General features: G+C 40.3%; 1 protein-coding gene across 2 annotated transcripts; it reads left to right on the forward strand.

Moving 5' to 3' along the window:
- Window positions 1-15,093: 15,093 nt before the first annotated feature.
- ZBTB10 (zinc finger and BTB domain containing 10) lies at window positions 15,094-45,868 on the forward strand. 2 transcript variants are annotated; one of them, XM_074883507.1, is made up of 5 exons: window positions 15,094-16,065; window positions 23,199-24,096; window positions 37,959-38,132; window positions 40,224-40,399; window positions 43,151-45,868. In XM_074883507.1, exons 1-5 carry the CDS (start codon window positions 15,109-15,111, stop codon window positions 43,454-43,456), a joined length of 2,511 nt encoding a protein of 836 aa, XP_074739608.1. In that variant the 5' UTR covers window positions 15,094-15,108; the 3' UTR covers window positions 43,457-45,868. The 2 variants fall into 2 exon arrangements, with proteins under 2 accessions (XP_074739608.1, XP_074739617.1); XM_074883516.1 differs by having other exon boundaries at window positions 40,326-40,399.
- The last annotated feature ends 26,221 nt before the right edge of the window (window positions 45,869-72,089 follow it).

Genomic DNA, 72,089 nt, shown 5'->3' on the forward strand with positions numbered 1-72,089 from the left:
TGTGGTATCACCTAAAAGGAGCTGAACCGAGCATGATCTGATTCAATGGCCAAAACTTCCTGAAGAGATGTGGCATTTTGTTTGTGACCCTGCAGGCCACATATCCCCAGTGCAGACCAGAAGCTGAATGCCATAGATAAAAGTATAATTTGGCAACTTTGCTGAAGACATTTTGCAAGAGCCCACAGTGAAAAAAAGAAAGGGATGGGGAAGAGATTTTCTTTCCAGCTGAGCTCTTGACTCCTTTCTATGCAAAATTATTCCTTTCCATACTTCTCTGAAGAAGGTGTGACTGAAGGAATCTCTTCTTTGCAGAGTTTACCAGGACAGGCTGACAAGAATCTACCCTAACTGAACTGCTCAGCAGCTAGCATCTGCCATAGTCACAGTATTGACTGGGACTTCTAGAGAAAGCATCCATGCTCACTAGCACTAAGCTAGTGTGTATTAGGTGTTGTGAGAGAGCTTGTCTACCCTTGCTGATCCCAGGGCAGAAGGCTCCTAGTCCACCAGTGTTTGCTAACACGCTCTGCAGGCTCATCACACCTCTCTCTTCTCCCTGTTGACCCACATGGATTCAGTATAGGACGTTAATCTGCTCCTGCATTTCGCTACCCTGATGACTCACAAGGATTTAAATCAGACATACAGGACATGAAGAGGATATGTCAGGAATGATACATGATCTCTGAAGGCAAATTTTGATGATGCAGTCACATGGGTTTGCTGGTGATGTGACAGACTGAAGGCATCTGATGCAAGTTGTGATATTTTGTGTATAGTAATTCCCAACTTCGGTGCAGCTCCACTGTCCTGAAACTTTGAAAGAGTTAACAGCATCTCCAGAATTTACAGGGAACATATAACCCAACCATCCAACATTGAAGGAGACTATGAGGGACACTCTCCTAACTCAGAAGCAGGTTGCTGCTGCTGCCTGGAAGCTTACTAACCTAAACGGCCACAGCTTGGTGGCTAACCAGCCCAGTGTTGGCAAGTCAGCTGTGGGTACTTCGTGGAACATCATGGTCACTTTTTAAAGACACAGACCTGAAAACTTGATGTAACTATGTAACCAGCAGCATGCGTGCTTTATCTTATGATACAGACTGGGACATTCAGTAAGAACATCAGAGTAACTTTGTGAGTCCACACGCTAAGTGATGAAGGTACTTCACATTCTCTGCAGAGTACAAACACCCACATGGGGATAAAAGTGCAGCTGAGGCATTGCCTCTTTATATCTTAGCTTGTTTGCAGTAACGTGAACATCTGTCTATGCTTCATGCCATTGAATGTATAATTGAAACAGGACACTCAAATTTGCAGTTTTATCTTTCCTGAACATGATGGTAGGTCCATAATAATAACATTATTTATTATCATCATCATCAACAACAACGTCCAGGGATGTGGAGGGGAAGGGAAGCAGGGGGTAACTAAAGGGTCTGTAGTCCTCCCCATTAGCACTACCTGGTTTAACATGCACTCCAGGCCATGTAATTCTAGAACATTCCTGTGCCTGTGCTTCCAGCTCCAACAGCAGCTGCATTCAGTTCAAAGGACTGAATCTGCATCTGTATTTATTGGGTTGCACACATTGGCCAAAAGCCTTCTGGTAATAAGTGTGAAACCACCTTTGCTGGTAGGTGAGGGAGAGAGAGCAGGAAACTGTATGTTTTTAATTTCCTATATAACTTGACAATATTATTTTTTTTTTAAGATGAGGGTAAAACCAAAATTATACTAGATTTGCAGGAACATTCAGCAATGATTCTTTTCCAGAAGTCTGAAGCAAAAATTGCGCTGTGAAAAATCCTACTATTGAGTGTCATTTACAGATTAGTTATGCCATATATTTGGATTAGATTTTCAGGAGCAGTCATGAGTTACCATAGTTCACAGTAGGTAGTTCTGTCTTGAAAACATTGCACAAGCATGAATTAATTAATTCACTCAAAAGAGTAGAAAAATTCATCAAGTGCATTTGTTAATTGAGAAATATAACCAAAGAAGGCTAGTGGTGATGTTTTGGCCAAGAATTTCAAAAAAAAGACATGGTTCTGTAACAGCCATTTTGAGCAATATGATAACTCTCAATAATATTCACTAATTTCTTCAGACATACTTCTAGAAATACTAGAAAGCCATACTTCTAGTTACAAATCTGTCTACTTGCCATCCCACCATAGCTTACTTTTTACTTTAACCATTTATTTTCAAAGTTAATAGTTGTTCAGATAGAAGGTTTAATATATTCAAGATTCAAATAGTTCATACTAACAGAATTAATCCTGCATTTTTGTTTTCCCACATGAACATTTGTTCGTGACTTCTATGTCTGCTGTAGATTTAAAATATTGGCTTCGATACAAAACATGCATTATTTATGAAGGACTGGACAAGAGGCAAGTTGCTAGTATACTTACTGAGCTATTACACAAAATGTTATGGAAATGTTACTAAAATGCCCTACTTCACACTCAGATCAGCTTCCGGAGAAGCATTTAATGAGAAAAGTTAAGTGATAGGTTTATGCAAAACTTGTCAAGGAAGATCTTGTTTTACATCAAGATAAATTCAGAATCCCCTTCCCTCTGAAAATTAAGAAGTGTCAGTATCCATTTACATCCTGTTTTATGATCCCAAAGAAAGCTGACATTTCAACATTTCCTGCATGAAACTGGCACTTAGTCATCACCAAGAATCAGACTTCAGCAACAGGCAAGACGTGAACTTGTTAAAGCTGGTCAAGAGGATGGCCATGAAAACGATCAGAGGGCCGGAACACCTCTCCTATGAAGAAAGGCTGAGAGACTTGAGGTTGTTCAGTCTGGAGAAGAGAGGGCTCTGAGGAGACCTTATTGCGGCCTTTCAATACTTAAAAGGGGCTTATAAAAAAGGTAGCGAGAAACTTTTTACCAGGGCCTGTAAGTGACAGGACAAGGGGCAATATTTTTAAACTGGGGTTTAAGAGGGTAGGTTTAGACTGGATATAAGGAAGCAATTTTTTATGATGAGGGGTGGTGAGACACTGGAATAGGTTGCCCAGAGAAGCTGTAGATGCCCCATCTTTGGAAGTGTCCAAGGCCAGGTTGGATGGGGTGTTGAGCAACCTGATCTAGTAGATGTCCCTGCCCATGGCAGGGGGGTTGGAACTAGGTGATCTTTGAAGGTCCCTTCCAACCCAAACTGTTCTGTGATTCTCTGGATCTATTAATAGACACAAATTCTGCTGCAGTTTTATTTATTGTTATACTAGTCAACCAAGCTGTTCGTGTTTTTCACCAATGGTTACTCTCCCACACTCAAAGATATCAATAGATGCATTTGACTGTTTAAAGATACTATTTCAAGGTACATCCTGGAGAAGCACAGAACACAAATTCCAAAGCTTTTGATTAGGAAACATCATGGTAGAGAATCATGTTGAAACAAGGCTAAAAATCTTTGCTTCCATTCATCTCAATATTAAACTTTCATTCCCCATTGTGGTGCAGCTCCATAGCTTCAAAGATCTTGTTGTTTTAAGAAAAGATGCCCCGTTCTTTCCTGCAGGCACATCAAGCTGGTCAAACTACATCTTCCATAACATACCAGCCAGAGTGGTCAGAGGGAAAGCACTGTGCTACAGTGATAGATGTCATTTCCCAGGAACATCAGCCAAACAGAAATATCATAACAAAATACAAAATTACCTGTAAAAAATCCAACTTTTTTTGAGAAAGTACATTTTCCAATGTAAAACACAAGTTTCTAGCCAGCCCTGATCATTACTAAAACCTAGACTGCTTTCTTGTCATAATCAGAAAAGCAGTGAATGAAGTATGAAGTCAGATTCTTCCCATTCCTACATGCATCTGGAAACCAGATCCTGGGTGAATGACTTGCTATAAACAAGGTAGGAGCATGCAGCCTGTCTTTTCTAGTACTTTCCCTTGTGCGTAAGACACAGGGGCGGAAAAAGTCTTGACTCCAGCTTCGTCCCAATTCATGCAATGACTGGGAGAGATAGCAAGGCACCAAGGATGAAATAAACTTCACCCCACAGGTAAAACAGTAGTGTACCTCCAGGAAGGCTTGGATTCACTGTCCTGTGTATTAACTATTTGGACTCAGAACACTTCTTTGAACCAATTTTGGAAGCAAGTAATTTAAAGGTTGATCTATATTTCGAGTTGTGCCAACAAAGCAATCCAGCTTTATGATCCAGCTTTAAATATGATCCAAGAAAGCCTCTTGAAGTGATCTCAAGAAATTAGCTTATTTTACAGCCAGACACAGCTAGAGTCAATGATTTATAGTAATTTACTCATGGTTCCACAGTCAGAATGCCACTGTGGAAGCAAGAAAACAATAGAAGAATCATAAACAAGTAGTATTCAATTACAAAATGAATATATAATGCCTGTTGACCTGAAATGAAGATTTAATTCACACTGGTGTAGCTTTTTAATTGAGTAGAAACAGTAACAAATACAGTTTTCTATCACACGCTAGTCTGTTCACGTTCTCATCCCATTGCAGCAATACCCAATTGCTTTCCAGTAGTGCATTAAGCAACACTTTGTTTGTTCTCCCTTCCTCTGCCCCAGGGGATAGGTTTGTAGAATGATTTGCTTTGATAATTTGGGTGCTTTTCTTTAATGTATATGTTGCAATGTATTTATGTCATAAAGGCAGGTTAAAGAAATCTTGTTTACATTTGGATGATGATGTTTGTGATAGTCTTAGTTCCTGAGGGAATTAATTCCATAGTCTTGGACCAGACTTTGAAAGTCCTTAACCTCCTGCACGAAGTATATTAAGGTCAAAGAGTAAATAATTTTTCTTTATTTTTGTCTTGGTTTTTTGCCTTGAGCTTTAGCCCATCTTCTAGATCACTGGTTTTGAAAGTGAAGTGTGCACACCCAAGGGATGTGCAAGACAATCCATTGGGGTGCAATAAGAAAATACATTTTGTACCATTAATAAATAAATAAAATTTAAAAGGTGTTTATTTTATCTTTAGCTTACCCTTTTAAATCTCTTTTTTAATTTTTGTGTATGTTTTATAATGTACATAATATATTAGGAGAGTAGTACATGTATATAATTTACAAATAAAAAAATATATGTATATTAGGGGTGCATGCTCAAAAGTTTTTTAGTGATAGAGGTACACTATCAGAAAAGTTTTGGAGACCACTGTTCTAGATAGCAATTCCCTGATGATAGTGCACCCTAACAACAGACTGATATTCTGAGTTTCGATCTGTATTCATAAATCAGTGCAAAAAAACCTGAAAATATGTGTCAAGCATACTTAAAAGAACCGCTGCTGTTGTGGAGAGTTGCTACAACCTTCCCATACTGCATGGATTTCCCTGGTGCCAAGAATTTCCTGCAGAAATAGTGTATGGCTACTTTCTAACCAAGGGGTGGAAGGAGTATGAGAATAGGGCACAAGAGATCTGCTGATACAGGAGTCTCCCAGATGAACAGAAATGTTTCAACAGTGCCGGCTTCATGAACTGCTATTTGGGTATCAAGCAAGAAACCCAGAATTGCCCCCAAACTGTTGACTGAATGGACTGTGGGTTTGTGCATTCACACAAAGGAAACTATGGTGGACATGTAAATTCTTCAAAAAAATTTCTGTGAGCACCTCTTCTACCTTGCTGAGATTTCTGATCCAAGAGCCGATACCTCGAAAACTCAAACTGCTGAAATGAGTGTGTTGATGTAGCTGGGTGACCAGCATTAAGTGCTTTAGCATTAGCACCTGGTTTTGAAAATGTAGCCTCCCTAGACTAAACCAAAATATTACAAAGGTGCCAACTGTAATTTTTAAAATCCATGTGCATAGATGTGTCTGCAGGGCTTTTTTTGTTTACTCTACTTAAACATAATTAACTCAATTATGATATATGCCTAATTTCTAGGAACGCTTACAGAATACACTGACTAAAAGTCAAGTAACCACTTTGATTTAATGCTGATACCTTCACCCATTCTCTCACACACAAAAACAATTAAATGTTTTCCAGTTTACTAACAAGTTCCAGAAAAGCCTGAGTAGTTACACTGAGGTAAGCTTGAAATGTTCCTGACTAAACCACGATTTTACAAAGCATCAGAATTCACATTTTAGCAATATTATAAAAATGTGGGGTTTTTTTCCTAGTGAAAATAGACATGCCTTTCTGAAACACCCATTTGGCAACAACAACGATGTTCCCTACAGCAACATAAGGCTGTTAAGATTCAGTAGATTAGAACAACAGCCTGTCCATACCACAAAGAGGAGGAAGAGGAGGAAAATAAAAGATATTGAGCAAGAATACTTCAGACAGGCACCAGAGGTGCTGATGCTTCTCAGACACACTCTAGGTCCATGTCATAGTGAAGGGAACAGCCACCAATGTTTAGGCAACATTTTCCCAGACCCTAAACAGGGTATCCAAGATGGCCATGGGTATGACTACTATTATAATTTGGATAGGGGAATGCAGTAGGCATAAGGTCATCGACACTGGATGTGGGAACCCATGCAGCACTCTGTGTAGAGAGGAGCATGCTGGCACGGCTGCGGGCTTTGATGGTTTGGGGAAATGTACGTTAGGGAGAAGAATGGCACGGAGGCAGTGTGCAAAGGCAGTCAGCATTGCTGTGGACTCTTTCCCTTGCTTGCACTAGTCTGTTTTGGGAAAAGAAAAAAGAAAAGGAAGCATTAGGTCAGGGAATGGCTGGTGAAGTGGGCAGGGGACTTCAGTAAGGACAAAAGGGAGTGTCAGGGCCCTGAGCCCAGTCCCATCCTCCCAGGGGTTTGGCTGCCTGGGCCCAGAGCCAGCTCAGAGATAGTGCAGCTGGTGACCTTGGGGAAAGCTCTTCCCAAAAGCAATGCAGGAAGGCTTCAGCCAGGGCTGCCCCTTCTTTCCCGAGGGACCTGCTTTGAAGTTGAATTTCTTCCCCTTGGTCCCTGCCTGAGTTACGCTGCAGCTGCACTGAGCCATGCCTGTGCATTGCCTGACAAAGACTGACAGAAGAAAAGATTTGCATGACCATGTCTGGCATTGGCAACAGCATAAACCACAACATCCTACGACGAGTACATCAGTAATAACATTTGAGAGCACTAACCCTGTTCCTTACTGATCTGGTATTAGCATCTTTGCTGACAGATTTCACTCAATTTAACGAATTTTGTTTTAAATTTGTTTTTCTGAGTGGTTAAAGATATCCTGTAAAAATATTTTTAGGAATCACGTCAATTCCCTCCAGCAAATATAGTTGTAATTATGACTGCTGTATAGAACTGCAGGATTAGCAAAGTGTGCCACAATAAATCAGTTTGCTTTGTTTCCTTATCTCCTCCCAAGGCAGAAATTCACAAACATTGTCTTAGAAGGACATTTTAATAAGCAAAATTTTCAAGTTTCACTCCTGTTCACCACTGCATGGACTAACTCTGCTCAGCTGAGATTCTGCAGCCCATGATAACTGTAATAACTGCTTGTTAATTAATATGAGGAAGGTTTAATGGAGATAGATGCTTTCTATGAACTTTGGTAACTTAAAACAAAGAGTACCATTGGCCCATTGGCAGACTTAGAAATAATATAAGATCATCTAGAAAAACAAGAGATGGAAAGTAGGCTAAAAAGAGAGGGCTAAATTGGATTACCTGAAGTCAGCAGTCAGATCATTTGGAGAAGGCTGTAACTTAACTGAACGGGCACTGATCAAAGTCACAGAGAAAGTGCAGTTGTTTAAATACCCAGAAGGGAAGCTTCATTCCCTTCCTGATTAGGGCATACCTTTCACAGCTCGTTCACTCCCTGATAAAGCACATCTGTCCTAGCTGCAGACTAAAAAAAACAGGACTACTATGGAGGACCATCAAAGAAACAAAAGACATGAAATACCAAGAATGTACTATTTTTTTCAGTCAGGTAAAGGTTGAAATCCAGCGACTTTCAGAGCTGACCTCCATTCAGAGTAGACGCCTAGCCCAAAGACAGACAAAAGGATCAGAAAGATCAGAAATACGTGAATAAGACTAACAAATCTTAGGTAGAAACAGGCTATGCTACTTTAAAAGAGGGCTGGAACTAAGAGGAAATGCCTTGCATTTGCTAAGGCTAAACTGGCCATAACTGTAGCCATAGGAATACAGAAAAAAATCCCTCCATTGCCTGAGCACTTGGCCCCAAGGAGTGAGCAGGTTTCTACCTCCTGCAGCACTCTTCAGATCAGCTCTTCCAGTCCTACTTCAGAAAAAAAAAATCTCTTTAGCAAAACTCCATGTCCTTTCTTCATGGAGGCGCATGAAAACGTACTTATCTAGAGGTAAACACATGCTCCAGTGCTTTGATGGAAAAAAAAAAGTATTTTTCATTTACGCTGCAGGTGACTGACTAAAACAAATAGCAGTGCTGTCCATGTGTAGAATAAGAAAAAAGTGGAAAAAAAAAAAAAAAGAAACAACAAAAAACAACTGTGCAAAGCTACAACATTAAGAAGATCAGACTAAGCAGAATTTTCCAAAAGAAGCAATATAGTTAGTAGTGATAACATCAACAACAGCAGTGGATAAAACATAATCTCTTGGTAAAGATGTCTAGAAGCCCCAACCTGAAAATACAAGAAAATACAAGCTAAAGAGATTAGGAAAATACTGAAAAGGAGAAGAAAACAGAAAGCAGAAGATAGACTCTGCAATGAATCTGACACATGGCAACAGTTCCCCAAAGACAGCAGGGGGATCCATGAAAAGAGGGAAGCCACTACACATCCCGTGGGCCTTTCAGGCAAAGTGATGGTGCAGCCAGAGAAGAAGGCTCTACAACAGGAAGGACACACCTGGAAAGAGGGTGACAAGGATATCTGTTCACAGCCAGGCAGATAAAACTCTTCTGAGGCCTGTGTGCAATTGGACCCCTCTACGTTTAAGAGTAACAGGAGTCACACACACAGTGACCATGAGAAAATGTGCAAACTGGGAATGAGGGCTGGACCCTGCACCAGGAAGTGAACTTCCCTCAGTAGTGTAAAATCAGTGTGACATAACACCAAGGACTGTCCCTCGGCTGAGAGGCAGCAGTGCCACCCTGCACCCAGGGATTCCTGTGCATCTGGTACCCTTTAGAGGAATAGCTCCAGTTCTGGATAAGAAAATTATGGATTTAATTCTGCAAGACTAGCCACTGATACTCACCTGCTTGAGCTTTTCACATCGTTTTGCCAAATAAGAAGGCTTTAACACCTCTGGATGCTTTCAAATTGGTTTGTATCGCCAGAGCAATATAAAAGTACTTAGTATAAAAGAGAATTAAGGCAGGAATGCGAAAAGGCACGGACATGTTTGGAAGAGCTGTAATACCCACAGCACATGCAGGACTAAGTCATGCGCTGGCACTCAGCTCGCAGACAGGTGTGCCAGTCGGTGACATTATCATTCTTTCAGTTGTTTCTTACCACTCCTCTTCTGAGAGCTTCCACCCCTGCAGCTCTGTTGGCAGAAGGAATTAAGCGAGCGCTCCCTCGTGTGCTTCCAACCAGTCAGATGGATTAGTCAACGAAGAGGGTTTAAACCAACCTGCTCCCTTTGCCTGAAGCAAATGAAAGCGCTCTTAAACAAACCATTTTACCAGCAGAGCTATGGCAGTAGTAACTTCAGCATCAAAGGGGTTATGTGTAGGTGCAAACTGGCAAAATCTTCAAATGGCACAGTGAGATCTGGAACAGAGTGTCTGTCCATAGCTTTACAGGTACGCACAAGCTATAGCATCTGACATGCACAACACCTGCCCACGTGCATATTTTGTTCTGCAGCAAATACAAAGTTAACGCAATTACGCTGAAAATTCTTCCATCATGAGCTAAGTTAAGACACATTATCTCATACTCATGTGCTAACAGCATGCAAGGGAGCCATTATCAGACGATGGATGGTAAGTTTTAGTTCATGATACCTTCTTAACCTCTCTAAGGTCACAAGGTGTGATTGTGCAAAATTAAGTAATTAACCTGAAAAACATTGTGATTTACCTTTCCAAATACCATTTACAAGGTATTCCAAGAAAAATAACTGCACAAACTCAAAACTCAATCTGAATTCAGTTTACTACAGAAACAGCTACTGATTGCAGTCCAAACATTCTGCTGACACTTTACAAATGTGTGATTCCCAATTTCTATTATTGGGAATTACACTTTCAAAAGCCTTCCCTAATTGTTATCTGGAAGCAAGGATTGTGACATGAACAGATGTGCTTGTGCCAAGTTGGACAGCAATGAAATCTCAGCACACAAGCCTTCCCAAGTTGCTCAGTGCTCCCTAGGCAGCTAAACCCCTGCCACCAAAGTCTAGTTTGGTGTGTCTGCCTCAGCAGCACCTGAGCGTGCAGCGCAAGCATAACCTCAGACTAGGGATGGCGTCGAGATTTCCGAGTCCTTCCTCATGAGCTTCGATCATTGTATTCTCTTCCTGGTACTTGTTCTGTGGAGCAGCACGGTTCGTACTACAAAGTGACAGCTTATACTATTTATTTTCTGCTATGATCTATTTTTCCACTTTTGGCTTATCAGGACAAATGGATGCTTGTTCCTGCCCCAGTAATAAGGCTCTCATTCCGACAAACTCACTTTGCTGTGAGATCCCCACAATAGATCAGTGTATTCTGCAGAGAAAAGCTTTTGCTTGAGAGGCAAAAGAGGCTCCTCTCCTACCAGCGAACTTCTGGCTTCCAAAATCCCCAGTATGCAGGAGTATTTGAACTGAAACTTTACTATGCCCAAGAATATAGATTTCCAGTAACCAAAAACCATGTTAGTGAAACTTGAACTCTCTTTGAAAAAATTCTTGAATCTTCCTCACTGTATGAACATCCATTGCAGAGAAGTGCTCTAGGGATAGGACAATCCATTGGTTTCAGAAGCTATCTTGGAAGAGTCAGCCTCATCATGAAAGTGTTTCTTAGGTCACAGCAGGAATTTCAGGACACAAACCTTTCCAGATGTAACATGCTGTTAGTATCAGTAGTATTTTGTTGAAAATGCTATGATTGGTATACACTGGAATTGCACGATGTCTCTCACGGCATAATCTATTTCTCGCTCATTTTTGCAAGAGTTAGATCAGACTTTAAATACTCTCCTCAGCTGCAACAAAAGGAGACACTGTGTGTGTGTAAGAAGCTTGCTACCCCTATGGATAACACACTGTCCCTAATCAACAGGGTACTCTACATCAGGCATCATACAAGTATGATAATATAATCCTCAGGGTCTTGCACAAGGGGTTTTATCATCTAAAAGCAAAAGATTCTATTCTCTGTGTAGGAGCTTGCAATTTGTTCATTGAAACCCTAATTCAGCAGAATATACAAACACACATTTAAATGTTTTGGCAGAATGGGCTTTTAGTAGTATTAAATATGGAATTGATCAGTGATGATATTCACCCACAAAGGAGTTTTATAGACTATTCTCCCCAGATATATATCTACAGCTGGAGTGGATTTTATGCAATGTTCACTCCCTTTCAGAGCATTATGCCTATTCAATTATTTTTAAATATTGGATTTTTACACCCTGCAAAACAAAAATAACTGACAAGTGATGCCTTCCTAGGGTGTGGCCCCTGCACAAAGTACTACCAGAGACTGGCAACCACATCGTTTAGATTTGGGTTATTCTACATTTGGAGCAAAATGCCACACTACAGCAGTGTATATATCATGATGTATCGATTATTAATTCTGCTCTCTCGTGAGGCACTAGCTTTTCATTTGCAGGAAGCCAAATCAGTTTATGATTCCTTCCCAATGAACAGTGGGAGATTTTTATGTCTTTCTGCCACACAGGAGAAAGAAGCAGAAGGAACCGAAGGACTATCAGAGAAATGAAGCTGTATGTTGTACCTGGAGAATTAGACTTCAGATGGAACAAAACAGCGTTTACCATCTACAGGACTAGGACGGTTAACCACTAAGGATTTCTTTCCTATGCTGTCCCATCAAAGAATGGAAAAGGAAAGAGATTCTAGCTGTTGTCCAAATGTATGAATGTTAGCTGTAAATACTCTCAAGAGACTATGGGTGAAAAAGGTATGTTAAAAAATTACCATGAGGTGTACATCAATGATTATTTTTAATTATGAAACTTAGTAGCATGTGGGTTTGACAGGGAAACTGAAAACCAGTTGATGAAGAAACAGCAAATTAATGTTTCTACAAAATAAATGCATTTTTGCTACAGCATCTCAGGATGCTTTTTGAAATATTTAGTCCCATCATGAATATAATAAAAAATCTCACTTGCAACAAAGCAGTCTGAAAACAAGAATTTCTGCAGTGGTTTGTAAATTTTTGCAGATTACTCAGTACCAAAAAGGTGTTATGCAAAAGTTCAGACTACCTGGGGAGACCTGTGCCCACGAAGACACTCAGTGAAATGGAATTATCATATAGACCAACACAACCTCAATTCTGGTGTGACAGAGCCATTACAGACCAATTAAATTAGCCACAATGATTCGGTTAAGTTCCCTTTTTTGAGTACACTGCACAGCGGTGGAATCCCTTGTAGCAAGCTGGCAAAGCAAAAGTGTGATGAGACAATTTGGGAGGAGCTTTACCAAAGGTCTTGTCATCACACAGTCCAGGGGAGTCTGAGACATTGCCCCTGAGCAACCTACTGTAACTTTGAGGTTGGCCCTGCTTTGAACTGAGTGAACTCCAGAGGCTTCCTCCAATCTAAATTATTTTATGATTCTGTATCGATTTGTTAGCACTCTAGATTACCTGCTGCAATCAAATAACACTTCTTTGCACTCCAGAACAGGGACCCTATAGCCCATTATCCTACTGTTCCTCCTACGTATCTTATCCCAGCTCATTCCTGGATGTCCACAGGGTAGGATTTAAACATACCAGCCCTGGGGGCAGGTTATGTTCCCCGAGATCACAAGTAGTCTGCTCCGTAAATGTGAATCCCGGCAGGGATTCTTCATGTAAACTTCCTGTATACAGTCACTGTAATCACGTATAGTGAGAAATAATCTACACCACCAAACATTTCTTTAAAAACAATATAAAACAGCTAAGAAATTCTAATGTAGTTAAGTGCTGAGGTGCTAGTCAGCTGACAACAGCGACAGGCAAGGATCAAGTGCGACAGGAATGCAAAAGCACTGATACATCACAAAGCCTAAAATGTTACGAGATACGGGTCTGGTTTGTATTTTACGGAGGCTGTATCATGGGAACCCTTTGCTTTGATGGACCCAGATCTGAATCGCTATCTCCACCCTGTGCCCCAGTGAGGCACAGCAAATTTCAGAATTCCTTATCTCCCATCACTCCTCTTGTGCCCTTGCCTAAATTTAGACCATCTTTGCCCTCCTTCTGGAAATCTTATACTGCCTTTTACAGTTTCTCTGTTTCTCCATGAATGACTCTCCCCTGCTCTCTCCCCTAGAATTTTAGAAAGATTTTCTTAATCTTTCCAGAATATAATTTTCTACCAGAGGTCCCCTTTTCCCAGGTAACTCTTTAGAAGGAGGAAAGCACCCTTGTTTACAGCATTTATAGTATTCTTGCAAAGTCTTCTCAAAAGTTTTAAGTCCAAGTCAGCTCTCCTTCGTATTTTCAGGCCAAGACACAGAGGCGTATCTTTTTTTACTACTGAATACATGCATCTGCATTACACGACAGCAACACCACCGCACAACTTCGCCTGGAAGGCTCCACAGCCCTTCCTCTCTGACATCTTTTGTTATCCGTTGTGCGGGGTCTGGCTGGGGTGGAGCTCATTGTCTTCCTGGCAGGCCGTATGGGGCTGTACTTCAGATCTGTCACTGCTGAACAGCGCTCGCTCAGGTTCAAGGCTTTTTCTGTTTCTTACTCAGCCCCCCGCAGAGAATAGATTGGGGGTGCCAAGGCGGTTGGGAGGTGACACAGCGGGGCAGATGGCCTGAGCCAACGCAAGAGGTATCCCATGCGGTGTCACACCGTGCCCGCAGCAGAGCAGGCAGGAGGGGCTTTGGGGAAGTTAACTGTCTTTTTCTCAGGATCTGGCTGGGCACTGCTCTCCCCCGGGGAGATGGAGAGCAATTGCCTTGGCATCACTTGTTCCGTTTTCCTTCTTTCTTCTCCCACTTCTCCATCGATTAAACTATTTTGTATCTCGACCTACGAGTCTTCTTGCTTTCCCTCGTCTGTTCCCCCGAGCCACCGGCTGCGGGAGCGAAGCGACCGAGCAATGGGGCGGGGCGGCACTCCGCGGGGTTACCCCGCGGCAGCCGCCCACCGTCCCCCCCCGGCCTCCCACGGGCCTGGAGGGACGATCGCGCCCCGCGCCGCCGCCGCGCCTCGAGCCTTCGCCCCGCGGAGGGACCCGCCCCGCCGGCACGTGCGGGCAGCGCGCACGCCGCACGCGCCGCCCGGCAGCCCGCGCCTGCGCCGCGCCGCGCCTAACGGTACCGCCGCGCTCGGCCCCGCCGGCCCCGCCGCGCAGACGTCCCGCCGGGCGGCCCCGGGAGGCTCGGCCGCGCCGCTGCCCCCGCCGGACCCGTGAGCCCCCCCCGCGCGTGCGCAGGGAGGGGGCGGAAGGAGGAGGGCCGCGGCCCCTCGGGCGGAGGGAGGGGGTCGCGCCCCCCCCCCCCCCCCTCGCCGCGTAGCGGGAGGGACGGGGCGGGGCGCGCGCGGCGAGGGGGGCGGGCGGGCGGCGCAGGGGCGCGTGACGCGGCCCAGCTGTCGCGCCCGCCCCGCCGGCCCCCCGCCTGCCCGCCCCCCGCTCGCGCTCCCCCTCCCCTGCGGTGGCTCTCCCGGTGCATTGTGGGAGCAGTCCGTTGTTCATTTGCCATTCGACCTGATCCGGGGCCTGTTGGGACGGAAGCGCCGCCGAGCGGGATCCATTGTGGGGAGCCTGCGGCGGTGATCTAGGCCGGAGCCGGGGGTGGGGGGGGAGCGGCCGGACTTCGTTTCTCTCGGCCGCCGCCCCCGCCCTTCCCGCACGGCAGCCGGCGCCTCCTTCCCGCGGGCAGAGCCCTCGGGCCGGGCGGGGAGCGGCGGGCCAGGGGCGCGAGGCGGCGGCGGCGGGCGGGGGGCGCGCGCGCGCGCCATGTTCGCGGAGATGAACCGGCGGACGCTGGCGTTCCGGGGCGGCGGCCTGGTCACCGCCGCGGCAGCGGCGGCGGCGGCGGCGGCCGGCGGCGGCGGGGCCGGTGGCGCGGCCGAGGCCTGGGACCGGCAGGACCCCGAGCCGCTGAACGGGCGCGGGGCGGACGAGGAAGTGGAGCTGGAGGGGCTGGAGGCCGAGGAGCTGGAGGCCGCCGCCGACGAGAAGGAGCTGCTGCTGCCTCAGGACGCGGTCTCGCCCCCCGCCGCCGGCCCCATGTTCGCCGAGAGGAATCGCCGGACACTGGCCTTTCGGGGCGGCGGGGGGCTCCTCGCCGCCCCCTCCGCCGCTAACAATGGCTGCGAGGCCTCGGCCTGGCCGCGGAAGCACTTCAATGGGCGGGGGGCGGACGAGGAGATGGAGCTGGAGGGTGCGGAGGGCCTGGAGCCGGAGGGCCTGCTGGAGGGGAAGGAGCTGGTCCAGGACGGGGGCTCCCTGAGTGACAGCAGCGACGACGAGGAGGACGGCGAAGGGGGCAGCCTGGGCGACGGCAGCGGCGCCGAGGGCGGCAGCTGCAGCAGCAGCAGGCGGTCGGGGGGCGACGGAGGGGACGAGGCGGAGGGCAGCAGCGTGGGCGCGGGGGAGGGGGAGAGCATCAAGCACTTCCCGCTAGCCAGGCCCAAGTCGCTGCTGCAGAAGCTGCACATCTCCTTCCAGGGCTCCTGGCTCAAGGAGTTCCCGTGGCTCTACTACTGCCAGGAGACCGGTCTCATGTCCTGCGCCTGGTGCACCGCCGCCGCGGCCGCCGCCGCCCCTCCCGAGCTGATCATGACTGGCGCGGCCCTGCCCGGGGGGCACGACGAGCTCTGCAAGGGCACCCGCAACTACAAACGGGCCCTGCTCCTGCGGCACCACCTTTCCGCCGAGCATCGCCTCAACGAGCCCGTCAGCGCCGAGCAGGTAGGGGACGCGGCGGGGCGAGGGCCGGGGGCGTCCCCGGCGGGGTCCCGCGGGGCGGGGGGAGGCTGGCCTCCCCTTTGGCATAGGTCGGGTGGGTTTTTTTGATGCCCACGTGTGTGAAGTTCTTTAAATGGCTTGCTGTGTTTGTTGTTGTCCGGCGGGCTGGGCACGACGCGCTGCTATCGCACGCCGTCTCCGGAGCGGGAGGCGAGCCCGCTCTCCGATTTGGGGTGACTCTCCCGCGGGATCCGGGCAGGCACAGCGCTGTCAGCGCTGCCCGCCCGCAGCCCAACAGCGTTTGCACGAACTGTTGCTTACGGCCGTGCCTGGCTAACGTTACCTGTTCGGAGGTGGCGGGTGCCGTTTTCGTTAGTTTATCTCGTGAAGATAAACCGGCAATGTGGGAAAAAGTTGCATACGGATACCAGTGTTGCAGCACTGATTTAAAAACACTCGTTACAACTTCCTCCTGCGGTACCGGAGAAGGGAGGGTGGTGTCGGGCTAACAACTGCGTGTGAAACTGGTGCTTGCCAGTGTGAAATTAGAATTACACTGCTGTTCTTAACGGTGCACTAATCCGGTAACTCTGTGGAGTCAAGATCTTCTCGTTTAAATCTTTTTTTCCCCGGTTGTGTTGGTTTAGATTGAGTTACCAAGCAAGAAGTCTGCAATTGCTTGGTGTATGTTTGAGATAAACATGTGGTTTCCTGAAAGCCATGTTAATATGCCAGCTCTCCTCTAATGCTTTAGGACTAGTGAAACTCTTCATGTTCCCCGCAGAACTTAAAAGCATTGTGTTTCTTGGCTGCTCTTACGAGTAAGGCAGGGCTAACTCTAGAACATGTGGATGAAAAGCTTCTAAAGAATACTCGTGTTGGATCTCCAGCGTTCTGCAGCCTTTCCTCCTAAGGATGTCAGCGTTGTAAAAGCGCCCTCAGATCGCGTAGCTGGCGTTAAACTTGCCAGCGGGCACAAGCTAATGTGCATCACCTTAGGCTGGTACTCGAACTGACTTGAGCTGTTAGCCGGAATTAATCCCCCGTCACTCCGTTTTTCACTATTAGAGCTCAGTTTTAACTAAACCACTCACCTTGGTTGTATAGATGTATCTGGAGTCCGAATTGTTGTGCAGTGGTTAAATTGAGTTTATTGCTTGGGCGCTTTAAGGAGCTCAGGGTACCTTGGACAAGAGCTGCTATTCTGTTTGGGTAGGATATCAGGATGACATATGAAGTGTTAGGTGAACATAGGTTTTCTTAGAGCTAATTGGAAAAGGTATGCAAGTTTTATGTGAAACTACTGCAGGACTGCAAGGAAAACCTTATGATGCATAAATATCAGTTATCCAAAATATTTTGGGATTTACAAATGCAGCGTTCACCTTCAAGATGAGTAATACTACCTTTTGAGTCAGTGTATTTCTAAGACAGCTACTGTTGCAAACATTTCGTGGCAGTAGGTCATTTTATCAATTTCCTCCAATCTGGGGTTTGCTATTCACTCTGCAGTATTTTAACCCAACTTGCTTTAAATAACTTGTTCCTAATTTTGAAGCTTCCATTCTTCATTTCTTTTACCACCTCTTTATATCTTTGAAAATGTTCTTTTTGTTTAATGTTATTGCAGTATATTTCTTAACATCTTGTTGCCTAGTTTCTAGCTTGTTGTGAATGATTACCCTGTAAAGGTATGTCCTGTCACTCTGTAGCCTCATGTGTCACTAGATGTTGCTAATCCATACCACACTTGGAACTTTCTCTCACTCGCATTAAGCTATGTGTAAATAAAACATATTCTGGACAGTTTTTCCTACTAAACTTACTAGCTTTTTCTTTCTGTCTTCCTATCCCCAGTCTGTCATAAGACTAATAAATGCTGGTAGGGTAGAAGGGGGAACAGAATGTTGGCTTGCATGTCACAGTAGCCTAAAAGTTCATGTGTTTATTTGAAGATTAACCTTTCATTGTCATGGGAATCTTCATAAAAATGAGCCTCTGCTTTTATACCACTGATAGTTTAAGAAAAAATATTTGTAGTAACTGTAATAATAAAAGAAAAAGTAGGATAGGTGAGATGTGTCAGTGGTTCTTTTGTACTGTATTAAAGGTAAGGTTTGGACAAAGTAAGCTTCTATAAGGTAACTGAACAGAGACTGGTGTTTTTAAGCAGAAGACAGTCTGGATGCATCTCCGTGTGATTACATTTCAGTTAAAAACTTCTTACAAGGGAAGGAATTGCAGTTTTTCAAGGGTCAATGTAATTTTCTTTGTGGTGCATTTTTGGGTTACACTTGCTTTATCAAAAATCTGATTAAGAGTCTCTGTTTTCTTTCTGCTTTTATGCTTAATTTCCATATCCTTTCACACTTTTAATGGCACTTGAATTTCTCTTGATATGTATGTTTAAATTAATACCAAAACATAGCCCCATTTTTTCCTTAATGCCATGATACCAGATACTTGGAACAAAAGTAGGTAATTTGTACCCTGACCGTATTTGCAACATACATAATGAGGCTGCAAAGCCATTTAGATTTAATGAAACTTGCGAGAGATCTTTCAGCCTTTGTCTTGGAGACAACACACATGTATTCTTGACTTGACAAGCTTCAACTGCAGGGCATGTTTAGCAGCTGCTAATAAACATATGGCATAGTGCCACTGTTCAAGTGCGAAAAGGAAATTATAGGTGTTAAGGCAGTAAAGCAGTGGAAATTTCTATAGGTCTGTTGGATATTACGCTCATGAAGAAATGAGTGATGATTTTGGTTTATTTTTGGGATACATTTAATTTGGAATGCCAAAATACATCACAAGTGGTTGCAGCTGCTGTAATTCAAGGGTATTGAGCTGTCAGTCGGTGCTTCTTTCTAAGAGAAAAATCTTGACTTTTTTCTATGTTAGTTTTTAAAATAATCTGTCTCCATATTAAAGCTTAAGGAAACATACAATCAGCTTGAAACTACCTTAGTTTTTTTAATAAACGGACTCTTGGGTTGTAAAAATCTTAAGAAATAGATACTTCCAGGGAAATCACTGCAAAAGATTTCAATTCCGTGATTAATTTAGCTCCATAAGATGCAGATTTATTGGCTGCTGGGGGTTCCTCCCCTGAAAGCAGCTTCTTAAAGCATTTTCTCTCTGGACATAATTTGAAGCTGAGCATTGGAAGTACTGCCAGAAAAGCTTTCTCCAGCCTAACAGTCATGTTGGTTTAAAGCAGAAGCTCTCCAAAAGGAGGAAGGCCTTTGATGTGTTGTTTTTTCCATGTGAACTGTAGTTGTTTGCTTTATGTGAGTGGTGATGAATAGAAGTCGTACTTCAGATGTAAGAGTTACATTGTAGTGTTCTAAGTTAACTTCTTGAATTACTCTTAGCAGAGCAAAAAAGTTAGGGAGGAAGTCAGGCCTTCAGAGCAAGGACTATAATTTGGTTGTTAGGCACTTAATGGAACAGTTTTAAATCTCTGAGTTTTTTGTGAGTGATGCTATAGCATGTAAAACAGCAGTGGAGCATCATGTGTGCAGCTGATAAGACCATATTTTGAGATAAGCACGTGCAACTACAGAGTGAAATTAAGAAGTTCCTGATAGCTTGTTTTTGTTAGAGGATCCATTTTTCAGGATAAGAATTAATTTGGGGGCATAGGGAACTGCTGTAGAGTAAGGTGTGGTAGTGGGGAAGGGATTACAAAAATGTGGCATAGCTACTTTTCATTACATACAGCTGAGATGGAATCTATGGTTAGATTGGTTTTGGTTTGGGGTTTGTTCTGTGTGTGGGGTTTTTTTTGTTTGTTTGTTTTTGTTTTTTTTAATTTTTTTTATTCTTCCACCCCTCACTGTTCTTGCACCCAGGCGACAAGAGTGTGCTGACAGCACAGGAGGAGAAAGAAAAGCAAGTTTGTAGTTGCAGTTTTTGATCATATGTTTCTGCTCCTATTAGCTTTTAGGGAAGTGTAAATAGTGAATTACACATATGAAATAGTCGTTTATCTTTGGGTGTATTCAGATGAGTCTGAAACTGAGCACAATATTAGTTTCCATGAGCAGTCTCTGTTCTGTTAGACTGCTGCTTAATCTCACCTCAGAGAGAAGCTTTTCAGATTTAGAGTAGTGTAGATTCCACAAATAAAACTGAAATAGTCCTGATTTTTATTCTCGATTTCTTACTAGTTTCTATTAAAGGATAAGGTAGTTTGGTGTTGAGATAACTTAGGTAATTGGAATATTTGGTCTGTATTCTGCAAATGTAATTGACATCTAAGCAAATATCATTACTTTGTGGTTCTCATCAGAAAAACAGTACTCTTACGATGATGTGCCATGAACACAACATAAGTAACAGAAGCTTGAAAATACACTTCTTTTTGATTTCCTGTAATTATTTTCTGTACCTTACCTCCTATTGAACTGTATTGTACTTTTTCTGTACGAAGGGGAGATGTTTAAAACTCTCCAAGGGATATTACATTTTTTGCGTTTTTCTCATAGTAAATGTTAATTCTATTTGTCAAACTTGGTGTACAAAGGCTTGATAACTGTTCAGATGTCAGGACTTGCATTTCATTTGAGGTATAGTAGGTTCTATACTAGCAGTTAAACAGTTGTTTCCAATATTACAGTTAGTTTAAAAATCTTTATGCACCCATTTCTGTAAAGCTGTAATAACAATCTCTTTCCCCAACACACACACCTATAGCTTGGACATTAGTTGTATAATGTCTCCTATTTTCACTCAGCCTTCTGGTCTTCTCATAATGAAGACTTCAGTCTTGTGGTTATGTAGCGCACTTGTGATCTGCAGCTCCTTTTTACCATGCTGGCTTGTCTTTTTCTTCAGAAAACAAAAAAGAAAAACGTTGTAAAGCTCTATTTCTTTCTTCATCAGCTTGATTGGATACATACACATGCTCAGTTAAAAGGTACTCTCTCTTCATTCTTTAATCAGACATTTGTAATAAAAAAAAAAAAAAACCCACGGCAGATTATTTTTAAATTTTATGTAGTGTTTAACAGGTTCTCAGAAAATGAAATTGTCAGCTATCATAATATCTACCTAACATTCACTGTGTGTGGTGCAAGTCAATGATGATTGACTTTGACTAGAGTGACAACACTTTAGGGTACAATAATTTTCATCTTAATCTGATCCAAAGTCAGTGTAATTTGGTGTTCTGAAACTACGCAGTGCTCTGTTGCTGGAGTGACAGGAAGCTAGTCCAGATCCAAAATCTGCTGAGAATTTAAAGAACAATAGATCTAGCTGTCACACGTTTGGGATATGCATGTTTCAGAGCTCTGATCTGAGGGAATGCTTGGGTATGTCAGAGAGTACGCAGAAAAAATTAAGACAAGGTTGGACAACGATCTGTTGCTTGTTTTCACTTAAAAGCCTAATTGCTTTTATTTTTACCTATTCTTTTCACTGAAGCATTTTTCTGAGAAGGGTAGAGATTTAGAAGCAACTTGAATGTGATGGCAAATGAAATTTCTCTGCAGGAGATGCTGAAATGGTACAGTTTCTGGTTTGGTTATACTGGGCATTATTTGTTTCTTATAGATGTAAATAACATTTTAGAGGATGTAGTTACAGCCTCAGTTGTCATCCCAGTGTTCCACACTGGGATTATAACTTGAGGTGAGTACTGATTTAATACACCAATTCCTGTGTGGCAGAAAGTGACTTTTTTTTTTTTTAGATATACCCATTTTCTGCCATAGTCCCAAATCAAAGGTAGTACTTTGCTGCAACATTTAGGCCCAGTATAGGTTATGGGCTCATGACAGTATTAACATTACCTTGTTAATGCTGATTTTGACCTGTAATGTTGAGGCAGTCAAGCCTTAATCATACCTCTTGCCCGCAAATCTGTGAGTTTTAGAAAATGAGAGAAGAAAATAATGATATAATTTGTGAAATCTGATCTTCTCTCATCCTAAACCATACTGGAGCCAGCCAGTTTTGAACCGTTCTTATTTGCTAGAGAAGAAGAGAGGGAGTCTTAGAGATCCAGTATAAAACAGGGTCTGTCATCATTGCTGCTCTTGATGGCAGCACCGTCACTCAATGTAAGTATGGTCTCAGATATGCAAGTCTGTGATGTTTTCTGCTTTCTCCTAGCTGCTGCTTTGTAGCAGCTCTGAATCATCATTGCCTAAATGTCAGTTATAAGTTTTCTAAATGCTCTAAAATCCAGTTCAGATCTTATTACTTATCAGCCTTGCACTGTCTGAACTAATATTTAATTTCTTGGTGTTGGATTGTCTGATGCTAATTTTAGCAAAATTTTCATGCCATGTTTGAGATCATGTCTTTAAAAAGTTGTAGAGACAAGTAGATATTGTTTTCATAATAAGTATGTACCAGTTAAAGGTGTTGCTACTGGAAAGTTTCAGTGAAGCTTGATTCGAGAAAGTCTTTGTTAAATAACGTAATGGAAGCTTAAGTTTTGTTTGGTCACCTGAAGTATTCTGTCCGCTTGTCATGTCACATAGCTATTTAATCCTAAACCTGTCGTAATTAGAAAATAAAGAAAAAATACCTAATTTGTAGAACTGTGTAAGAAATATCTGCTAACTACTTTAGTAATATGTTTTCTTTAAAACGTATGAGACGGATGGGGAGATACAGACCTAATCTTCATGTATTCATCTCAGCATGAGAAAACAATCCATTATCGGGGTTCTACTTACCTGTTTAAGTGGAGATTTCTAGGGAAGAACAGGGGGTTGGATATGTGAGAACCATCTGGTTAAATCTGTGGAAGGAGAGACTCCTGAATCTTTAATGTATGTGGGTTAAGAAAAACAAGTACTTCACACTAAACTAAATCTTTCCTTCCTTTTGGCCAAAATTTCAATTCCTTTGCCCTCAAGGCAATTTCTGCTAGTTCTGTTTTTGTTTCACATTTGGGGGTGGAGGGTGCAGAATGAGATTGTGATTCTTAGCTTTCAGAAATATTTTTTTAATTATAAATTCCTGCCTCCCTTTATGACCAAGAACATAAATTAAAAAAAATCGTTTGATTAACATTATCTTAAGTTTATTTTCATATCCTTATCATAGTGTTGGATGATGAAGGAAAGCATTTATTAAGAGCTAATTATAGTTGTGGGTTTTTTTAATTGCAGGAGTCAGAGTTACCATCAGAACTCAACAATGAAGGATACTGTGATTTTAACAGCAGGCCAAATGAGAACTCTTACTGCTATCAGCTCCTGCAAGAGCTCAACGAGCAGAGGAAGAAAGGCATTCTTTGTGATGTTAATATTGTGGTGAGTGGGAGGGTCTTCAGAGCTCACAAGAACATCCTGGTTGCAGGCAGCCGCTTCTTTAAGACTCTGTATTGCTTTACAAACAAAGAAAGCCGTAACCAAACCACTGTTACCTATTTAGACGTTGTTGCTGTTCAAGGTTTTTCTGTCATCTTGGACTTCTTATATTCTGGTAACCTCGTGCTTACGAGCCAAAATGCCATTGAAGTGATGTCGGTGGCCAGCTACCTTCAGATGACGGAGGTTGTCCAGTCCTGCCGCAACTTCATTAAAGATGCCTTAAACATAAGTATAAAATCAGAAGCTCCAGAGACCGTTGTCGTGGATTACAACAGAAGATCTGTTAGCAGGGATGGCTTGTCTCCAAGGGATCAGAAAGTTGCCAGCTTCTGGGCAACACGAAACCTTACCAACTTGGCAAGTAGCATAAAAACTGAGAATGATGGTTACTCTATTGACGAGGGCCAAATGGAAAGCTACCAAATGAATGACTGCAGTTGGGTCCAGGACAGCTCACCTGAAATGGCAGAAAATGAATCTCAAGGTGAGGGAAAAGTTTTCGTATGGAATGACATGGGCGCACAGGGACAATCAGTTCAAGAACCTGGAAAAGCAAGAAGGAAAAACCAAACTGCAAAGAGGTTTATTTATAATATACCACCTAATACTGAAGAGAACTCAGAAGATTGCTCAGTGTTGCAACCATCAGTCCCATATCCAGAAGAAGATTTGTCATTTATTAAAGAAGAAGCAGGTAAATATTGCTTAATGTCAATCATGTCATTTGAAAACTAAATTATTGAATAAAGTACATGACTTTTATAAAGGTATGTTGGGTAGGATATTTTACTAAAGTCAGCACACCAATCAGGTTACTAAATCAGTAATCTGATTCTCCACCTTGGGGCATGTCGTGGTTTAACCCCAGCCAGCAGCTAAGCACCACACAGCTCCTTGCTTGCTCCTGCCTTCTCCCAGCGGGATAGGGAGGAGAATTGAGGAGAAAAAAAAAAGTAAAACTCATGGGTTGAGATAAGAATGGTTTAATAAGAAAAATGTAATAATAACAATAATAAAATATAATAATAGTAATGAAAAGGAATAGAACCAAAAAAAGAAAGAAACCCAAAGAAAGACAAGTGATGCACAATGCAATTGCTCACCACCCGCTGACCGAGCAGCGATCCGGCCCCCAGCCAACTCCCCCCAGTTTATATACGAGCATGACGCCCTCTGCTATGGAACATCCCTTTGGCTAGCTCTGGTCAGCTGTCCTGGCCACGCTCCCTCCCAGCGTCTTGTGCACCTCCTCACTGACAGCATGTGAAACTGAAAAATCCTTAACTTGGGGTAAGCACTACCTAGCAACAATTAAAACATCAGTGTGTTATCAACATTATTCTCTCACTAAATCCAAAACACAGCACTGCACCAGCTACTAGGAAGAAAATTAACTCTATTCCAGCCAAAATCAGGACAGGGCACAGCAGTGTGTCTGGCTAGAGAAAGGAATGACAGTGCTGTGCCATGCTGTATATAACATGCTGTTTGCATTTGATGCTTGAGTTGGGGATCCTTACCAGCTGGTAGAAACTAAAATTATTACATTTACATTTAATCTGTAGTCTCTATTAGGCACAAAATCAAGGAGTTATAACTGGTGGTTAATAATGTTAGCTGGTTGCACAGAGAGGAAGGACCTCTATAATTCCCTTCACTACACTAGCAAAAGGTTTTTCTGGTAATCTTCCTCACCTGAGCGTCACCCAGAAACAGAGGTCAACTTTCCCATGCTGTTTATTGTAGGGACATCTGGGAAGCTGCAAAATGGAGTAATCCTGGCTAGTATAATAGAAACTGTTAAAGCAGATTTGTGAAACAGATTGGAGAGAGATGCCACAATGACATATAGTAGAGGGAATATCTTTTTGTTGAACTGTTCTTTAAACAAATCCTGAGAGTGACTGAATTCATAGGATTTTTTCCTTAAGGGTTTATGGTTAATGTAAATGCTAGAATAAGATTAAATATCTGTTAAACAAATATGGTCACACAAAGAATTATAAACAGACTGTTCGTGGTGTAACTGGGGCAATGTAATAAAGGTCTGGGTTTTATTTTTTAAATTATTATTATTATGATGATACTGTACAAATAGTTGAACTATATATTTGAAGTACTACCATTTACCTGTATCACTTCTAGATGAATTAGCAGTTTTGAAAACTTACCCTAATTTAGAAGTCAAATTAAAGGTGGATTTGAGACATAGCTGGAACAAAGTTCTTTAGATCTGTCTGTTTCTAACGCATTTTAAAATGTATGCCTCCTTCAAACCTCAAGGGACTGTGGATATCCTCTGCTTCTCAGCTTCAAGGGGTAGAATTAAGAGGGAAATTAAAAATAAATATTAAAAAAAAAAAGAAGCACTCATACCTGTGAGTATAGAATATTTCTGGATTTTTTTTGTATTCTGGTGGCAAACCAGAAATTTCAAAGCAACCTGAGTTCTGTGAGGGCCTAGGAACCTATATTTGTTTTGATGGCTGGAAGGAAGGATGGCCTTAGTTTCTTACTGTATGCCCAGACTTGTTTAGAAACAAGGCTGAAAGAAATCCTTTCAGTAGTGGCAGGGACAGGCCATTTCTCCTGGGGCCCTGCAGTGCCCCTGCCCGCAGCGCTGCAGATGCTGTCAGTGTGGCTGGCAGCCACTGAGGTGCGAGGAGGCAGTAGGGGAGAGAAGGAAGGAAGGAACAGCAGTCCAGCAGAGGGCATGTGGTGGCTCTGCGCTGTGCTGTACCCTACCAGGGTATATGCATGAGCACCACGATGACATGTGACAATATAGCGATGCAGACTGGAGCTATGGACATGTACATCTGGCACGTCAGCAGGAGCAGCCAGTACAAGGTACGTCCATGTAGTTAGCAAGGAGCGTGGCACAACAGGAGCAGCTCTGGAGGAGCAGCTGTGCTGAGGAGCTAACATTCAGTCTGTAAATGCTTCAGGGGGTTTGCTTATCTCTAGTCTTCATCTCTGAACTCAGTGGGTAGGTCTACTTTAGCTTTGTAGCTCAGCTTGGGAGTGTGCACTTGGAAAGTGACTTTCCTGATCTTCTCTTTCTTTTTAAGCGTTCTTAGACTGCACAGGGTTTCTTTTTTGACTGAAATGAAAATAGAAGCTGTGTTTCAGAAACATGCCTATTGCATGCCAGCTGCTAACAGGCCTTGAGTCCACAGCACCAGGTTCGATCTAGCCTTAAGTAAAACACCTTTAGATGTGTATAGTGGGATGTTGAGTCCTCAGCACCCACACAAATCTACCTGTGCTGGGCTACACTACTTGCTAATACACGCTTAGTTGCAGTGGCATGAAAAAGGGCAGCAGAGGGTCTGGAGCAGGAGCTGAGGACCTGTAATGTTAATTGTACAAGCATCAAATTTCTGACACAATTTAGCATGTGATTGCTATTTCTGATTTACATGGGGTAGATATTCAACCTCTTTTACTGTTGGAAATACCAAAGAGAGTGTGGCTACTAAATGATGTCCCTGGCAACAGAAATAAATACTTGGTGTTTGCATTCTGCAGAACTTGAATATGTGCTGTGGAGCTTTCTTGAAGAAATAATGGAGGATATGGGCAGTGCAGTAATGATTAAACAAGTTTAGTCCTTGTTCAATTTTTTTTGGACAGAAGCACGAAGGTTTCCAGTAACTCGTGCTAAAGAATTAAATTACAAAATACATCCATGCAACATCTGTTGATGAAAAGAGCTGTATTAGAGGCTGGGAGCACACTGAATTTGTGCTGTGGTATCTGTCTAAAACCATTGAAAGCTCTGTGAATGCCAGAGGGAGTTTATTTTATGGAACTGCAAAATAGTGTCAACTAATGATCTCCGTGGGACAACTTATACTGTACTCTGAAAGTACCAACATTTTCTGTTGGTGTTAGAACTATTTTGGAAGCCATATCTAATATGTTCATAAAAAGACCTTTACTTTTATGAAGTTCTTACATGCATGCACATTGTTTGAAACAAGAAGAGATATTGGAAGTAGGGCTTGGTATAGCTTACTTTCACCTGTAGTCTGTGCTTCAGCATTCGGTGTTCTTTTTCCTCTGCTGCTGGCTAGCTTTTTCTTCAGTCTGCAGGTAGATTCCCCTCTTAAACACTCTTCTTTTAACTGTTCCCTCTATGCCCAAGAAAAGGTGAAAGAGGGAGGAGTGGAAAATTGGAAGAATGACAAGAATGAGTTGTAGAGTAACCTGCAGGTTATACAGTAACTTTTTAGTTGTGGATTAAATTTCTTGTGGAGATGAAAAACTACTGAAAATAATAGGCACTGGAAGTTAAAAATGTGTAAGAAAATGCTTTCTGGAATAAATATAAGACAATCTGTGAGAAGAAAAAGAAAGAATAGTAAAATCTTACGATGAAAGTTAAGGCGTGTGCTGTCCTTTTGGTTGCTAAAAGGGAAGAATGAGCTTCTACTGTTATGCTTTGTCATGTGCTGATGGGGATAACCGACACCAGCTGTGGTTATGAGATGTCCAGTTACATGTAAAGTGAGTTGCTGTGTCCCTGATTATGGTTTTGGGTCATCTGGTGTTTTTGTGAGGGGAAAGAAATACATAGATATGGTGGAAGGGAAGCCTGTTTGAGAACACTCCTTTGAGTACAAAAATGTACCCCAAAAGCCACTACCTTGAATTCTGTAGTAAATGGACTTTCCAGCTGGGTACTGCTAGGTAAGTATTAAGTAATCAGCAATAAAAGCTTTCTGAACTATCTGCTACCCCTCTTGTCCTAGTAAAGCAAATGTGTTAACACCTTCCCTGTAAAAGTAGCACTTTGGTGAGCTTCAAAAAACTCCATGAAGTTGAGATAGTTTTAAAATTGCATGTACTGTCTTCCTTCATTTACCTATTCTTACTGAAGCTTTCAAGCCTTCTCCAGTTTTAGCTATATGAATTTAAAAGCTGTGTTTTTCACACTGTATGTTACTGCCTATCTTACTATTTTCCCTTCTAGTTGTTAATCTGCTGAAAAATGTCTTTGCTGTTTACAGCTGTGGTGCATCCTACAATTAACCATTTACCATGGTGAAAATAACAGTGCAATCAGTCAGCATCTCTTAGTTTCAGTTCATAAAAGCTCAGTGATTCACATTCATCATATTCTTAATGTCTGTTCATAGTTGGGTTTTTTTATAAATTTTTATCACTTCTTGAATTTGGTTCTCATTTGTGTCTGTTTTTTGAAGTTGTTCTATCTTCAGGCTTCGGAACACAATTGTGAAGATTTGCTTATGTTTTAGACAGCTGATTGTGTTGATTCTTAAGAAGACTTGTATGTAATATCCCAGTAGCTTTATGGAACTACCACTGGGTTATTTGTTACTGTGATTTTCAGGATAGATAATGCTGTGTCACACGTTATGTTGGGGGTGGGGGTGAGGGGAAGGATAACAAGGGCAGGAGGAAAACAGCCCTTTTGTGGAACAAGAAGGTTCCTGAGTGATTCCATAGGGGATTGTTAAGGAATTTAATTCAGCTTGCTTTAGAAGCAACTGCTTTTCAGAAGGATACAAGCAGCAGCTAAACCTGCTTACAAAAAATGTAGTGCTGGTCACAGTTTTCCTCATGATGTGAGGGAGCAGCATAACATAGTTGATGCAGACTTTAGAATAAAGAAAGGTAACTTTGTATTTGAAGAAATCAAGATTGATGGAGTTATCTGGACATGTGTAGGGATAAACCCCATTTGACTGTCTGAGTTACAAATAAAAAAACAAAAATTAGTATAAGAAAATCAAGCATTTATCCTTACTCTTCCATGGTACTATGACTCTCAGATCTCCAGATGATACCCCGATGAAAGATTTAAATTGCTTAATGGACCTTTAACTTCTTTGTCCCAATCCCTATGTAATATGGTATTGAAGGCCCCATAGGTTTTTAGAAGTCATCTAAAGATAGTACAGTATCCAAGGGTCAACATCTTCCCCATTCATTAAATTTACCTCTTCCAGGGATGATCCCAAAGACAAGCAGATCCTCACTTTCTCATGGTGTGGTCAGCCACAGACCTTGCAACTTTAGGCAATGTTCTGCATATTACTGTTGTACTGGCTTTTGGTGTTGGTTGGTTGGTTGTTTTTTTTTTTTTTTAAAAAAAAGGCAAGCAGGGTGGATGGGTTGGGGAAAACTTTTTCTGCCTCAAAGTTTTTTTTCTGTCTCAGCACAATTGAAGCACAGGCAATATGTTCAGTTTTGAAAACTTATCAGTCTGAAGTGCTGATTTGATCTTTCTGATACTTCATTTATGAAATAGTGATGATGATGGCAGCAACTCCATAAATAAAGAAAACCAGGGACTGCATGTCTTGATTCACTTGGGGGGCAAAACTCCAGCCACAGAAGTTAGCTGTGCTATTTCTTCAGCTAGCTTCCCACCCACATCTCAAAAGATGTAGCTCAGTAAATCAAATCTAATTAATTTTATCACATGCTGAGCTGTGAAAATGTTTTTACTTTAGATGCTTCAGGTCCTCTTGGTTTGTAGCTGATTTTCAGAGTAGTGCAGAGCTTTTTTAAACTCTCATGAAGATTGGAATACAACTTCGTTGAAAAAGTCTTTTTTCCAGATTGTAATTACCCTAGAAAGTAAAGCCTTGTTATTATTCACAGCCCCTTTATCTCCTATATGCTTGTCTTCACATGCCTGTCCATTCCCATTTGATATTTATGAAGCTAAAAGACCACTAAAGGGCTTTAAAAAAAATATGCTTTATGCCTTCACTGCCATATGGTACAGAAAACAAGGTTAGGTTTCTTATTTAACCTGTAGGTTTTCTGCATTGGTAGGCCTGTTGAATTCAGTTACACCACCATAACTCCCTGTGAGAGCACTCTTACGCTGAAGTGACATTGTCATGTAAGAGTTTATGGAAGTATAAACTGATCAATTGCTGTTCAGTTACTCTGGGCTTACAAGTCTTAACATGTTGTGTGGTTTGGGGGTTTTTTTGTTTGTTTGGCGTTTTTTTAAATTTGAGGGAGGAGATAGGTCATCCCTCGTGTTGGTAGCTGAGTAGAATAGGTTTTAAATGGTATGTAGTTTGGCTAAAAGGCTGTTTCTTCAGTTTCACTTTTCTTGCTTCTCTGTCCTTGCCGAGTTGTTTTGCTTGCTGCCCAACCATTTATTCTCTGTACATTCTGGAATTCTTGTGTACAGACCTTGGATTTGGTTTTTGGGGTGGAAGAGAGAGGCAGGCAGCATTTCTTACTTGTGCCAGTTTCTGGCAGGTATCAGTAAATAAATCGAACTGGAAATGTATTCATAGAGTAGAAAGTTTATACTGAATGTGGAATATTATAGTATAGAAAGCTTATAATGCGCATTTACTCTAAAGCTCATTGTATTACTTGCAGTACACATGTTGGTAGGAGTACTGCTTTAGCAGAAAATTTCACTTTAATCACTAGCCTTGATGGGTGCAGCTTTGTTAGTGATAAGCTTCATCCGTCATACTGGGAACAATGGACGAGGCAGTTAGCAAGATCAGAGTTACCATTTTTACTGTAAAAACATAGCCACAATTGCAGAACTTTGTCACTTCTGGAATTCCCAGGTCTCAGGGGGAGTTGAGGGGACATTTTTAAAAACATGATCTTTAAAGCTGGAAAAAAACCCCTTTGTTAAGCAGCAGTTGTCTTTTCATGGTCAGGTCATGTACAAATAGTGTGAGCTGCATTATGGTTCCAGTCTTTTACACACTTTCTTGTAACTTGAGTTGATCCCCTTTCTTTAGGGTGTAATGTTGCACATTACTTTGTAAGGAGAGCATGACGCTAGTCCAGCAAGCTTAGTTTGTCATGTACTCACCAATCTTATTATGCAGAGTTCCCAAGGAAGCATCTGGGGTGGTGGTGTTGTTGAAAGGGTTGGTGGTTTTTTTTTTTGTTTTGGTATTTTTTACAGATTTGCACCTCTGTCTTGTACCTTTTCTTCAAAGCCCAGCGTAAAGACAGAATCCCTTGGTATTTCTGGACAAAGTTAGGTTTTGGCAAAGTAGGTCTGGAATGAATGATACTGAAATGCCAGTTCAACACAAGGGCTTTGGTCAGTTATGCTACTGCTTCTAAGGCTGCCTGCAATTAGAGAAGCTAACAGGAAGTGAAGATCTCCTTAGCATTTCCTTTCAACTGTTTTAGCATAAGTTGTTTGGACCAAAACAGTCGCTACACAGCGATGGTATCTGTGCTTATGTCTTTACATAGGAATAAATACAAGTGAAGACCCATATCAGTTCTTGGTGTATTTATCTCAACTACAGTGACATCAGTGGTCTTTGATAGTGATACATGGTGACATTTCTATTTCCTGTCCCTCAAGCTGACGTTTAATTCTTCCTTTAAGAAAATATGTTGCCAAGCTACAATGTGTATTTGATAAAATGGTAACAATAGCAGTTCTTTTAATGCTGATGCAGAAAGAAACTAATGGCTTTACTGTGTAGAGAACCCTTGTATGATGGGAATAAACTTAATTTTCGTTTTCTTTTTTTATTGGATGCTTTTTTTACCTCTTCATGAGGGATAAACTGGCAGCTTCGAGGACAAGTCAGATTTCCTTGGATTTGTTCTACAGTTGCTTTTTCAGAGTTAGCAAGAAAATAGAAGCAGAACATAATGCCAAGACATTTAATTTGGTTACTAGAGTATCTAGAATGATTGGTGTGTTTTACTGTATTGAAGGATCTTAATCCTAAATGCCCATCAGTCTCTAGGATTTTCATGCAGCCTTTCAGGTGTATATTTCCTTGAACTTATATTAACACTTTAAATATAAGACTTGATGAAAAGAGGATGTGAAATGTTTATATTAGAAAGTCATCTCTTGAATACTTTACTTGAGAAAGCTCTTGAGGTACATCCTTGAATTGACTTGTTTGGTATGTTCATGATCTGGCCCTTGAGCTCACAACATAGCCCAGAAGTTTATGGATTAAGTTATTTTCTTGACAGTGAAGTCGAGAAGGGCTACGTTCCTGAAAATAGCTTACTGAGTCTTACACTGTTTAGCATCTTCATCAGTGATCAGGATAGTAGGATAGAAGGTGCTCTCAGCAAATTTGCAGATGACATCAAATTGGTGGGACTGGTTGATATGCTAGAGGGCAAGGCTGGGCTGTTGTTCACATGGACCTCAACGATACAGAGGAATTGGCCAACAGGAACCCCCAAGGTGCTGTGCAAAGTCAAATATCAAGTCCTGCATCTGAAAGTAACAACCTTGTGCATCACTACAAGCTGAGTGCTGAGTGGCTGTGTAGTAACTCTGAGGAAAAGAACCAGGGGGTCCTTGTGGACAGCAAGCTGAACATAAGTTGGTAGTGCATCCTAGGAGAGCTAGCCTCATAGCGGTGGTATTAGCAAGAACATAGCCAGCAGGCTGAGGGAAGTGATAATAATACCCCTTGTACTCAGAACTGGCAAGACCACATTTGAAAGCCTGTGCCTGGTTTAGGGCAGCCCAGTAAAAGAAAGATGCTGGCAAGCTGGAGGGAGTCCAGTAGAGGGGCACTAAGGTGGTTAGGGGGATGGAGAACATGTTAAGTAGAGGCTGAGGAACTGAATTTATTTAGTATGGAGAAGGCTGAGGGATCTACCTGCCATCTTCTACCACCTTAAGGTGATTATAGAGAAAATGAACCCAGATGCCTTTCAGGGGTGCGCAGTGCAAGGATAAGAGTCAGTTGTCACAAGTTGCTAAGGAAAATCCAGTTGTACGTGAAGACTCTGTACATGTACTATTCTCATGTTGACCATGAGAATAGTGTGTTGGAACAGATTGCTTGGAGGGTTTATCGAAACTCCTATCCTTGTAGATATTTCAAACTTGGCAAGGTCCAAAGCAACATATGGTCCAGTTAGCCCTGCTGTGTGCAGGAGGTTGAACGAGGTGACCTTCAGAAGTCCCTTCAGACCTGAGTTTTTGTTTGAGTCTGTGATGGTCACTGGGAACAGGAACTCCCCCACAAATAAATGGTCTGGATAAGGAGGCTCTTACTATCTTGTGTTTCACTGGTATAGCCTTTGTGGGGAGAGCTCAGCAAAATAGCTTTCAAATGTGAATGGCACCCCTTTCTCAGGGAGGAGTTTTTCAGGGAATACATGATAAACAAGTTGAAAAAGCAAGTAGACAATGTATTTGTCATCAATTGATGGTCATCTGGCAGGGTTAGTTGGTGATAGATCTGCCTCTGTAGTCAAGGCAATAAATAATTTTTCTCATGAATGAGACATAGTAAAAATAAAAAGCAATTGGGAGCAGTACATAGAGTATGAATAAGATTGCACTGGCAAAGTATCTTAAGTTTGTCTGAGCTTTCTGTTGCATGAGGCAGTTGAGAAGCAATATGCTTTGACCCCTTTTCAGAAGCAAGGTTAAAGATGGAACACTCTGGGAACAAATGCAGTACAATACACTTTCCCTCACCTTCCCAGTATGTCAGTCTTGGCAGTGCTCTTTTTTCTGTCATGTGACCTAACATAAACAACAAATCCATCTCTCTAGTAGCAGTCTAGGTTGTATCAGTAGATTACCACTGCTGTCTTTACAATCCTTGATAGCTATGGCCTAATTGTTTGTCCTGTCTACTTTCTCTCTTTTTTAATTGATCTGAATGAGCAGTCAATGTCAGAAAACCTGGTGGAAGAATAGTAGTGTTCCTTTTTCTCTTTTGGCACTGTTTTTAGTGTTAGTATGTATAAAGAAAACAGAAGTAAAGTTCATTACTGACAACTGTATCTAATGCAAAGTTTTGTATCGTCTCCCTCAGCATACCCTACATCCATATCCCTTTCTGTAATGACCTGTTCACTGGCTTCTGTCATTGGTATTCTCATTAATCTCCTTCATCATCCCCTACTCAGTAATGTCTCCTTTTCTTCCCCAAAAATAAGCATATTTCTGGTTACAGAAGAAGAGCAAAACTTGTCAAACTAAGAGTGTTTCTGCTCAGATGCATTCTCTCTTTCTGGTTAATACTCCTCTACCTCTTGCCTTCAAAACTGAAAATCAATGTGTCTGACTCCTGGTTATCCTTTTTGCTGAGAACAAACACAGCCGAATGTAAAATCCTTCCATAAAGTTTTTGTTAGTTGTGTAAAAGCCTACACAACCAATTCATTGTATTTCAGACTGTCTTTATCTCTTCTCAGATTGACATCTTGAGAATTTTGCTGCAGACAGTTAACAACCTTATTTGTATTCTGTTTTATTTTTATTCTTTTGGGGTTTGTTTTTTTTGGGTTTTTTAAAGATAAGGTTACTGATAGAAACCTCTTCTCCATGCGGGTGGAAGAATGGGAAGATGTTGGAGGCTAACTGACATTTGAATTATTAACTTACACCTCTTCTAGGAATTGACTAAATTGTAAAAAGGTATCCTTAGATTAGAGGAAAGTTGTGGTCAGATGACCTGGTCTGGAGATACAGAACACTATTACTTCTAATTATTTTCTGTTTCTCTTTAAAGATCTTTCTTACTGCTGTCTATATTTGCACCCCACCCCCAGTCTACCAGTACAACTGCGTATGTAGTTGATTTCAGTCTCCTAACAAAATCATCTGGGTTTAAGTTGACAGGAATAGGTTAGATAATGACTATATCTGCAGTTTTGCAAGCAGATTTCAGGGGGCAGTAGTCTGGGTGGGAGGAGGAATGGGAGGTGATGTTATGAGCCACAGTGGTCCGTAATGTGTTATAATTGGCTCGAGTACAGTCAGAAGCTTATCTGACTGTAGGCTGTATGTCCACCTGGGGAAAACTGGTAGAGGCTAGGTATTGCACATCCAGTTCCCAGTCTATATATGATTCATGTCTTTCCTGTATGGATGAGACATTAGACATTAAAAATGCCTTTTTTGTTGTTTTGAACACATTACATGTGTGCTTAATCTAGAAAGCAGGTTTTCTAGGTCAGCGAATTATTCTAAGAATAAGCATTAGCTTTAATTATGATCTACTTAGTTCTGTACTGTGCAGAGACTAAAGTGTCTGTAGCAATCTCTTATCTCTTGTGGTATCTGTGCTGGGGTTCTTTTATGTTATAGCAGATCTTCTCTTCAAATTGGAGGTAGAAAGATTTAGTAGCTATTACCTACGTTAGACTACAGCTCTTAAGTCTGTTTTGCTCTGTGCTGAGTCTTATGCCAAGATCTAAACCTATGCAAGGATTTGAGCTCCTAACTTCCCTCAAACTTCAATACCAGCTGTGAGCATAAATGTTCCTAATGAAATGCAATTTTTGTTCCCTTAGATCCAGAACTGTCCAAGTGACAGTGCTACAAATGTGCTCAGCTTGGTACAACTCTTAGTTATGGTCAGTCTTTGATGTATGCTTGTTTTGAAGGAAACTATGCAATATTGCCTGTACACAGCATATATGTTACATCTGTGAGCAGTAAAGTCTTACGGATATTCCTCTCATAAGGGGGGAAAAAGTGGTTAAAATATTTTGATCACTGATCTTCCACTGCTCAGCTAGAGACAGAACAGCCCTACTAGAGGGGAAAAACCTATAAAGAAAAGGTCTAATATTTTAAACGGATTATAAAAGTTGTTTTCTTTTTTCTCTGCTAGACCCTGAAGCCTGCTTTAATTTGGAGGCTTTTAGCCTTGAGGTCAAGTCATCTTTGCTCTTGCCTAGAACTGTACAACACTGCTTCCTCACTAATCCTTGCTTTTGTATTACAGAAGGAAGTTTTGCTGCTCACCTCAAAGGAATGTGTAGTTGGCTTGTCTATAGGGTATCTGTGTTGTATTCCTTGAGCTGCTGTGAAATGCCATTGCAGAGTCCATAGTTCCAAATTAGTCTGAGGGCTTCTCGCCTCTTTTGGATGTAACAACAGCTATTAGAGTCTGTAACTAAAAAAATTGAAGAAAAAATTTTCCTCCCTACTTTGTTTCTTAGAGAGGGAGATTTATTCCCTTGCCCTCCCCCTTCTTTTTTTCTATACACAAATAGCTAGGTGGATGAGCTAAAATACTGGGATTTCTCTTCTTTCATCCACTCAAGCTCTGCTTTTTAAAAGCTCTGATGGAATACCTAGTTTGGCAGTCGTGATCCAGCTTTGCTTATCATTTGCCATTGTCTAATGTAGGATAGAATTATAAGCTTCCTATTTGTTAATTGATTTCCTTTTGAACTGTTGTCTTATGTTGCAGATGAAACCGCTACTGCCAACTGTAACACTGCCTGAGCAGTAAATGAAACTACTGTGTATGTCTAATGCTGTGAGGATTTGTAATCTGTACTTTTTTCCAGTAAAACTAAGTTGCGAGTGTTTCAGTATGCAGCTTACCATTAGCTGCATGAAATTCTAGTTTAAGAGAATTTACTGGAAAAATCCTTAGAATGAGCAGTATAGGGACAGTGGAAAAAAGTCTTTGGACTATTTAAATGTACACTCTCAGGCTTGAAAATACAAATGTATCTATTTGCTATGAAGCCCTTCTCAAGACTTTTCACAACAGTGACATTGGGAATCCAATGTGAGGACCTGAGCACCATCCAGACAAATAAAAGGAAATCTGCCAGTTTCCACTGCAGTTTGTTTAATTAACAACCTGTGCCTGTGAGGAAAGTAATGGATTTATGAGTTCATGTTTTCCAGTGAACTCCTGTCTTGGGGATTGGGGAAAGATGATTTGCACTCTTGCCAGAAGAGCCTTTGCCCACAAATACGATTTTGTCAAATGCCTAGTACAGCTTTCTTGTGTACTATTTATAGTTCTCTGTGCTGTGTAATAGTGATTCCATATTCACTCATGCAATTCTTACTGATTAAAAAAGTAGTCAATTAAACAAGCAAGGACCTTTTCTTTTTACGACACTGTTCACTTCTGGATGCTTTTGTTCTTTTAAAGAGGAAGAAAAGCTACGGAGACCGTACAAACTGCATGAAGAGCTTGCTGAAAGACCAAAAATATGCAAATAAGTATTTTAAGCTGGTATATTCCAAGTAATTATGGTCTCTTGAATTGATGTGGTTATAGAGTAATGGAGATCATTATTCAAAAAAGGATTCAGATATAGCTGTAGGATACTTTATATAAATAAAGGTATTTAAAGTACTTTATATACCACTGAGATATTTTAAGGCAATAAAGAAAATCACACCTCCAGTAGAAAATGTTTACTTTTGTACCTACTAGACTGCCTGTGGTAGGCCAGATGAAGTCACTGCACAAAGCAGTTGTAAAGAGAATCCAGTGGAAAGCTTTTTAGCCCTGTCATGATGATAGTGACGGAATAAATATCCTTACCATAAAAGTTCCTATGAAAAAGAGGCTTTCAGTTTTTCTCAGGATGGGGAGAAGTGGTGCTGTGGAGAATAGTTCAAATGTCTAATTTAATTGAAATTAAGAATGCAGTTATTTCTTCATTTCAGAATTGAAGATTATGTGAAAAAAAGATTGTAATTACTGTTCTAAGGTTTGAAGCTTTCTTGTCACAGTTTAAGAAGGATATATATTTTGTTAAACGACATGACTGATTAGAACTCAGGAAGCTAAAGTAAGACTGTGTCTGTAATAGGTACTTCAAGTGACTTCAAGTATGGACTGCTGCCGGGTACTTCAAGTGACTTCAAGTACGGACTGCTGCCAGGTACTTCAAGTGACTTCAAGTACGGACTGCTGCCGGGTACTTCAAGTGACTTCAAGTACGGACTGCTGCCAGAATCTTGGCCAAAAGAAGCCTGGGAAAATGGCAAGTATATCTGATGGTTGTTTTTTGCCTCTGATAGGGGTTCTTTATCTTCTGTGTCGCTGCTGGTAATATTTGATTAATTTGTTTAGAGATTTATAAGATTAAGTGTTTACATAATCTTCTTCCATATTATTTGCCTTTCTGGATAATGTAAATAGGAGTACTTCCTTAGAGGGAGAAAAAGGAATTCAAGTATATGGAAAAGTAAAAACAGAATGTGATTTATATCAGCTCTTGTGTTGTGCCTGAATATGAAGATACCCGAGGTCTTTAATGATAGCTTTTTTTCCTCCCCGCTTAGTAAGCTAACTACAGATAAATGGGCTTTGAAGTTGAACACTTGGATGTTGAAGATAGAGTTAAATATAACTTTAAAAGTAGATCTCAGAGCATTCTTTTTGCTGTTAAAAACTTAATTGCAATAAAGATTTTTAATTCAGTGCAGCCATAACTAAAGCCCTCTTCAGTCAAACCTGTCTTAATACCTTTCTTAATACAAGTGAGCAATTATCTGTAATTATTATTATGTCTGAAAACATACCAAAAAACCCCACCACATCTAAAATAATATTGTTAGATCCTTAAAATACATAAAGTCTTCAGTTAAAAGAAGATCTTAAGGACTGGGTAAGAGTAAAGCCTACCTCTTCCCTGTAACTTTGAGCTATTAGTGGGATGTGGTTTATGGTTTACTTTAAATATTTTGGGTTTTATAGTGGAGAAATTGGGTCATCAGAAGGTGAAATTCACTAGCAGGCAAGGGATTAGAACTCCAGTTTTAGGAGGTCTGCCTGTTCTTAAACCATTAAATTCCCATATATCTTACAGCCCTGATGTCTGCCTGTCTGTCACACCCCTGTTGATGTGTATAAGACTGCAGTATAAAACCTTTTTTGAACTTATTTTTCTTCCTGTAAGCCATTACGTGACATTATGTGACATGCGGCTTGCATGAGTGCTCTGATATACCAAGGCAAACTTTTGAGTATTAGCAAAATTTAACTTCCATGTTATGATGGGTTTTGAACCTGGGAGGAAGCATCTTAGATGTAGGCATGCAGGCCCATGCACATAACAGACAATTACTTTTGCTCTCTCCCTGCCAGCATGAACATTAGAAACTCTTAAACATGTAATGATGTAGCCTTAGACACTGCTTTTTGGATGTTTCTAGATGGTTACAATCATGTTCATAAATTCACCTGTAATAAGTTGAGTCAGTACCCTATTCTCAAAATAATCGTTGCATTCCTGTGTGGCCTTCTTCATAGCTGTCACAGCAGCCTGTGCTTTTCTATTTCACACAGTAATAGGCAGCTGTAGTAAACCTGTTCTGCATGTATCCTTTGAGCAAACTACATTATCCTTGGTTGAAGGATATGTAAATAGCTCTCTTCCATCATAAGGGAGAAGTGGTATATTGCTATTTCCAGAAGTTTTTTCTGCTCTTTTTATTTATTTTTTTTCCCCCTACTGTTAGACCAAAATAGACTTTGGGTAGAGAATAGCTCTAAAATCTGAACCACTGACTTCTCTTTTTAGCTATTTCAGAATTATGCTACCTCTTACTGTCCTACTCCTTTTGTCAATATTTGTTCTTGCTTAGTTATACTTTCGTTTTTATTTATCTGTGGAGTCAGATCTTGGCAGGCAGTTCCTGCATATAATTCTAAATAGAATTTTGGGAGAGAAGACTGTAACTGTCTAAATGCCACAGAGCTAGAGGGTTTGTAATCCAGAATAAAGTGTTTTCTGGTATAGGTGACCTCTAAAAAATGGGATACTGCGAACTTGTAGCTAACTGGCTCAGATTCATGAAATAAGACTTATTTTCAAATAATTGATCTCTGTCTTTGTAGTAAAAATTCCTTGGTTACAAGTAGGTATTTTTCTAGTAAGATCATACATGCAGAACCTACCAGTATTTGTGGTTTCTGCAGACAGGCATTGTCCTGATTTGCCTGATGAAAAGTCATGTGGGTGCTCTATTGTTTTGGCACCTGTTTATTTTTGTGCACCAGGCAGAACATATTGAAATAGTTTTTTTGTGTTTCATCACTTTTTTTCTCCTGATGGCTTATTATCTTGTAGGCGATTCCTCTGCTTTAATCATGAACAAGTTGAAGTGTCCACACTGTAATTATGTAGCCAAATACAGAAGAACACTAAAGAGACACTTGCTCATTCACACAGGCGTGAGATCTTTCAGTTGTGACATCTGTGGGAAGCTGTTTACTCGAAGAGAGCATGTAAAGAGACATTCCTTGGTAGGTAACCTCGGGGTGAGGGCCGGGGGGGTGTACATATGCACATGTACAAGTGGGTTTTTATGTTTTTTTCAGATGTTTTGGTAGTTGGGAGAAACACTGTTCTCTGATTTGCCATAATGTAAATTGTTTTATCTTAGTCTAAAACAGATTAAAATAAACATCTCTTTGTGATAACTATACCTCTTATTCTTAATGGAAAATGCAGTATCAATTAAGACAGTCACTGGAATTCTAATAGCGATAATTTCAAGATGATTTTGAAAGTGATGTGATAAAGAGATGCAGTATATGTGTGAAAGGGAATTTTGACTTAGTGTTACTGCAGTAAAATAGCACATCATCTTGTTCTATAATGCTGCAGCACCATTTTCTGTGAGGATACCTTGTTAATCAGCAATTGCACAATATTTTGAGGTAGTTCCAAAATATTTATTTCACAACTAAACAGAGCTATAGTATAGTATCTGCTTTAAGATTTAGGAAAGAGTGAAAAATACCTGAGATGCAGAAAGTGAGCGTCCTTGTGACTTGCATTCTACCAATACCATAATCAGTAGTTGAGCTTACCTGTCCTGTGTATGTTGCATAACTCAGGATTTGACTTGAGTGCTGTTTATCCAGAGACAATATTATCTGACTTGGGTGTTTTGTAGGTACTTCGCATCTAGTCTGTAAGACTCCATTATAATATTTACTGTCTAAAATCCAAGGTGTGTTTTAGGGGAGTAATAAAAGCAAGATCATATTGGTGGTGAGAAGGTGATACCGTTTCTCCAAGCTTTTAAAAACTCATTTTGTGACATGTTTTGCAGATACTCAAAATAGGTTAGTACATGGAATGGGGTAAATTGCACTTCTCTATTTTGGTAGCTTTCCTCAGTCCTTAGAGAATCAGTGGACCACCTTGCTCCCTCATGGAGGTGTTCTGTAAGTCTCCATAGCCTCCTTGCAGTTGGCTTTTTGTTCCTCAGCGAGTAGAAAAAGTGGTTGTGAGCTTCCAAGTTTTAATGCAGATGCAGAAAAGAGCTTTTGGTGTAGGTCTTCCTTTCCTCTCTAGCTTGTGCTATCATGTAATAGAGCCAGTAGTATTATTAAAAGTAAATAATAACCTGAGTCATATCACAATATAATTCTAGAAGATATTTATAAGACCACTGTAGTAATTTCAAGTATTCCTTAAACTGCTCCACAGGTAGGAAAGGTGTATATTAATAGCTTCTACATAAATTTTAGAACTAGCATCTTTCTTATCTTCCATGGGACTCCTCTAATCTTAGACATACATCTTTCTACCCTGCTACTGCTGCCTTTCGTCCTCCTCTCATACTACCTGGTGAAGGCTTAGATGCCTGAAGGGACAGGAGTACCTATGGTACCGAGTCTGAAAGGACATTTTGTTCTGTAGTGTATGTAGGTGACTGCAGTGATGGAGGTGGTGATGGTATGGGGCAGCTCTGTGGCTGGGCAGGTGAGGTTAGGTCGTTATCACCTTGGTGATACCAACATGTCACAGCACCTACACTGCTTCTTCCTTTGAGAAGACATCAACAGTGGGCAGTAGTTGGTCTACCAGGAAGAGTAGAGTGGGACTTCAGGTTTCTGTCCTGCAGTATCTGACCAGGTCTTGTAGCTGAAGATTTTTTTTTCCCCTCCAGGAAAGGAGGTGAAGTCAGACAGGGTGAAAATAGCTATAGAGTGAGCTGAGCCCAGTCCTGTGCTTGAACTGAAGCGTGCTCTCCCTGATGGAGTCAGAACACTTTTTTTTCCTCTTCCCCCCCCCCCCCCCCCTCTATTCAACAAACACCTCAAACATTCTGCTTTGTGGGAAACATTATCATAACAAGTCTAGAGACTGAGGAAAAAACATGTAGTATCAGCTGTACAGATTATACAGCAGGGCTAAAGTAACTATTTGTATCTTGACCTTGGTTTATTTCCCTCATCTGGGTGGTAATTTCTGTTTTATCTAAAATGGCAACTTTTTCAATGTGACCTCAAATGAGATATTTAAGCACATAGTTGTAATCTGTTGTGGGAACGTCAGCTAGAAGAAAGAAGTATTCAACTTAATTTTTCTCCAAGATTATAACTATTATACATGGTGTTTGAATTCAGTTACTTCTACAAGTAACATACAAATTCAAAATTAAAATTTATGTTTAGTCAAGTTAGTCAACAGCAGCCTTCTAATTTTACACACAAGCTCACTCTACCTACAGGACAAAAATTCACCAAAGGGCCATGGAAAGATGATGTTGGGTTTGGTTGTGCTGGGAGGGAGGTGTCATGGAAGAAGGATCTTGCTCTTTGAATTCACACAGAATTTAATAACTTCTGCTTGTTCTTAATGTTTCTAGGACTTAAAATTGTAAATGCAATTTTCTAAACAAGTTATGATCCTGTGTGCAACATAAGTGCTTACACTGTTCTCAGTGCCTTTCAGAGTCTTGCTGTGTACAGCGAGTAATCATAAAATGAACACTCACCTGCTTTCGGAACAGGCAGCTATTCAGCTACCTTCTGAACAGTAAGCAGGTAGTTTGGTTGTGAGCAATAGCTCATGTAGTCAAAATGGATCTCTATAATACTTCTCTTTCTGTGAACAGTGCTTGGGGTATCTTTCAGAAGAGTTCAAAAAATTAATTTTTGTAGTAGTAATTATTGCTATTATTATTAATAGTTTTCTAGTACTATATGCAAATGCATCCTGATATGCATATTTCAGCTGTTAATATTTCTCTTCCACAGGTGCATAAAAAGGATAAAAAGTATAAATGTATGGTGTGTAAGAAGATTTTCATGCTAGCAGCCAGTGTTGGAATAAGACATGGATCACGACGTTATGGAGTTTGTGTAGACTGTGCAGATAAATCTCAACCTGGAGGGCAAGAGGGAGCAGACCAGGTGCAGGACACAGATTTCCCTAGGGATGAAGAATATGAAGAAAACGAAGTGGGAGAAGGTGATGAGGAGCTTGGTGATGATGTAGAAGAACAGAATGACCAGTCTCGATGGGATGAATCTGGGGAAGTTTGTATGCCTTTAGATGACTGACAGAGCATATGACTTCGGGGTGCCACAAATGGACACTATACAGATTGACTTGGAATTTTTGGACTGAAGGCTTGCGAAATATGGTACAGGCTGGATGGTAGTTATGTTGCTGTGAAAAATGTAGGGTCAAAGCCTTATAGCAAAAAAGGATTATTAATTTTTTTATGATATTTGCACAGGACTGTACAGCATACAACCATTTGGTTGAATTATACAGAGTCCTCACATCTACAGTCAGTTATCAAAAGAAAAATGTATTTTTTATTATTTATAGGATATAGCTACTTGGGTCCTATTCAGACATAGTAGTAACTGTACTTATGTTACACATTCATGTATCTGTTAACATGAATGAAGAAAATTGCAACTTGGTATGGAAATGCAAAGACAGCTTTCCCAAATCCACTCGTACTTTGTCAGTGAAACAGTGAAGCTAATTTGGGCTAGTGGCTCTTGTTTCCACAAGCATGTCTTTGCCATGCAAACCTTACCTCTCCCATACTCTGATAGGTGAAAGCCAAACATTTAAATATGCATCGCAGATAATGCCAACACCGTATTGAAATTTGGTTTTAAAACTTTTGGCTCTATGCTGGCAGGTGGTATAGGTGATAAGCACTGGAGAAATTAATAATGGCATTAATTTAGTGTCCGTTTCTTCGCAGTTTTGAATTTTCAAGAAGGTTGTTATTGATCGATCAGTTCCAGAATGATCCTGCAGAAGAAATGACCAATAATGAAAATAAGACTGATCAGAGCATGGGTAACTCTTCTGCCACTTAGTCAAAAGAGATAGTCATGCTAAAGATAACTGATGTTACAATGTTTGCTCCCTTCTCTAAGGCCCCCCTCGTCAGACTTTTTGACTTCCCTGGTGTATACCTCAGTCCCACAGAATAAAAATACACGGAATGGAGAAAGTGTCATATTAAACAACTTTTTGGTTGATAATTTCTTACTTGTCCGGTTTTTGGTTAGTTTACATGATGTGAATTGGACACTAGGCTATTGTGCCCATCGTTCGTCATTAAATGAACACAAACTATTTTTTATTCTTTTGTACTTAATGGGTTGTTGCTAGTGTTTAATATAAACCAATTACATTTGTTGACTTAATTTGCTGGAATTGTTTTTAAAAAAAAACCAAACAAAAAGTCCAAAGCAAAATAATGCTCTCTGAGTTGTCTACTTTTCAGGATTATATGCTCCCTACACTCTTTATTTCAAATTTTCTAGGAGGCATTGAAACTTGAATTTTTGTAGCCATGTGGATTTTTTTCCTAAGCTTATAATATTGTACCAATGATTTCAGGCCTCTTTCATAGGGAGGGGAGGGCGTTACACCTTCATCTTAAACTCCTCTGTGTTGTCTAGCCTAAGGCAAATTAATTCAGGCAATCATTGGAACGATACATCTGATGTGCTATTATGTCACAACGAGTAAATATGCAGAGCATTTATCATGACACATAGCTAGGCCAGTGTGACAGTACTGTATAAAAATCAATTGAAGGTCACCATATTTTTCAGCTTTGTTTAATTTTAAAATGAGTATATTTTTTTCCTATTTTATATCAGGTAACTAAATTATGCTAGTTGTGTGGATAACTTTGAACTATGCTTTGACGGACAGAATCTTAATGGTGCTCCATCTGATCAAAGTTGGTATGTATTTAAAGAGACAAGCTTTACTGTTGTCCTTTACATCAGTAGAACAGTAACATAATGTTAAGACATTGTTTTTGCTGATTGAAGGTGAGATAAGTTTGAACTACAGTTATATGGGAATTAAAATGCTTTTTTTTATCGTTCACTTGTTTCATTGGTAGTTTCCACATCATTGTAAACCTGACAGATGATTAATTTTTTGGGGGGAGGGTGGGGTGGGTGGGATGCCTTTTTTACACTGAAGGATACATCATATTCTCATTGTTCTAGACTGAAATGAGTAATGTGTAATTCTGGTGGGGTCCAAAGTAGAAATTAGTTGGGCAGAGATGATATGAATGAAAAAGTATTTTAAACGTTAAAGTAATGTTCTGCTTTGTGAATATGTAAGTATAGCATAAAGATTTTTTCATCCCGTTTATCCCCTTTAAAACCATAGTTTACAATTGGTAGATCTGTCTATATATATAAATATATATATATCTGAAATTCACCTAAATCTGCTTTATTAGAATACTGCTCACTTAATGCTTAGAAACTGGACCTGGCTCTACATTCTTAATGTATTTTCCTTTTTTTTGTTTTGTTTTTTTTTTTTTTTTTTCCTCAAGGTATGACTTATTCTCTTGGAACTGAATCTTCTTTTACTACTTAAATCATTTATGTATATCTGGTAAATTATGACCAAATTTGTTGTTAGACTGCATACAGTAAATTGAAATATACACTTGGTACACTACAGAATTGTTGTGCTTTTGTTCTGGTTATATTTGGAAAAGCAAACTTTAATAGAAATTAGTGTTATTTATAAATACTCAGTTATTATTCACTGGCCTTAATATTCTGTTGCATTGTGACAATCATCGTTTCCTTGGTAATACTTAACTGCTTGATTTTAGAAGTTGCATGTAATTGCCCTTGGTAGGATTGGAGGGAGAGGGATGACTATTAAAATAGTTCAGTGGAGGTCCACTGGTTTTGTCTTGGAGGACCAAAATAATTTGTTCAGGTGCTATCTGCAGTCTGGATTTTCTGAGCTGTTTATTCATTAGTTTTTTAACTATAGTACTTTGATTGGGGAGCTCTAAATTAGTAAAGGTAAGTTTCCTAAGAATTACCTTAAAAGGAACAGCTCAAGTATCTATACGATTATAAAAAGTAGGAAGAGATTTCTGTTTGCACTAGAAATCGCCTTCCCCTTAAGAAATGCTGGAGCTATGCTGTTGTAACATGGCTGTGAATTTTAGTTTATCTGTTTCTGGGATTTTTGGGGGGTTTTCCTTTTTAAAAAGAAGAAAGAATAATGCTCTTAAACTGTCTTCCTTATCAAATTAAAAGATATCCAGTCTTTTATTTTGTCTTCTGATGAAATACTTCTCAAACCGTCTTGAGACTTGCTTATCTGGGGCAATGTCACACAAGAGTGGTTTTATGAAAAGAACCATGTATGTTATAAAACCAGACAAACATGGAGTTCTGATGTTGGGATTGCCCCGTTTCTATGAGTTTTTGTTTGCTTTCTAGTATCTTCAGGCAGTGGTGGTTATCTTTTGGAAATAAACATACAGAGCATTTTCTTGCACAGGGAACTGTACAGGACAAAATCAAATCAATCAGTAAATTCACTTTAATTAGGCGTCCCTGTCAAAGTAGGTGTGATGTAAGGAAGACAGACCACATGAAATGCATTTGTCTTCCACCAGTGTTACTACAATGCAATAGCAAGCATTTTTCAGTTGTAATATCAGATCCATCTTGCAGGAAAAATGGCATTTTCTTTAATTGTGTAGAAAACTTTCATGGTTCGGTTTGCAAACACATCTTCTGATAAGACGATTTTCTGAAACTAAACCAGTTTTGAAAGTCAGAAGAGATACTTGGTTGTCAAAACAATGTTGCATCCTAAGAAGTAAGAGTTGAAATTACTGGTCCCCATAGTATACACTGTTACTTTTTGAGATGCATATACTTCTGCAAATGCACAGTTTTCAGGTATTACTATGTGAAATGAGCATTATCAGGTGAAGAAGAGTTTGGAGCCAGGACACTGACGTGTGGTAGGCTTCTAGTTGTGGGTCACAGCAGTAATGCTGTTAGCAGAAGATGATTTCTTTGCCTAGCTTTAAGTTGATAATAGGATTTTAATAGGATTTTCTTTAATGAGGCCAATCTCTGTTGTTTGCTTGCTTTTAAGTTTTGTTTCACTTGACTTTTCCTGTTCATGCCACTCAGTACCACAAGTCTCCTCCCATTCTAAAATATTTCTGTAGTCTGCTGACTCCGTGCGGATGCAGAATTCACTTTGCAAGAACTGTACCTTATTGGCTGTTCACTTTGTACTTTGTTGTATTTAAATAGATTTGGAAATTAATAAGAGAAACGAAAGCAAGAAAATTGACACCACCAGCCTGAAAAACTTCTTGTGTTAGAAGAAAGTGAAAAAGGAGCAAAATGTTGAACACAGTGTGATAAGAAAAAGGCTTTTGGATTTGAGTTGTTACATACAATTCGCCTGGTTTGCTACTTGAATGTTTCGGACAATTCACTGTATTTCTCTCTAGCACAATTTGGTGACAACCTTCTGATGAAGAAACTATGCAAGAAGCCCAGTTCTGAGTTTATTCAGTGTCTGCAGAACATGGTTCAGGCTCTGGAGAGGTAGCACTGCTGCATAGTTTTCTGTAGATATTTTACCATATATCCTTCTGTTAGCATCCCTCTTCACTATGTAATCTGTTACCCCTTTTTTTATTTGATAAACGTTTGCTCCTTAGAACTGAGACTTGCCTTTTATATGTTTTAACAGCACGTTACTCTGTTTCACAAACATTAAATATTGACACAATGGATAAAAAGATGTAAGTTGGTTTTCATATAGTATCCTTTAACAAACCTGTAATAAAATAAATCTGTTGTAATAAAGAAAACACAGGTTTGAATTCCAGGAGCAGAGGCATTGCTGAGCTGAACTCTTTGAGATGTTGAAGATCCCACATACAATTTTCTATGGGTTTTTAAAATACTTTTATGTGAAAGAAGGTAAAAATATACTAGAAGGATCCTGTGACTTAAGCTGGAAAATAAAATCGGCTTAACAAGTACTTTGTATTTAACATTACTGCAATTTGAAGCGAACGTAATGTTTTGCTTACCTGAATTGCTTTGGATTAGCCACTTCAAAATACAGACATCAGTAATTTCTCACTGACATATTGGTGTGTAAACATCATTTCAAGACTTATAATGCTATGTGCACCAGTCTTTAAGTTACCACGCTGCAAATAAAGTTAAAAAATAACTATTTCATTCTATCTATTTTTATCTGTGCCCTGCCTCTTCACCCTCCACAAGTAGATGCAGAGAGATTTCTTCAGATGGCAAAGTGTTAACCTACAGTTATTTGCAGCAAATGACTTAATTTCTGCTTCTGACATAAATTCTACTTTCTATAAATTCTATTCTATTTTAAGGTTGTATTTTAAACTTTGCTCATAATAAGGCAGATCACTTTAAGGTAACTAGTTTCCAAAAACCAGCATCCCAGATAAGGTGTGTATACCTAAAACTGGATCTTAGACAAACCTCAGTGCAACACTGAGCAGATCACTTTAAGGGGTACTTGAGACACAGTTCTAGTGAATACCAGAAGGATTGGGGTCCCCTCAGAAATGCAGTTGTACTGTGTGTGCCCAAAACCTTTGCCTTGGTGTTTTGTTCCCTCTCTCCAGCGCCACCAACCTGAGATGTTTGGAAAAAGTCCTTTCACCTGGGTTTCTCAAGAGCTTCTTGACTGAATAATGCTGGGATGTGTGTTTGAACTGATACTTTAGTTTCTGTTATCTTCCTAAATAAGTGTTATTTTTGGTAGGTTATGCACAAGTGGGTTCCTTCAGTTAAAAAGTAAGCCCACCATCAGTTCTTTCAAGGATTTCAAAACCTGAAAATTTACTGTTTGCCCTGTAGAGAAAGTTTTAGGTTCCATATCCTGGATAGGCAAGTCTGCTTGTATGTCCTGACTTGGCTCCTAGGGGTTTCTGAAGACTAAGGCCTCTGGTTAGCTTTTCCTATTAGCTGGCTATGCACAACTTTCTATCTGATATGTAGGTGAAGCATGTAAGAAAATTGTCTTGTGGGGGACAATAGCTCTGGTTTTGGGAGAGCCTGGAAAATAACTTGTAGACCATTGAACAAACTTCTGCATTACTGTTAAAATTATCTGAATGGTGTTTCTTAGAGAATTGTTTCAAGACTTGAATATATTTTTAGTTTAAGTGCTATATGGTAATGTGATTTTTTTTTTCTTGTTTAACTTATGTAAACTACTATGTTTTCTCTAAATATGTTAGGAAGAGAGCTACAGATTCCACAGAATACTGTTAACTTTGTAGCTAGAAAGGAGCAGCAGGAAAAGAAATATGTTTGTTAGAATTCAGCAAATTCAATCTGATTAGGTAAGAATTAACATTGGGACAGCAAGCAATCATGGAAGAGGAACTGCAGAGTTTGTCAGAGGGTCATGGAAGAAGCCAGTGCTGAATGAAATGGACTCTAGCAGCTTTCTTAATGGACCTGAAGTCTAGCTCTGTTCATCAAGGACAGGAAAAGATGCTTATTTTTGCAGCTTTGTTGAGTTGATGTTGCTGTAAAACCCTTAACTCTTGAAATGCTGATCTTTAAAGGGTAGACCTAACATCAAACTTTTAAAGCAGTCAGTTTCTTTCAAGCCCTTTAACTTGAAAACACCTACAGGATTAACTGTTAAGAGATACCAAACTTGTGCTGAGAAACAGCCCAAATTATTTTCAAATCAAAGGAAGAGGGATTTTTTTTGAGCATATAAGCAATTATACCACCTCAATGCACTTATTTCCCAAATTCATACAGTAGAGGCACACTACTAACTAGTTGAGTTCGTTCAAAGATTTTATTGATACTGTCAACTTGATAGGAAATGGTGCCTGCATCCCATTCCTGTTAACTCTTGGAATGCCTCTAATCGGAAGGGTTGCTTTTGTCAGTCAGTGTGTGCTGCATTCTCCCGAGATACTGTCTCCCTAGGTTACATCTTGTCCAAACAAGCCTTGAGTTCCTCCTCCTGGGTATAGACTGCAAAATGTTGTCAGTGAAGAAGTGTCACAAAATAAATCCTACTTGGGAATGTTTTTCTTGTTGTGTTTCTCATTACTGAAATGTAGGAAGTACATTTCTGAAGTGCTGCTTTAATTGAAAGATCCTTTCACTTTACGTAACTACCCTTCTCAAGGAACACTGATTTGGTGAATGACCTGCATGTGCTCTTTGAATGTTGTCATACCATCTTCCTGCAAGTTATTCTCTGCATCCACTTGAAAAGTCAGGCTACTGAGGTCCTAGGATATAATATTAAGATGTCTATGCATCTTTCTCAGAAATTAAGGTAATTGGAAAAGAGGGGGGAGCGGGAAGATTTATCTTTAACCTCTGAGTAACTGGAATTTAGGAAGCTGCTTGCTTTTAAACCTTACTGACACTTGATACACTAAGGTGTTTATAAACTGCATATCTAACATTACTCTGGCTAAGTTTGCAAAAATTGCCATTGCCATGTTTAATTATTTTTTCAAAACTATTGGAGTTGTAATCTCAAAGTCATCTTTACTGTCACACCTCTAACATAATTTACAACCTCAGAGGATCTACTCTCTTTCTAGAAACAGCAAGGTATGAATATGTAATGTTCACAAAGCAGTCAATAACTCTTTCTGTTGAAAGGTATTATTCTGTCCTGGATTCCACTCAAATGATGGTTTTTACTTTCTGGAAGATGTGGAGAGGGGCATGGTGCCCACTGTACACTTGCAAGGGAAGAAACAGTTAACCTGCAAATAAGGCACACGTATATTCATACTGAGAGCAGACTTTTCCCTTGGAATTTCTTGCACCTTCCCCTGAATCATTTTAGTTTTGAAACCTGAATAGTAGTACAAAGAGGCCACTAGTCAGTCTGAACTGGTATGGTAATTTTGGTGCATATACACCATTTAAGTTAATAAAAATATTATAGTGCTGCACAGGTCTTAATTGCAGTTGTTACTGTTTGCACTGCTTTAATAACAGTAGCTGTCAAAGTGGCACAGTCTGGTTACAGTGTTTGACAGAGCTTTTTAAAAGCCCTGTTGTTGTCCATTTGTGCCATGGCCTGCTGGATAATCTTGGGGAGGTTATTTTGTGCCATATATGTCTTTCCCCAGTTATATCGTGGTCTCTTTTTTCCTTTTTGCTGAGATACCTCATAAAGCTCTCCTGAAGTACTGAGACAAATGCTATTCAGGAGCCTAAGTACTGTAGTACCTCTGTAAATCTGTGGTCTTTAATGAGAATTATTGGAAGTTCCTCCTCTTTGATGTAGGTTTAGAAAAGAATCTAAAACTGAATGTGGTTTTAAGTTACCACATCAAATGATTTAACTTTAGAGTATATTCATTGTGATGGATGATGACTCATTTCTTTATCATCACAAGCTAAAATCTCAAGCAACTGTTCTCTAAGAAACACTTCTACCTGTGTATCTTGCACCGGATGCTCTCTCTTTTTTTTTCTCTTCACAGGCTGGAATGCTTCAGTTGAACTCATAATTACCTTTTCTTTACTGTTAGCTGGCTCTGAAGTGATTGTCCCTCTAGATCCATGGACTTCCTTGCTGGAGACGTAAAAACTCTGGAAAGGAGTTCTGTAGGAAGAACCCCAGCGGAGTTAGGGAGAACTGGGTCTGCTTGATGTGAGCTGGTATTTGCAAAACATACTTGATTTTTTATGAATGTGATTATAATAATTAAGAATTAAACAGTGGAAAAAGAATCATGAAATTGTTTAACATAAGTATCTTCTACTGGGGTAGGTGGGGCTTTTTTGTGATGCTGCCTTGCATTTACTGATGATGTTAATGAAGATGGTTGGCTTTCCCCATACCTACTGAAGGTAGAACAGTTACACTAAATATTTAAAGTGAATGCATGGTGGACATTGGCCTAACTACTCTGACTGTAAATTGCCTGCAAATTTGGTGTATCCTGAAGATTGCCAGCATGCAAGAATACTTAATAAATTATTTGTAAGCAAACAAACAGTAGCTTTTAATTTTGGATTTGATGCCACTCTTTTAAAACATTTCAGGTGAAGTATCTTAAAATGTAGTTTGGGGTTTTTTTATGTAACCAGTATTTGGAGCTGTATTGCGCTAACTGTAAATTACTGCAAGTCATTTGTATTTCTATAACTTGACATGGGGTTTATCAGGATGATAAGCAACATGTTTAATACCAACAAGCACCCACCTGATCGCTGGAACCGACACAGAGCCTGCCAATCAGTTCTCTCATGAAGAATGGAAGGCCACCAACTGAAAATATCATAGGAAAGGGAATCCTCAGCTTCGGCACAGCAGGGAGGAGGACCCCTGCTTTTAAGAATTCCTTTCACAGTAAAACTGCATGGAATTAGATTTATGTACTTTGGAAGGCGGAAGGACTGAGTCAGCCCTGTTGGAATTTGAACTTTTGTGCTAGGGCGCTTAGATATTTCAAGTCTGAGCTTACACCGCATCCCTTTAGCAGTATATAAGAGCTTTGTATGTTGTAGCACTAAGTCTGCAACCTGTTGTTGCCATGTGAAGGTCAGATTTTGGTTTTAAACTGACTTAAATTCCCAACTTAATGTTTAATTTATTTTTTTTTAAAAAGCTGCTTCTACACGTGCATTTGAGAATCCACTATTTGACACCCTGTGTGTAGTCAGTATTTAATGCAACAGATACATAAAAGATATGCAATACCTCTTCACGTGCAACAAGGGCTTTGTGTTTCATCTTGCAGTTGTTACTTCAGATAAGCAAGGTTGAGCTCAGGTTGCCTTCCTTTGTTCCTGTGGGAGGCTAGCTGAGGATTCCACTTTGAAATGCAGCTGCTCTCTACCTCTCTCAGCTGTTTTTCCTGTACCAAATCAAACATCAAAACCCTCATACCCCATTTAGCTTATTTGGTAAGCACATAGTTTGAAACAGTGTTTTTTACACTATATAACCTCTTTAAAAAAAAAAAAAAAAGCTGCACAGTGTTTTTCAGGTTGTTCCTGAACATTTGATCTCTCATGTTCAGGATGGCCAAAGCAATATTTTATTAATGCATTTAATATTAATGTAATACCAGCTTTGCCTTGAAGCAATCTCTGGTGGTTCCACGCCTTCAGGCACAACTGTAATTATGAATGAAATATGGTACAGAATGCAATTAAAGAAGTGCAGCAGATCTTTTGGGCAAGTGAAGTGGGAGAAATCAAAGCTTGAGCTGCTAGGGCCTGAACATTGCCAGCCAGCCTTGTGACATGGAAAGCTTTTCTGAAAGCTTGGTCATGTTCTTCTTGTTTGCTCTCTGCCAAGCAGCAGTGCTCATCCTCTGTAGCGTGTGGCTTTCTCTTTAGCATCATCTCTGAGAGACAAAGTGCAAGTACATCAGGTGTCCCACTTTCTCTCCAGGGAGAAGGTTATTCTTTTGAGCTTGCTGTTATTTAATTTGCACCCTTCTTTCAGTAGCGTGGGGAAGAGTACGACAGTTGTTGAGGCTTCAGATGTTTAGTAAACTTTGTCAGGAGAGGTGGTGTATATTCAGCTTTTCAAGTTTGCTACCAAGCTCTCTTACCTTTTAATAGAGATGACACGTTATGTAGGTGATAGGGATGAAAGGCTCGATATTGACAGATTTTATGTCAAGTCTGTACCACTACTGCTTCTTGTCAGTTTTAGCAGAGTTGGTGACCAAAACGTTTGGTAACCTGTATCTTCTGTTACCAGCTAAAAAGCAAGGGGTGGGGATTAAATTTCTGATTTAAATCCTTTTTATGATGTTTGTTGGCCTTAGCTACCAGTGCCAATAAACTACTTTACTCTCAAGCTTTATCAGTTTGTTACTACTGTTGTTAAATCTAAGTAAAGTACAAATCAGCCTCGTCAGATCATTACAATTTGAAGATATGATGAGGGAATCAGCATGGATGCTATAAAAAGGACAACTCTGCTGTTAGTCAGGTCTAGCTTGTTTAGAATTTATTGTATTCAGACATCTCTTTTCAGAATAATAAAAACTATTTTCTGAAAATTTATCCACGCCCAGTTTCTCACATACTTGTGACCAATTTTTTTTTTGTTTTCCAGCAGACTACAAAATAATTACAACCACTTTTTCTAGTCCTCTTCTCCTACCCCTCTCATTTCCCCTCCGCGCCCCTTAGGCTCAATGAACTTGCTTTAAAAAAGGACTCTGTCGAGGTGCCTTCTGGCTTGCAGTGCTTGAGACTGTAAAAGGCCAATTTCTTTTGTCCACAATCTTTTGCCATTTTGTTGTGTAGACATTTTTCACCAGTGGAAAGTTCTTTTTGTTTGAGCTGTTTTCTGAGTTTTTTTGGCTTCCTTGCTAAATATGTAAACTTAATTATAAACTTGAATGATGTATTGTTCTGAAATATTGCATGAATCACACTCATTAAATTTTAAAACTTTCACATTTGGATACAATTTTTTCACCTTGCAGAAGGGGAGTGCAATTCTTTGATCAGTTTAAAAACAAACAAAAGAACCCCCGACAAAAACCTAACCGAAAAACTCACCTATTTTTGCTAGTATTCTTGAATATCTTGGGCCCTCTCTGCATGTTATGAACACACAAACCCCAAGGGCTGACAGAAGGAAGGGAGTTTTCCAGGTGTCTTCTGTCACTGAAAATAATGTGACCCTTTGAGACTGGTGATGGGAGAAACAGTGAAGAGCTCCTATTAAAACTTCACACCACATGCAACGCTCACCCACATGCAACGCTCACCTTTGCACCACCATGGGCTGTTTCTGGGCTGGCAAGAGACCAGAAGACTTGAACTATCCTGTATCTCTTGCAGAGTCAAGGTGCAGACATTTCCACTTTGTAAGTCTATGTTAGAATAACAAAAAGGCATCACTTTCCAGTACAATCAGTCAAAAGTGAAATAAATGCATCCAAGTCAGCAAGTTACTTTGGATCAGAAGGTCACTTTTGAAGCAGAACTCACAGTCATCCCCACTTACCTAGCTTTAGTTTATATTGCAGAGCTCACTGAACACTTCATTGAATTCCTTTTGGTTGAAACTGAACTTGAAGATATGCTCAGGTGCGCTCCTGATATGCTTCATCCATGAAAGCCCTGCTGTCTGTGGGACCAAATTAGAGCTAATTCAAAGGAAAACTTCCTTGAAATGTGTACGGTCTGGACAACTGTTTGCAGATCTGCTTTTATGGAGCCAGGGAACTTAGAGACATGGGACAAAATGGTCCCAGATCAGTGTTACTTTAGAGCAGTGCTGCTTTTGCTTGCATCAGCTCTTGCCAAAGACCAAAATGAGGGCACAGAATTTCTTAACTTCCAAAGCAATTACTGAAAAAAGTGATTTGCAAGCCATGATGATTACTGGCAGTTTTTCCTACCCAAGTTCTTTAGCAGTGTGATGTCGCACAGCCTGGGAGCTAGTACTGAAGAAGCAGTACCTGCAATCTTGCACATTCTCACTTATGTTATTGGACCTGCTTCAGTATCCTGCTGCTTAATTTTTGTGAAGCTGAAACCAACAAAATTTCTTTAAATATTAAAATCTTTTAATTCCTTTTTAGGACTGTTCTTCAGCATAGCATCTTTACTGGAAGTATGGGCAGTAACTAAGGTGGGGGGAAAGTGACAGTGCTGATAGCAGGATTAGTTCTCTTGTAAGTTGTGGCTGTGATTATTGTGACCTTTTTCTAACATGGTGGAGGGGAAAAACTGACAACCACTGTCCTAGAGCTTTCCAGGTGCATTCCTATTCATGCGGTGTTGTGATGCTTGTGCTCTCATAGGGACTCTCAGTATTCCTCTGAAAAACATCAGGGATAAAATTGTTTGCTATTGAATTCTGTCTTTGCTGAACATCTTGCTGAAGAAGGCTGTCTAGTCAACAGCTATCACCACAATGGAAGTATTTCGCCATTTTCCATTGTTGTATGTTAAATGCTTCTTGAAACTGTCCTGACCAAACATGGGACCAAATTGTGATACTTCTTACGCCCTGCCATCATCATTTCAGTAGAGTGCAGCTTTGGTTTTTCCTTCTGTCAGCAGTGCAAGCAGTGTCCAGGTGAGATGTGCACACAAGGAGCTGTCTAGCATGACTCGGGTGCCTGCTTTGCTGTTTATCACAGACCAGTTTCGGAAGGTGGACAGAAACAGTTGCAAAATAAATTGTAGTCACAGAGCTAAAGCTGACTGAACTCAGCAGCTTTTTAGGCCCCTATATTTGATTGAAACTGCCTAGAATCCAATTTATTATTTTTTAAAAAAAAATCTCTTGAAGAAAAGCCAGGTAAACCATTGGCTTTTACATCCTTTTCCTTGGATGAAGTACCATTTTTCAAGCCAAGCCCTTTTCCTTCCTATTCTGGGAGTTGCAAGGTTGAGTCCTAGAAAGGATAACAAGCTACTTAAGGTATTTTGATAAATTGTCACCTAACACAAGGGAGTGTATTTATATACTGCAAGACTTGTTCAGAAACCTTCTACTGTCCATCTTTCTATTACATTAGGTGCTCACAATAACATTGATTGTAATCTTTCTTCAGTCTGATTAAATCTTCATCACATTTGTAAAAGTTACATTTGGACAAGCAGTCATTCATGTTTATGAAGCATATTGAGAGTGAAAAATATGACTATTAATGTGAGAAACTAAGCTATACTTGATTTTTCTTGCACCTAGCTGCTAAAAATGCAATTGTGTGTGCTCATAACGAGGGTTAGTCTGGAAACGAGACTTTTAATTATTCTAGTGTTCACAAAACTCATGAATTAAACTTTGATCATGCTAAGTGGGAAGCTTCATCAACCAGGCTTTATAAATGTATTTTAAATTTGTAGCAACAAGTTAGACACCTTCCGGAGATCATATTGGTTGTACTGTGATAACGCAAAGCAGGTAGCAATCATACCTACCTTACAGAGGGCAGAACACCTACAGCTGCAGGAAGCAAGCTGGTATCTTTTGTCAGGCCAACGGGATGAGTTTGGGTGGGAGGAGAAAGAAGGAGGGGGAAAGGGACACCTTTGGGGTGCAGGATCCAAAACGAAGTCTGAGTTTGTTCCTACGTGCACAATATCCATGGGTGTAATTTAAAGATAACCTCCCCCTACAATGGTCTTTTTCTAATAGCTGTTTGTGATACATCACAAAGTGCATCGATCAGGGTACTGATGAGGTGTCCTTTTTTTTTCCTCAGCTGATGTGGCCCATCTGTTAGGTTTGACTGCAAGTGGCAAACAGATGTTGAATTAATTCAAGTGAAAGTGTCTCTTACCTACCAGGATCACAAGTCTTTGCCCTCCAAAAGATTCTGGACTAAGGTTAAACTCTGGATTAAACAGGGCAACCAGTATTTTTGCTTCTTGGCAATGGACCCAACGTGAATCCAGGAGATGAATTTCAATCCCATATTTGACTGGCACAGTTGGCGAGGGTCCCGCTGCTGATAGCTTTGCAGTTCAGGGAAGAGTGGTGTGGGGTTTTTTAGGAACCCAGAAGCTGTGTCATAGCCCCTGCCCTTCACCATGCTCCAGCAAGGCATGCCCAGTTAAGCCTCGGTGGCTTAGTTTAGTTATGCACTTTGGATGTGACAGAGGAGCTGTTTTATGCCTGCATGGAAAAGCATTAGCTATTGTTACCTTTTTGAATCTATAGAACTTAATCTGTGATTCCCACGTAAACCAGTGAAAGGTGGCTGCCACTGTCAAGCAGCGATAGCCAGGAGCAGCACATACAAAGAGACATTCTGAAAACAACCACCTTGTTTCACTTCATAATGCTGTTTCACTTCATAATGGGGTTGTAACACTTGAACCCAAGGGTTTTTTTAATATTCCCATGAGATTTTTGCAACAACTCAGTCAAATTATATTAACTGGATATGCCTTGGTCACTTATCCCTTCATTATATGCCACTTTTATTTTGTCTGGTCATGTACAATCTTACACAGATTTACTACTCTTATCAGTTACTCTAGACAGTTGACAAATCCAAAGCGAACAATCCAAAGCAAATATTTAGTTCTGGATCATTTATTTCAACTTCTTAAAATGCTAGTTCTTTGATTTGAAGAAGTTTAATCAAATGTTTCCTGAAGTTTGACTTCAATTTATAGTCTCTGATTCTTGAAAGCACTTGAGTACAGGTTTTATCTTAAGTGTCTTCAAAAATACAGGTCTTAATTTATGTAAACATCTATGGGCCTGATCCAGTGATACTGATCACTGAGTATGCTAAGATATTGGCCAGTTCAAAAGAAATTTGGTGCATGGACTTGAATGCTGAACTCCTATTGAAATATTTACTACCTCAAGTTATCCAGAGTTTTGGAGATTGCTTGATGGTCTTAAGAGTTTGCAAAGGCTTTAATATGATACAGAAAAAAATCTAGTAGAAAAGATAGTTCTAGGAATCAAAGCATGCAGTGAAAAACCTTTGCTCCCCAGATGCTTTCTAAGTAGGCTGGCTGGTAAACCTCAGATTGAGTATCCTATATCCAAATCATAAAAATCCATAAAAATTAATTTAGGAATTATGGTAAAGAGATTATATTACTTCATTTTTGAAAAGATGGATGCTGTATTCTTTTTTTCTTGCTGGTATTCTCTTTCTTTGTGAAATGTCTTAAATGGAAATATCAACCACCTTCAGCCATGTAACATCTTCCATTAATAACAGCTTTCCTGTCATTTGCATTTGTGTAGAATAATCAGTCATCCAGATAGCTGTTGCAGAGATTTTCATCTGCATTCTTTAGATTGGGACAAAGAATTCTCAAATTGATTTTTTATTAAATTGCTATATTGAATAGCGCTTTGGAAAATGAGAGGGAGGGGAAGAAAAACACAGTGTTTGCAGTTAAATTAGAATGTGTCAAAGAATGTTAGAGCACCTTCTTTTTAAGTCACTTTAAAGAGTGAATTTTAATTGAACAATTAGTTCTTTTTCAGAGACAAATATCTTCCTGAAATCCCACTCTATTCTCTTTCAAGTATCTTCTCAGAACCCATTTTTTTAGATCCTTGTCAAGAAGTGACGTAGGCACATTAGATATGATTTGCAGGAAACTGCATGGACCCAGTTATACATGTTGAAATGAAGTTGCAGCAAGACACAATTCCTTGTCCTTCACCTTTTTTTCTAAATGACCATGATGAAATTACAAAAAAGGTCTGTTTATCTTTAGTCTACCTTTCCACCAAATGCTAGTATTGATTTAAAGCTCCCTGTGTTGTTGAATCACAGTACTGTGGTCCTCTGTTCAGTGTTGTCCCCTACTCTGCAGCCCCTGAGCCGCTATTGCTTTCAGGGCAGTATGGTGTATACCATGTTGCTCCTACACTCGTACCTATGCAGCTGCCTTTGGTTGCTGCTGGAGAGCGTGACACCAAGGAAGATCCATATCTTCAGTCTGAGGCAGTATGGCAGGCCTTCCTCTTACAGTGTCCAGCATGATTTTGAACTTTTGTGCTAGACTGTTTTCAAATAGTTTCACCTCTCTGTACTTAATTATCTTACTTAATATGCACATTCACATTAATTAAAAACGATCCTGTGATAAATAAAATGCCTTTGTGACGGCCCCAGCTAAGTGTTGTCTGCAAAATGATGTTTAAATCCCTGACAGACTTTGCAGACATTTTCACAGTTTGATTTTCCTCTCCCTAAAACCTTATCATGGTTGTCATTCTTTCCAAGTTTTAGCTGGACATTATTTATTTCTGGCTGCTGACACTAAGATGGAAATGAAGAATAAAAATTCCGTGTCTCTTCAAGTTGTGTTGTCAGGAGACGCATCAAAGCTTCCTTCTGGAAGGGGGCCAGGCTTCTTAACAAACAATAAACTTAAGTAAAATGAAGAAAGAGAAAGCATGCAGGCAACATTTTAATTAAAGGAAAAAGAACCTAACTGCGTGCTCTAGAAAGTCTGAAATAGTCAAGTTTCATTAGAATTGGGGAATGTAGCTGCTAGTCTTAATTTGCAATGATGTATATGAAACATCTGCAATCTCTACCCTTAACACAGGCATGCTTTTCCACCCGAAGCAAGGCATATGTAAGACTTATGTCAGCACCGGTTTACATCTCACCTTGATTGTCTATGTTCATCTCATCCGTTTCACACATCTGCTTTAGAACAAGATGAACTTAACCCAGGTGCTTATGCTTTTTTTAGTAATTATAAAAGAAACCTCTTTCACATGAATGGAGCTAGGGCTCAATTCAGCTCCCCAGTTTCACATGTTTTAGGGTGTCTCACTTGGTCTTCAGGTGCTGGTCAGAAAGTGTGTAGGTGACTTACAGATCCTGCATGGTATCTGCCAGTCCTATATGGATGATTCAAAGAACTGAAGTACCAAACTGATCTTGCTTTGATGCCAAGAAACCAATGCAGGCATCTACATCTGAGGTATCCATCCATTAGTCAGTGGAGAGCTAGTTACTACACTGATGGTGTTGGAAGCTCAGCTCAGACATAGACTAAGCAACCATTTAGCGGACAAGCTATTGAGAGCCTCTTTTAGGGTAAACAGAATTGCTCTATAGACTATTGAGCCTGCTTAGGTAGACACCTGAATTTAGGTGTCTTGATATGGAGCTAAAGTTCGCCTTGTGTTTGGTCAGCTACCAGTTTCACTTGCTGTGTCTGCTGCTTTCTGAAAGTTCATGAGGCAAAAAAGCAGAGGAGCTGAAAGCTAAAAGAGAGCCCTAGTGAAGACCCTCAGCAAAATCAGGTGTGCGACCTTGAGAAAGACCTGGGAAAGGTTTGTTGCCAGCTAAATGCTGGTAGATACAGTGATGCTCCGTCTTGTTGTCTCTTGAGGGAAACAGGATTTAAGTATGCAGAGATGCATGGAAAAGCCAATTGACAGTTGTCTTCAGCAATCCAGAGGACTCCAGGTTTTTGTTAGTTACTTGGGCCAAATAGTAAGACTTATCTATCCTTTATTCTTCATTTCAGAAAACAATGTGGTATAGCAACTTTCACATGTGTATGAGTCAGCCGTGGCAAACAGCACCCCAGAATGTCAGGCAATGCTACATCTGCCAAGGAAATCTTCAGATTGGAATCCAATTCTTTAGATCATAATTTCTTTAGAAGTGGCTGCTGCTTATGATTAGATTCTTAACACCGTAACGTGTGGAAAATATCAGAATATCTGTTGTGGGAGAAGCTGTATTATTCACCTTTGATAGATTCATAGAGTATAATAATTAAAGGGAGTCGTGAGTTAAGCAAAAGCTCAGCAAAACAAACTGGTGCTGACATACACAGATAATGTCAACTGATAGCTGGTTGGCATTATGAATTGTTTTATAATTAGGTAATTAAAGCAAGTCTGTACAAACTTTAACTTTCAGGAAACTATAAAAATACATGTAGCTGTAAAATTATACTTAGCCATTAATTTCTTGTCAAGTCTGTCATACCTGCTCATAAAATGCTTAATAAAGAAGCTTATACATGCACAGTCTCATGCATTTCTTCTAGAAAGTGCACTATGTAACAGCACAGTCCTAGAATACTGAATTACAGCTGTAAAAATATCTATAATTTTTTGCCCTTCATTCCTTTCCAAGTTGAAGTTGTTATTACATCTTCCATCTTTTAAAGGTAGGAAAGCATTCAAGGCCTACCAGAAGGTAGTCCCACTGACTTAGCCAAGACTGTGCAAAAATGTCAGGTTTTTATGCAGGATCTCTAGACTGAGATGTTAGTAGGTATTGAGCCCTGAACTATCATATGGTCTTTCTGTTGGATCTTGTAGATCCAAGTAGGTATTGTACACAATACACAGATATCTCAAGACAGAGATGAAGGAGCTGATGATGAAGGAAGGCACGCCAGTGGATTCACAGCAAGAAAAAACAATCAGAATACAAGCCTACGGAACAGACTTAATTCTAGGATATTTAGTTTAACTCTCTGTTGCACTTGGAAGTCAACAAAATTTTGTACCTGTAGCCTGAGTATGGATCTTGGTTCCGTATATCTGAACTTCTAATTATCTGTGCAGTGGATCCAGGGTCTTTATGCAAACTAACTTGCTAAAAACACTGCATTTTTTTCAGGGACTAATGATGGAGGGTTCTTTGCACAGTTCTTTTAGTTTCATTTGACTGATATTTTTGCAGAATCAGGCTCTGTAAGGTATATACAACAGACGATAGGCTACTACAACCATCTTGCGTGTTGGGTATTTCCTCCCAATGTTGAATAAACTAAATGGAGGAATTTATGTAAAACTAAAATGGATTAAAACCAACAGACATATCACAAATGCAGAAATGGCTGAATTGACTGATAAGAAAAGTTCCTCAGTTTTGAGTTGGGGGATTTTTTGGGGGGAACACTGTTGCTAAACAGTTCACGCTGCAACAGTAAGTCCCTTTCACAAAAACGTAGGTTGCCCCAACTTCAAACTCAAGGTATCTTATGCAACATCTCTCTTTTTTATTAGAACTGCTTAGCTATCCAATACATCTTTGATCATAATGCATTTGACTCCCCACAATGGTAAAAACGGTAGAATTTCTAAGGATGTGTTCTTTACTAACCTAACTTGAACTCTTCCAGTACGCAGCTGCCAACATCATTATAAAAAACTGTGATATAGTAGAATAAAACAAAATGCATAAGATACATAGGCAAACTGAATGCTGTCAGTATCAATTGCTTTGCACCTTACTTTATACAAGCAATTTCCCTTCACTGGGAAAATCCTTCTGACAATTAAATGAACCTTAAGGTGCTTTGGGGGCTGGCACAATTTTACTTCCTTTGTTTTTCTCATGCTTTATTTATGACCTCCCAAGTGCTTGTAAAAGAAAAACAAGGGCTCTCTCTGGGCATTTCACAATGCTTTAATTATTGGAGCAAAGCCTGAAACTTACTAGCACACTTTTCTAAGTTTTAGCTACAGTACCATAAAAAGCAATATAGACTGAAATATCGGTATCTGAATGCTGGTGTTTTCTCTTCCTAATCGTGTTGTTATAAAGATGTATCAACAGTGACAAAGGGCTGTGGCTGTGTCCAAATCTGGAGGAAGGGCTCAGTTTTCCTAGTGTACATGTTAACCATGGGCATAAAAGTACACATACTTATTGGAGTTTCCTATGTATAATTTTTTAAAAAGGGCTGGTCATATTAGTTCCACCACAAACTCCATCAGAACTTCAGTTTCAATTTTATAATTTATTTTCTAAATTAGACAATACAACAGTGAGTTTAAATTAGTCTGACACTTGTGTGCACTGTTAGTGTCTGTTAATGATCTTGTCCCCATCTCAAAGGACAGCATGCATTCTGCTGCTGAGCTAAAAATTTGCTTTTGAAGAGGGCTTAAAGTCTTAAACTTTATAAAAGATAACTGTATTTTGTCAAAATGAGATGTGAACAGATTTAGAAAGCAGTGGCATTATAGGCAAGAGAAATCAGAAATTAGCCTGAACACTTACACCTTGACACTTCAGCTTTTAGGTAGCCAGAATGGGAATCGTTGGCTTATCAGTTTCTGTTTTCCAGCTGTAGAGTAGATGTGCTATAACTGCTGAAAGGGAAAAATTTGAGGTTTATAATGTACATTGAGATTGGTACTCGTACTATGTTCTGCAGAAAAAATACCAAACTCATACACCAAAGGATTAAAGAGTGCTTTTAGAGATCTAAGTCCTTACCTGTGTCTCAGTGAAATGACTGATAATCTTTTGAGCTTCCCCAACCTACAGCCACAATGCAGTTTGGCACAACAGACCCAGTCCAGGCATAAGCAAGATGAGGCTAGCCATCAGGAGCCTCCCAGCTCTAATCCTAGCTCTGAAACAGACTGCCCAGACTATGCTAAGGGGCTTTAAGATGGCAGCTGAGTTCTCTTGAATCACAGCAAGGTGGTGGTGGACATAGCTAAGATCAGCAGAGAGCTTGTATTGCCCAAGTAAGCAGAGAGAACATAAGGCTACAATAGATTCATGGCATGCTGCAGCCAGCTCCTTATGAGGAGCATCAACTCACCCTTCTCAGTAAGCTAAGCTCATGTAAAGAGCCAGGAATGGGAGTGACTCAGACAGAAATACATAGTTCATTCTGCTCTGCTTGTTCAGGGGAGAGGCAGCCAGTAACTTTTGCAGACATGAGGGTACAGCAACCTCTTCTACTGTACCCTCTCAGGATCCTACAGAACCAGTTTGCTGGTGCCTTAAGTCTCCACTGGAGCGTATGCTTAACTTTCAGAGGAAGGAGCACTCAGCAGCGTCAGTGCTAACTGAAACTGTGTAGCACTACAGACCTCAGTAACTGTGGTTCATATTCTGACTTCTTTGATGAAGATATACGTGTAGAAGTCACTGCTTCCAATATTCACTGCTGCCATTACCCATGCAGTAGGCAAAATGCATTGCAATGACACTTGCTCAGTTCAACCACCAGGCAGAGGTTAATACAATTTATTCACAAATATCATAGGAGTTTTAAGAAGATTAATCAGGAGATGCTAAGTTACATTCAGTGATGCTTTAGTCTCGATTTTATTGCAATGACTTAAAGGCAGGCTCAGCTAACAAGATGGTAACTTCTTAATATGCCATCACCGTAACCATGTCACCGTACATGTCCGTGTGCATGTGTCCACATAGGTAAACCTTTTTAGCACTAGAAAGAGGAGACTAAAAGGCAGGAGGCAGATTTGCATGCGGCAGCTTTTTCTGATTTCCCCCTCATATTGTCACAGAGATCTAGATTTATTGCTTCTGTTTCTAAAGAAATAAAAAGCCTATTATTTTTGCATCTAGTCCTTATAACATTTACATACATTTATGTTACTTAATGTGCTCTGCTGCTGTATTTTAGAATATTAACAATTTCTCTTTTCTCATTTTTCACTCATCTGCAAAATACTCTACTGTCATTATTTATTCAGATGTGTTAAATATTTTCAGTACTACAGAACCGCAGTGTGCTAAAAGGTTTTTTTTAACCTCTAAACAATTTAACCGACTGATATTTTCCAGGAGGATATCTGAATCTCCACAGATTTTCTAAATGCTCTGTCTCAAAATGCTCACAAGTATGACATACGATGTTAAAACTGGCAGCTCCTCTTTAATGAAATGGCTCTACCTGACCACTTGGGTATAATGTGCTCTAGTTCATATTCTTTAGGAAAGATATGGACAAATAAGCTGAAGCTTTACAGAGGAAAATGTCTTTGGTAACACTTCTTTTATCTGTTTTAACCCACTCAGCCCAGAGGTAGCTGAAACATTTCCAGCGTACGGGCCAACACGTGCTCAGGCCTACACAGCATCAAGGCTATTGACACCCCGCAGGAAGGAGGGAACCAGCCGCCCTGGTTTTAGCTAACACTGCGGAATTACACCGCCAGCCTGGCTCTTCCTGCAAGGAGTTTATGGGACTCCTGAGCGCCATCACTTCCTCCCCTTCCTGTGAGACATTTCTAGTACATTCTCTGTCCTGACTGCAAAGTTAAATATAGCATGGTGCTTGTGGCTATTGATTTGTATGAAGATTTTAGTATTGTGGCTGGGAGGCTCGAGAAGGTTGGCCAAATCTGGGCTAGTTATAAGTGTTTTTGTCATCAATGCTCAGTATTTTACTTCTGTTTTTTATGTTTCTGCATGCTGACACAGACACGATTTACTTTCCTCAAGCACGGGGAATGACAGTCCTGCTTTAAATGCCAAGAAGCATATGAGCTCACCTGCCTAATGCCACGGCTCTACAGCATAACCATGTTAAGTGCAGACCAGTCCATACAGGGCTTTTTTTAATGTGGTTTTATACTGGAGGAGAACAAAAGATACCTGAAATTATATGGAATTAGATCAGTGTAGCAAAAGGAAAACAATAACCGCTCTAGCAATGAAAGTTACATCTCCAAACTTTCTCTTCTAATGGATTTGTTATGGTTTAATGCTTTGGGTTCTGTGCCTGCAAAAGTTTCATCTATATTGTGTGCCTTAAAACACGTCTAAGTGAAGCTGCAGTCTGAGAGCTGCATGGCACAGAGCTTTCTGTAATTTTTTTCTGCCCCAGTTGTGCAGGTGGTAGATATAATGTAGGCTTCACTCCTTTCACTTAGTTTTGAGCTCCACCTTCTTTTTTAGGCTCTCAGAATCTGACACCAAATAAAAACTGGGCCAATATGATACTGTCAGTATCACAAAATGGAGTTGGAAGATACAAAGCTCTATTCGGGACCATGGCAGAGCACTCTAAGCACTGAAACTGCTATGAGAACACAAGATCATATTTGAAATAGAAAATAAATGAAATTGGGATCAGGCTGAGGGAAAATCTCAATCTCCTCCAGCAATTTTCCTGAATGCAATAGATTGCAATATATTTTTCCCATTTGCACGTCAAGAAAAGGGAGGGAATGAATTCTACTAGGCTATTTCTTCTGAGGGAGTGGAAATTCACTGTGTACACTTGGATGAATATTTTTACTCTTAAATTCTTTACAGAATAATAGCTTTCTAGCCAGAACTGTAAGAGCAGTAACTGTAACAGTTCCTGAATAAATGAGGCCAGTCAGGCTGGAGGGACTGGAGGTGATTGTCCTGCCTTGTCAAACTGGTTGGGGAGGAGGGTGGAGTGTAGCAGAGGGCAGCCACCAGAGAACATACATCTTGAGGGGAAAAAGGCCATATATCAGTGAGCTGTGGAGTCACACTTCAGAGATTTAATACAAGTGGGAGTTGTAAGTTATTTAGAATTAGAAAAATACTTTCATCTTCTGCAAGACTTGTTCTGCATGAGTGGTGGTTTTTGGTTGGATGCTGGTAGCCTTTCTGGCCCGCTCTCATTATAAATTACTGTTCAGGAACTGTTGGCTTGGTCATAGAGCAGTATGGGCTTGTTTTTTCCAAACACCACGTGATAACTGGAATCACGTACTAGCTGCAATTTTCTTACTTCTGTCTAGAACATCATATTTTGATACAACAGTTAATATGGATACCTACTGTTCTCATCTTGCAACAAACAGACCACTGCATACTGCTTCAGAACTCTGTGTCTTGTTTCAGTAATGCACAATGGGGAGGTGCCAGCTTCTGTGGGTTTTGTTGCAACTCATTTTATAATAGATTTTCCTTCTCAAGATTTGAGTTGCAGGAATAGAGCGATTGCAATAGAGCAGAACTTTTCTAAAGAAAAAATAAAATAAGCCCTACGGCTTGCATAGCACTTGGAAAATGTGAGTCAGGTCCACCCTCAAGTTCAGAAACCAGAAAGCAAATAAAAGAACCTAACAATGTTGCCCAAAATAAATAACCACAGTGTGGGGGCACCTGACTGGGGGGTGTGCAGGGGAGAAGTTCTTCATTTTTTTTTAATCCTCAAGCTTGGCACATCTGCCAAGAACTAAATAAACAAATCGTTATTGGAGTCAGGAAAGGACAAGCTAATGTAAAACAGGCTGAGACATAAATTAGTAGCCATAGTAATCTGTTGTAGGTGAGTGCTTCTCAGAGAAGTGACTTGAAAAGCCAAACAAACCTTCTACTGAAATCCTGGGAATGTGTTTATCCAGCCACTTTATTTTAATCTAAGAATTAGCGACAGCCACTATGAAAAATGTGTATAGAGAAACATAAACACTGCAAACTGTTGTAAAATTTATGAGTAAACTTCCTTCTGTGGCTTCTCTGCCATCATAGTGCCTGTGTAGCCATGCGCAGTACTGAGCAGTCACAGTAAGTCAGGCCTCTCTAAATCAGAAGCTATGAAAACTTTAAGCATTCTTTTTTCTTTTTAAATTCCAGTGTTTTATGGAATACAATTTCTTCTTTCTTTGCAACATTATCAATGGCAAAAAAACTAAAAGGTAGAATTCCTGAATAATCTTAACTCCAGAGTTTATGGGGAAAAAAACAGCACTCATTGTGCAAAACTACGGATAAAACAATTACAGCTGTTAACAAGTAAATGTGCTCATCTTCTCAATGCTTTCGTAGTCACAGCAACTGCTGAAGCCAACTTTGCCAAAACTTGTCAGGAAATGTCATATTATTTCTTTATATTTGTTCCCTGGTTAGCACTGGCTTGTAACATTTCAATCTCAAGATGGTACATTAGGCTAAAGATGATGATCATACGAACAGTGAGGAAACTGTTAAGCAGATGACAGAATTACTGGCCCAAATCAACAAATAATTAACACTCCTAAGTCTGACCAAATGAGTAGACCTAATAGAGCACACACACAAATATGTGCTCTGAAAAGAACTGAATGGGGACTATTTCTGGAGTGCTTGAGAAGCATTATGACAGTATGTTTGTTCCTACAGTTCAGCCAGCCTTAACTGTCATCTCACGTTTCTCACTTCAGATTACAACTGTCTAAAAAATGACTTCTGTCTGAAGTGCTGTTAAATTTGGAAAACAATGTGGTGGGTTGACCCTGGCTGGATGGCAGGTGCCCACCAAAGCCACTCTATCACTCCCCTCCTCAGCTGGACAGGGGAGAGAAAGTATAATGATCTCGTGGGTCAAGCTAAGGACAGAGAGATCACTCACCAATTACCATCATAAGCAAAACAGACTCGACTTGGGGGAATCAGTTTAATTTATTGCCAATCAAATCAGAGTAGGATAATGAGAAATAAAAACTAAATCTTAAAACACCTTCCCCTCACTCCTCCCTTCTTCCCAGGCTTAACTTTACTTCCGATTTTCTCTCCCTCCTCCCCTCCAGCAGCAGAGGGGGTCAGGGAATGGGGGTTGTGATCAGTTCATCACATGTTGTCTCTGCTGCTCCTTCTTCCTCAGGGACAGGACTCCTCACACTCTCTCACTGCTCCACTGTGGGGTCTCTCCCACAGGAGACAGTCCTCCACGAACTTCTCCAATGTGAGTCCTTCCCACAGGCTGCAGTTCTTCACAAACTGTTCCAGTGTGGGTCCCTTCCACAGGGCGCAGTCCTTCAGGAACAGACTGCTCCAGCGTGGGTCCCCCACGGGGTCACAAGTCCTGCCAGTAAACCTGCTCCAGTGTGGGCTCCTCTCTCCACAGGTCCTACCAGGAGCCTGCTCCAGCGTGGGCTTCCAACAGGGTCACAGCCTCCTTCAGGCATCCACCTGCTCTGGTGTGGGGTCCTCCATGGGCTGCAGGTGGAGATCTGCTCCACTGTTAACCTCCCTGGGCTGCAGGGGCACAGCCTGCCTCACCATGGGCTGCACCACGGGCTGCAGGGGAATCTCTGCTCCAGTGCCTGGAGCACCTCCTGCCCCTCCTTCTTCACTGACCTTGGTGTCTGCAGAGTTGCTTCTCTCACATATTCTCACTCCTCTCTCCAGCTGCAATTGCTGTTGCAGCAGGTTTTTTCCCCCTTCTTAAATGTTACCCCAGAGGTGCTACCACTGTCACTGATGGGCTCAGCCTTGGCCAGCGGTGGGTCCATCTTGGGGCCAGATGGCACTGGCTCTCTTAGACACAGAGGAAGCTTCTGGAAGCTTTTCACAGAAGCCACCCCTGTAGCCACACCAAGGTACAAAAACCTTGCCACACAAATCCAAAACAGCCCTTATTTTGTGAGAAGTACTGTCTGCTCAGGCTCATGTTGATTTGATCAACAAGTTTAGATTTCTTTTTCAGGTGTAAAACTGAAAAAATGGTCCTAGAGGCTTTACTGAATCTTCGTGATATCGGCTGTTTGGGTATAACAACAAAGGAGGTTTATTCGATGGCTGAACAGTCTTAACAGAGCTAAATAGCTTAGACAGCAAATCTTTATTTAGATTTAATTGCAGCAGAATCTAATTAACGGTTGTATATTAAAGACTTGAGAGTCTCTGATCTCTTCGAAAATCACCAATACTGCCAAAACTACAAACTCATAAAAACCATGAGACTGATTTACATTGTGAGATTTTTGCACTGAAGTCATGTATGCAATTTCTTTGGAAGGAAAATAATAGCTGTCATTAAAAACCAACTAAAACACAGAAGTGATTTAAAGGGCCAAATCTGGGAGAAAGTGTGAAATATTGGAAGAACTAGTAATGAAGATACTTGTGTAGTGTAAGCGGCAGACTACTTAAGTATCAGTTAGATACTGCAAAGTTTCAGAGATTTTCATGCTATCGTAAGGAGGAATCTAGGAAACTTATTTATATTTTCACTGCAGAGTTATAAGGGCAAACCTGTGCCCCTAGCATGGGTGGGTACAGCCCTGGCTGCCAAATGATGGGGTGGGCCTGCAGCACAGGGCTCCAGGTAATGTGTGGCTGTAGCTTATTTCTCACGTTCCTCTGCAGCAGTACAGATGCTCTTTGGTTTACTTGATCTGATGGGCAGACAGGAAAAAAAAGAAGTTGCAATACTTCACTGAAAAGGAGGGAAGCAAGAGCTAAGGTCACCTGCAATAATATTATGTCTCTCCTCCCTTCAGAGTCCTTGGCTACTGCATTATCAGGAGAAAGTTCAGGTTTAGAAGACAAAAAAAATGCATGTGACTTTTGTTTATCATCTTTTCCTTCCTATTCCTCCACTATAGATGACTAATTTCCCCTTCAGTCCTTGGGGGGCTGACAGTACAGCACGGCCCCCCGCTGTCTCAGGAACAGCCCTTCATTTTGCTAGGAGAAACTTGCCTGGATGCGGAATGTGTGACCCACGTGTCTTTCTTAGACGCAGCTACTGATCACATGTAGAATGTGGAAATAAGGCCTACAGCTTCCTTTTTGCAGGTAAAATGGTACCAGAACAGGATGTAGACCTGTAAGTTCTCTTCTTCTGTCCCATAAGCTCTTTAGGTCTGGAGCAGACATCTGACTGTTGTACCAGCAAGAGAAATCCCACACTTACCTGCATGACTTCCCTCTGCTCTCGTAAACGACAGCATCTGCCCAGGTTCCACCACCTGTCTCTTGGGCATGGAGATCCCCTCCAAGGAATGCCACAGCCACACATATATAATGAGAAAATATAATGCTCAAAACAATAACACGTGAATATTCAATGCAATTCAGGCAAAGTCAAATAGTTGTTTCATATTTGACCGCAACAGTTTTTTGGTGAGCAGTGAGATGCAGCTGTACTCTGACACTGCAGAAACGGAGAAGTCAGAAGTACCTACAGGTTAATGAGACCATGAAAAATGCTAGCTTAGGTTTTTTCCTTCCGCATGGAGTTCTGTGTTTTCTATAGCTTTTCTCTGAATTTTTTTTTTTTTTGACCCAGAGCAGCTGGGAATATCAGCCCTCCAGAAACAAGTTTTGCAGGAAAATCTAATTACATAGACTATATTTCAACCCAGAGTACATTTTACAGCCTACTTTGAAAACAAAGCTACTAGTTATGGTGCTATAATGTTATTGCCTATGTTGTAATAGGGATTTTGTGTCTGACCTGACTCCTATCTCACCACTCTATCAGATCAGTTGGCTTTTGCAAAGTCTGATTAAGCATTAACTCAAAACATAAATCCTAAGGAATTTTCCCAGTCACTTTGACATTTTCTAGTTTGCTGCCATGCATAAAAAACCCATTCTCCAAAACCCTATGCTGTTGCTTCAGTGAATGAATGCAAAACACTCTTGGAGCCATGGTAAATACAGACTTTTACATGGAGACACTTAATATATTCCAGCTGCATAATTTCTCATCTATTGCTATGTGCTGTATTTTCCTAATCAAACCACCTGTTGTTTCAGATAAATAGCTAAAACTATTATCAGCCTGTTTTAAGTTTAGGATGCAAAGAGGACATAATAACAAGATGGTCACTTAATCTGTATTCTCCAAACAGATAACTAAATTCAATATTCAAATGAAAGCCAAATGTTCAGTTGGGCAGAGAAGCAGCTGAAGCAGCTTGGTAGACTGCATTCCT

The sequence above is a fragment of the Strix uralensis genome, chromosome 1 (assembly GCF_047716275.1).
Source record: "Strix uralensis isolate ZFMK-TIS-50842 chromosome 1, bStrUra1, whole genome shotgun sequence".
Classification (NCBI taxonomy): Eukaryota; Metazoa; Chordata; class Aves; order Strigiformes; family Strigidae; genus Strix; species Strix uralensis.

Excerpts from the sequence above, each read along its gene's own strand:
- ZBTB10 (XM_074883507.1), top strand. The coding sequence starts at position 15,109 with ATGTTCGCGGAGATGAACCGGCGGACGCTGGCGTTCCGGGGCGGCGGC. Across the intron at positions 24,097-37,958 it reads ATTTATTAAAGAAGAAGCAG|GTACTTCAAGTGACTTCAAG; the intron begins GTAAATATTGCT and ends TGTCTGTAATAG. Across the intron at positions 40,400-43,150 it reads ATGTAAAGAGACATTCCTTG|GTGCATAAAAAGGATAAAAA; the intron begins GTAGGTAACCTC and ends TCTCTTCCACAG.